Source organism: Lutra lutra, chromosome 10 (genome assembly GCF_902655055.1).
Source record: "Lutra lutra chromosome 10, mLutLut1.2, whole genome shotgun sequence".
NCBI lineage: Eukaryota > Metazoa > Chordata > Mammalia > Carnivora > Mustelidae > Lutra > Lutra lutra.
In genome coordinates, this window is record NC_062287.1 from 10,870,197 (window position 1) to 10,942,285 (window position 72,089).

Consider the following 72,089-nt stretch of genomic DNA (forward strand, 5'->3'; position numbering starts at 1 on the left):
CTGCGATATGACAAGAGTCAACTAATCAACCAGTGTTTTGAACACCTCCTAGGTCAGTGTGATAGGCAAGGGGCTGAGCCATAGGTCTTGATCTAAAGGTGGTTTTCAGGCATCCTTCCCGTGAATGCTTAGTTTGGGAAGTAAGATTGACACAGACAAAACCAGGAACAAATACACGAATGACAGAGGCAAGGGTTCGGCTGAATGAGCTAATTCTAAGGGCAATGTGAGTCCAGAAAAGGGAAGGTAAGGAGTTCTTGAAGTTCTCCAAATTTCCCCTTGAAAGGACCATCAGGACTTGAATGGATTGAAATGAGTGGGGAGGCTTGGGGAGGAGGTGGTTGCCAGATGTGGAGAACTGGCAGCTGCTGGGGAGCTGCGGGTGCACAGGGAGGGGAGTGAGGGGTGTGTAGAGCTTGAAGAGAAGATTACAGGAATGTGGCCTTCCCAGAATTGGAGGAAACCTTATCCAGGTTTCTAAAAATTGCTCTTTTACCCTCTCTCATCTGCAATTCCTTCTTTAGCCAATGTTCCTTAGCTCTAAAGACATTTCCTAATCCTCTTTCTCCTCTTCCTTGATGACCATTAAATTTAAACCATTCCTTGTGACTCTCTTTTGGGAGAATCATTACGAGAATGATGTTGCTCTGGGGAGAAGACCCACCTCTCCAAACTTCGTGGTTCTTCTGTGAGCTAAATGATTTCCCAGATGAGCCCAGATGATTCTTCCCGCACTTGAACTTCACCCCTTGGCTGAGAACTGCATGTAGCTCACAGCCCTCCCCTTCCAACACACACATCTCGTAGGCGCCCTTGCCCAAAAGTTTCATCACCTCCTAGAACAGCCAAAACATTCTTGGTGCATTTCTGTTAGTGTTTAACCAAACATTGGTCTCTAAGGGGTGGGCTGAACTCTAACAGAAGAAAGATTGAAGCCTGGGACTTAAAAAGACAACTTTTGCACGTTGACTGCATGGGTTCTGGAGGAGAGGGTGGGAGGGTGGTGGACACAAGAGCGAGCCACAATGGAAACTAGCTTCACCTCCAAGGACACTTACCTGAGACACTTTAACCCTCGGGATTACCTGGAAAAATATTACAACTTTGGGTCCAAACACTCTGCAGAAAATGAGATTCTCAGGCATCTCCTGAAAAATCTCTTCAAGATATTCTGCCTGGGTAAGTTTGTGTGTTATCTGTGTATCTCTCCGCCAAACTCTGAGACATACAGATGAAATGTCAGGGCAGGGCTGGGTTTGTGTCTAATCATTGCTATGTGACAGCCCTTTCGATGTTACTTATGAATTTAAGGAGAATGAACACCAATGATTTTTTGGTATGGATATTTTACAATTTACAAAGAGCTTTTATATACACGATCTCATGTGGTTGTGCAAAGGGAAACCAGAAGGTGGGAATTCTGTCCTTGATTTCATATCAGTTTGTTAGGTGGCCAGTGCCAGCCATTTAACCATGATGGGCCGCTTAAAAAGTGAAGATTATAGTACTCACTCTAACTCAAAGGAATGTTGCGAGTGTGCATGAGATAAAAAAGACCTCCCAACGTAGGAAGAATTGGATGCTTTCTGGAGAGAGACGTAATGACCCAATTTTAAAAACAATTTTAACTTTCCCCAGAAGTATTCCTTAATAGTTTTTGCATTTTCTGTTTAGCAGTCTTTCTGGATCAGAGGTCTGTAACCAGATGTAGATCTTGTCTTCCTTCTCCTGCACCTAAAAATATCCCGGCAGCATGCCTCCAGCCTGGATTGGGGAATGGAAAATGCAAAGATATTTAAAAAAGGATTTGAGGGATGAGTGAGTAGAGAGCTGGTCTGTCTTTAGGGCTCTCTCGCACAGTGCGAGTGAAGACTGTGTGTATCAGCTCTGGGTGCCGTCATAGGATGTCCGAACCCCCTTCCTTGTTGCCTCCTCTAAACCAGATGGAGTGAAAGGGGACCTCCTCATCGACATTGGCTCCGGCCCCACCATCTACCAGCTCCTTTCTGCTTGTGAATCCTTCAAGGAGATCATTGCCACTGATTATACAGACCAGAACCTGCGGGAGCTGCAGAAGTGGCTGAAGAAGGAACCAGGGGCCTTTGACTGGTCCCCAGTGGTGACCTACGTGTGCGAGCTGGAAGGGAACAGGTAAGAAACCAAAGCCTGCTTCCCAGCTTTCTCATGGTACCTGAGGGATGGTTCATTTTTCTGACCCACAAATTATCCATAGAGTCCAAGTTAAAAAGTAAAAGAAACAGAGACCAGAGAGAAATCCAGATGGAGAATAAGAAGGAGAGAGGGAGAACGAGCCAGAGGGGAGTGGGAGTGAGTGTGTGCACACGTGTGTACCCCAGAACAGCAGAAGACACAGAGGAGAATGGAGGAGACGGCCACTGAGCCAAGAGGAGACAAAACCTTCCCAGGACAGTGCAGGGTGCAGCGTGTGGGTTAGGGTCCATGGGATAGCGACGTGGAGGACAAGTTCAGGGAAGAGGCGAAACCAGCTCCTTAGCAGCAGCTTTTGGGTGTCCAGGCTTGCCCGTCAGGGCCATCCTCCATCCCAGGGTAGGGGACGCTACCGTGAGGGCAGCTAACGCTAACACCACCAGACACAACAGAAAGCTGACCAGGTTCTCAAACTGAGATTAGCAGCATAAAGGAGTTATCTGAAAAGGATTTATCACTCGCCATCGACAAAAATCAGAGCTTGACATACTCATGGCTAATGACGGACCGCTTAGCCCACTCTGTCTACAAGTCGATTTATGCAAATAAGTCTTGTTTAAAGGATTAATTTCTTTCCACATGAGAACCAGTCAATAGCCTATAGACAGAGGTGGCCCGTTCTGCATTTCACTTTGTCTCTCTCTTGTCCTGATGTGCCTCCATCCTCTGGCGATTGTCCTGCGACGGCTCAGCTCAGTCCCGCTGTCCTGTGCAGGGGACTGTCCCTCCAGCAGCAGAACGTCTCTGCTGCTCTGGTAGCTGCCGAGGCCCCGCAGGCTCCTTTGCAAACCGTATCAAAAGACCAATTCGATATTCCTCTTCCGATCATGTGGGCCCCATCTGCTGCTTCTTACATGCTCCGTTATTTCTACATTTTCTTTTCCTGCTCTTATAGGTTTTTTGTTTGGTTTGGTTTTTTTTCTCTCTCTTTCTCCACCCTCTTGCCCATTTTTTTAAAGTAACGGTCCTTCTCCAATCCACTTCTCCCTGTATTTGCACCCCTACCTTTGCGCATATACTAATCTGTGTGGCACAGCATTGTCTCTTTCCTTACCTTTTTGCTCACAATGGGAAAGTATCCCTGTTTTTTTAAAAAGATTTATTTATTTCAGAGACCAGCGCGCGTGCACATGAGCGGAGGGGGAGAGAGGAAATAAAGTAGACTCACGTTGAGCAGGGAGCCCGATGCGGGGCTCAATCCCAGGACCCTGAGATCATGGCCTGAGCCAAAGGCAGACGCTTAACTGACTGAGCCACTCAAGTGCGCCCAAAGCATAGCTATTTTTAATGAACATATCCCATGCTTTGGTCAGGAAAGGGCTCTTTCTTCCCAGGAAGACAACCCCCTTCAAGAAACAAGTGCTTTTCGGGGCGCCTGGGTGGCTCAGTGGGTTAAAGCCTCTGCTTTCAGCTCAGGTCATGATTCCAGGGTCCTGGGATCGAGCCCCGCATCGGGCTCTCTGCTCGGCGGGGAGCCCGCTTCCTCCTCTCTCTCTCTGCCTGCCTCGCTGCCTACCTGTGATCTCTATCTGTCAAATAAAAAAAAAAAAATCTTTAAAGAAACAAGTGCTTTTGGCTCCTGGTTAAAGGAACTAGCATTTATTCATTTATTCAATGAACCCAGATTGAGCCCATATGATGTGCCACATAGTCCTTCCTATCTACTGGGATAGACTGGTGGATAAGACGAGGAAGCCTCAAGTCTCCTAGACCTTATGTCGGGGAAGGCAGGCACATCTCAGATCACTTAGGGCTTTGAGGCCAGGCTAACAATCCTGTACTTCAAGTGTGCTGAGAAGGCATGAGAGGTTAGCCAGGAAAGTGATGGGACCCCCCCACCTCCTTTACATTTACAAAGCTCCCTTTGGCTATTGTGTGGAGAATGGATTGGGAGGGTTTAGAGGAGAAAGGAGACACTTTAATCCAGGTAAGTGATGATGGTGGCTTAGACTACTGGATTGGTTGGTGATAGAGAGAGGAAGATGATTTTAAGATGAATTGTTGAGATAGGCTGGATAAAAGTTTGGTAATGATTGGTCATGGAGAATGATGATAGGAAAAGTCTCAGGAATCATGTCCGTGTTTCTCAACTTGAACAACAGGAGGAGTGAAGTAATATTCCTGAATCCCAGGGATAAATGTAAAATCATGTGATCTTAACATGTCTCTAAGGAATATGTTTACCTCTACCCTCTTCTTCTAGAGTGATGGTCAATTCATTTTTCTATATGTGCACTTAAATTTGATTCTCATGGCTTCTCTAAATGTGCTTATTCCTGAGTCAGATTCTCTTCTGAAACTAACTCTAAATTCTGCTTCTATTTCTTTAACCTCTTCATTCTTTTTCCATGGTCTGCTGAATTCTAGCTTAGTTGGAGTATTCTGAACTTCATATTTATTTTCTTACATGTTGCTGCTACACTTATCGATAGTCAGCATGGGTTGTCTGATGTAAGTTATCAAGGTGACTTGTTTATATAATTCTTTATAATATGGTATGAACAAATAGGAATTTTATATTTTGTTTCCCAATTAATGTTTTTGCTGTATGCAGAGTCACTAAACTTCCACGGGGTTTATGCTGGTCTTTTAACCCTTTTACCAGGAAAAGTAAGTCTTGAAATCAGATAGGGTAAATCCTCCAACTTTGTTCTTTTTCAAGATTATTATGGCAATTTTAATGTCATTATATATGTAAGTGTGTGTATATACACACACACACATATATTACATATATATAATATACACACATATACATATATAATACACACACATATATTATATTTAATATACATATATAACATGCATATATTACACACATATATTTAATATACAAATATATATGTTATATTTAATATATTTAATGGGAGTATAATTAATATATAGCCTTAGTTTCAGGTGTACAATATAACAACTCAACAATTCTGGACATTACTGAGTGCTCATCATAGGTGTGCTCTCAGTCCCCTTCACCTGTTTCCCCTATCTCCCCTCTGGCACCACCAGTTTGTTCTCTGTATTTAAGAGTCTGTTTCTTTTATCTATCTCCTTTTTTTTCTTCCTTTCTTCCTTCTTTCCTTTCTTAAATTCCACATACAAGTGAAATCATATGGTGTTTGTTTTCTCTGTCTGACTTATTTCACTAAGCATTATACCTTCTAGGTCTACCCATGTTGTTGCAAATGGGGGGGGGGAAATCACCTTTTTCATGGCTGAGTAATAGTCCCTTCTGTATATATGTATACACCAGCTCTTCATTATCTGTTCATCCATGAATGGACACTTGGGTTCCTTCTCAATCTTGGCTTGTAACTAATGTTGCAGTAAACATAGGGGTGCCTATATCCTTTCAAATTAGTGTTTTGTTTTCTTCGGGTAAGTACCCAGTAATGAAATTACTGGATCCTATGGTATTTCAATTGTAATTTTTTGGGGTACCTCCATACCGTTTTCCAAAGTGGCTGCATCAATGGTGCATGAGGGCTCCTTTTTCTCCACATTCTTGCCAACACTTGTTATTTCTTGTCTTTTTTATTATAGCCATTCTGACAGGTATGAAGTGATATCTTATTGTGGTTTTGATTTGCATTTCCCTGGTGATCAGTGATACTGAGTGTGTGTTCATATGTTTCTTGGCCATTTGTATATCTTTGGAAAAACACTCAGGTCCTCTTCCCATTTTAATCAGATTGTTTGTTTCTTCGGTGTTGGATTGTATAAGCTCTTTATACATTTTGGTTATTAATACCTTACCAGATATGTCATTTTCAAATAACTTCTCCTCTTCAGTAGGCTGCCTTGTTTTCTTGTTGATGGTTTCCTTCACTGTGTAAAAGCTTCTTTATTGCCATTATATTTTGAAATAAATTTTAGAATAAACTAGGGTCCCTGGGTGGCTCAGTTACTTAGGCAGTTAAGTGTCTGCCTTGGGTTCAGGTCATGATCCTAGAGTAATGGGGCTGAAACCTCGGCTCAGTGAGCAGTCTGCTTCTCCCTCTCCATCTGCCCCTCCCCTGGCCATGCATTCTCTCTCTTTCTAGTAAAGTAAGTAAAATCTTTAAATTCTGTTTTGTTTTTTTTTTTAAACATTTTATTTATTAGAGAGAGAGAGAGCACAAGCAGGGGGAGTGGCAGGCAGAAGGAGAGGGAGAAGCAGGCTCCCTGCTGAGCAAGGACACCAACTTGGGCCTCGATCCCAGGACCCTGGGATAATGACGTGAGCTGAAGGTGGATGCTTAACCAACTGAGCCACCCAGGTGTCCCCAATATTTAAATATTTAAATTTGGGGCACCTGGGTGATTCATAAATTTTAGAATAAATTTTTTTATTTCTTCCAAAAAGGGCTGCTGAGACTTTGATAGTGATCTTTGAATTTACAATTCAGTTGAAGAGAATGGGCATATGGAATCTGCAGTCCATAAACATGATCTCTCTATATATTTATCTAGGACTTCTAGTAATTCCTCCCAGTAATGTTTTGTAGTTCTCAATTTTTGTATATATTTTGTTAAGTTTGTCCTGTGTTTTATTTTCTTAATGTTATTGTTAGTTGTACTTTTTAAATTTCAATTTTCAAAAATTTGCTAGTATAGAGAAATACAATTGATTTTTATATATTGACCTTGTGTCCTATAACCTTGTGGACTTCACTAATAAAATTTAATAGTGCTTTTTGTAGATTCCAGAGGTTTTTCTATGTACAGTCTTATATCATCTGCAAATAAAAATAGTTTTACTTCTTCTATTCTAACTATATGTCTTTTATTTATTTTTCTGGCCTTATTACACTGTCTAGGACTTCCCTATCAATGTTGGATAGAAGAGATGAGAGTAATCATATGTGCCTTTCTCTACATCATAGAAAAAAATGTCCAATGATTCATCATTAAATATATTAGGTGTAGATTTTTCACAGATACTCTTTATCAGATGAAATTTCTTTATATTTTTAATTTCTTGGGAATTCTAAGTTAAATGTTAATTTTTGTCAATTTTGGAGGAATTAATTGAGAGGGTCATATGATTTTTCTTCTTGATTCTGAAAATGTGAATGATTTTGGAAGATTTTTGAATGTTTAAATCTAATATACACCCATTGGTTAAAGCAGTATCTTTCTATGTATGACTGGATGTGATTTGCTAATATTTTGTTAGAGATTTTTACATCTACATATATGAGGGATACTGAGCTATAATTTCCTTTTCTTATAATATGCTTAGCAGATTTTGATATTAGCATAATGTCAGATTCATATAACAAGTTGAAAATGTTTCTTCCTCCTCTGTTTTTTGAAAGTGTTTTTGTATTATTAGTATTATTTCTTCCTTAAATGATTCCTTCCTTAAGTGAGGCTTATACGAAGGATTTTTTTTCATGTGTGTGAAGTTTTAAAAATTCAAAATAATATTTTTATTGGCTATTTCAATTTTCCATTTCTTCTTCATTTTGATAAGCAATATTTTCCAAGGAATTTGTCCTATGCATCTTGGTTGTCAATTTTATCATCATAGTTTTTTTTTTAAACAATATATCTTTATTACTCTTTTAGTGATCTTCCTTCTTTCATTCTTGATATTGGCACTTTGTCTTCTAAAATATATCTTGATCAAGCTTGCTAGAGATTGACCAATTTTATTAACCTTTTTGAAGAACCAACTTCTGGTTTTGTTGATTTTTTTCTATTGTCTTTCCATTTTCAATTGTTTTGAATTCTGGCTTTATTTTTCTAACTTTCTCTATTCCATTTACTTTAGTTTTAATATGCTCTTCTTTTTCTTGCTTCTGAAGATAGAAGCTTAGATAATTGATTTCACACATTTGTTTCTTCTAACTTGGCCACTTAAAGCCACAAATTTCCTTCAGAACTGTTTTAGTTGCATCTCATGATTTTTGATACTTCATATTTTTATTATTATCCACCTCAGCATATTTTCTTAATTTTTAACAAGATTTATTTATTTGTTATTTGGGAGAGAAAGAGCATGAGCACAGGGGACAGGAAGAGGCAGAGGGAGAGGAGAGAGAGAATCTCAAACAGATTTCCTTCTGAACATAGAGTCCAACATGGGGTTTGATCCCACAGCCCTGAGATCTTGACCTGCGCTGAAATCAAGAGTCAAACACTTAACTGACTGAAACACCCAGGTGCCCCCTTCAACATAGTTTCTAATTTCCTTTGTGATATCTTCTTTGACCTGAATTATTTAGAATTGTGTTGCTTGATCTCCAAAAATTTCAGGATTTTCTAGATACTGTTATTGGTTTCTATTTAAATTTTATTGTAGTCAGAGATTGATCTTATGGTCAACATATGGCCTATTTTGGTTAACAATCTATGTGCTTTCTACACTGAAAAGAATGTATATCATCCTGTTGTAGGTGTAGTTTCTATAAATATCAATTAAGTCAGGTGGATTGGTAGTATTTTTCAAATTTTCTATGTGATTTTTTTGCTTATCAGTTACTAATAGAAAGGTATTAAAATCTCAGATTATGATTGTGGATTTATCTCTTGTTCCCCATCATTCTGTCAACTTTTCCTTCATACATTTTGAAGCTTTGTTGCTACCTGCATATATTTTTAGGATTGTTTTGTTTTCTTGATTTATTGACCATTTTATCTTTAAGAAATACCTCCCTTTACTGTTAGTAATACACTTTGTCTTAAAGTCTACTTTGGGGCCACCTAGATGTCATTAGGCATCTGCCTTCAGCTCAGGTCATGATCCCAGGGTCCTGGGATCGAGTCCCACATTAGGCTCCCTGCTCAGCGGGGAACCTGCTTCTCCCTCTCCTACTCCCCCTGCTTGTGTTCCCTCTCTCCCTGTGTCTCTCTCTGTCAAATAAATAAATAAAATCTTTTAAAAAATGAAAATAATTTAAAAAGTCTGCTTTGATATTAATATGGCCACATCAACCTTCTTATGCTTGGTATTTGGATGGAGTGGTAGATAGCCTCAAAGATGGCTCCCAATAATCTTAGCTCAAATATTCATCTCTTGTTTAATTGCCTTCCCTTGGGTGTCCATTGGATTTAACAAGTACTATGTAGCAGAATACTAGGACACTAGTCCTGAGATTAGCTTACAAAAATACTATGGCTTCCCTTTTGGATAGCCCCCTCTCACCTGCTTGTCTGGAGTGAGCTTGGAAGCAACCCCCCCCCACCCAATTTTACCTTCAAATCAGACTGAAGACATGACCAACACTGCATCATGAAAGACCTTGCATCAGAGGTACTTAGCTAATCTGTGCCCAGGTATCTGATCCACAGAAACTGGAAGATAAGTGTTTATTATTTTAAATTGCTAAGTTTTAAGGTAATCTATAATGCAGCAATAGATAACTAATAGACGTGGTATATCTTTTCCACCCTTTTGTTTTCAACCTATGTTTTTTTTAATACCTAAAATGTTTTTCTTGCAAGTGGTATGTAGTACATCTTGTTTTTCAATCCAGTGTGGTGATTTCTGCCTTTTAACTGGATTCTTTAGTTCACTTATATTTAATGTAATTACTGATAATCATCTTGGTATATATTTTCTACTTGTCCCATCCGTTTTGTTGTTCATTTATGCCTTTTTTCCTGCTTCTCCTTGGTGTAATAATTTGATATTCCACTAGTACAGATATAAAGATTTTTAGTACTCCTTTTTATCTTTTCTGTTGACTCTAATCTTTTCTATTGACCTCTTTTGTGTTTTGTGGGGTGTATACATGTATGTGCATGTGGAATTTTTCTAGAAATTTCAGTATGTATTTTTGACATATCTATTACCTCAAGAAGAACATAAGATATTATAACAGTGTAATTCCTTTAACCCACTCTTGCCTTATGCACCTCTCATATATTTTACTTTATATATATGATAACATTATACATTGTTATTATTTCTTTAAAGATTTTTATTTATTTATTTGACAGAGATCACAAGTAGGCAGAGAGGCAGGCAGAGAGAGAGAGAGGGAAGCAGGCTCCCCGCTGAGCAGAGAGCCCAACGTGGGGCTCAATCCCAGGACCCTGGGATCACAACCTGAGCCAAAAGCAGAGGCTTTAACCCACTGAGCCACCCAGGCGCCCTTATTATTTTTGCTTTAAAAAGTCAGTAGTGCTTTTATTTATTTTTTATTGCTTTATTCTTTTATTGTGGTTAAAAAACACACTATAAAATGTAGGATCTGAACTATTTTTAAGTATACAGTTTGGTAGTTTTAAGTATATTCATATTAGCCAGTGGTATTTTAAACAAACATATATAAAGTCTTTTATATATGACAGTTTTATATATACATACACACACACAAACACACACACACACACACACACACATACATACATACAGTCTTCTATATATGTATAGACAGATATCTGCATATCTGTCCCGTCTGGTATTCATCATTCCTTTCTGCAGATCTAGACTTCCATATGGCATCACTTCCCTTCACCTGAAGAGCTTCTCTTAGCGTTTCTTAAAATGCAGGTCTGTTAGAAACAAATTCTCTCAGCATATCAGTGTCAGGTAGAATCAGTAATTTTTTTCTTCCTCATAAAATGAGGACCTTAACAATTTTTGATAACCAGAGTCCTTCTGTCACCTCTTTCCACAGTGTTTATTGTTAAAATTGGAGATTTTAGGGTCACCTGGGTGGCTCAGTCAGTTAAGTGTCTGCCTTTATCTCAGGTCATGATCTCAGGGTCCTGGGATGGGCTCCCTACATTGGGCTCCCTGCTCAGTGGAGAGTCTGCTTCTCTCCCTTCCTCCTCCCCTCCCCCTTGCTTGTTCTCTCTCTCTTTCTCTGTATTAAATAAATAAATAAAATCTTCTTTTAAAATTGGAGATTTTAAATCCAAATATTATAACTTAAAGCATCATTCTCATGTTCTTTTGAGTTCAGTTTGGGCATTTGCTTTCAGTTTGTAATCGTATTTGCAATGATGTGAACATTTTTTTTTTTAAAGATTTTATTTATTTATTTGACAGACAGAGATCACAAGTAGGCAGAGAGGCAGGCAGAGAGAGAGAGAGGTGGAGGCAGGCTCCCCGCGGAGCAGAGAGCCCGATGTGGGGCTCTATCCCAGGACACTGGGATCATGACCTGAGCTGAAGGCAGAGGCCCAACCCACTGAGCCACCCAGGCGCCCCTGATGTGAACATTTTAATCTTATGTTCATTTTATATGATTTTTCTAGTTGTTTAGTTTTTAATTCTGATTCATCTTTTGGTCCACTGCGTAGACCTTCAAATAAGGTTTTCAAGAACACGTAAATGACATTTTCTAAGCCTGTGTATATTGGGAACATGTTTTTGTTGCCTTTATATGTGAACAACACCATAAAATTGTTTAACGTTGCCTAAATATTTCTCCATTTCTCCCCCTCTGGCATTTAGCAAGAAGTTGAGAGGCTACTTTAATATGCCATTTTAACCTATAAGCTCCTTACTTAGAATTTTATGCTAGCTGTGGTCTTCAAACTGAAGATAATGTTCTTCAAAATAAATATAATTTCAAGCCTCTTTTTTTTCTATCAACTAGGCGATTCCACAGAATGAAACTGGTATTAACTAGGGATAAAAAACAAAACAAAACCCTGGAGCTATGAGGATTTGGGCAATATTCAAGATGATTGAATAAATAAGGAATTTCCCAGGGTTTATAGAATTTCAGGGAAAGTTGATAAGAGAGTTTTCAGTCAGCCAGACAATATACCTTTCTGAGGTCCAAATCATATGTCAAGAAGGCTTTTGAAACTCTCTTCTCAATTTCCCTGGCTATCACAAGCCTTTCCATCTCATGCAGAAATGAACCCCTTACACTCTAGCAGGATAGTAAAAAGCTTTGCTGCTTTCCTCATGGCAGAATCATCAGCTTGTTAACAACCAGCTCCTGATCGCAGTTCAAGTAAGGAACTGTATTTTTTGGCAGTAAAATTCTGCGTTCTCACTCTTATCCTTGTACTAGATCCTGTGGCTTCAACTCTTTTGAGAATGATAGCGATCTCATTCGACTTACGTCTCTCTTGCATCTTCAAGGACCTCTATCAGCCCACAACCTATTTCCTTCGAGATTATTCCTTCTTTATCTGAAGCTGTTTCTTGTGCGGACTGCTGCCAAAGACAACGGGAGCTGTCTCCTGTTGCTCGGCCTTGGCAATGGGATTCATACACTTAGGGACCAGTCACTTTTAAAACTATCCAAGAGGTTGTAAGGCAGTGGTACCCACCTCTGGCTTCATGTTATTTATTTCTCAAGTCAGAGAGTCACCTGCTAAGATACAAATATTCTGGCACGAATCAAGGAAAATGAGATTTGACCTGAAGAAATCCTAGAAACGGCGCTGACGGACCTCCGGATTTCTGGAAATTGCGGGCAACGACCTCCCTTGTGGTTCTCAGACTGAGCAGTTCCGTATCACCCGGGAGCCTGTAAAACAATGCAGACTCTCAGGCCCTGCTCCTTACCGCCAGAACCAGAGGATCCGCATTTTAATGAGATCTGTTGTTGGGGGAGATGGTAAACATTTTGCAATTTGAGAAAAGCTGGTGTCTAGAACAGAGCTTCCCAGCATGCTGGTGATTGGGAATGAGTCACAGGTACACTCTACAAGTTCTCCTCTGTCCATCCTCAGGGCAGCCAGGAGGGGCCTGGGGAAGCCGGAGCCCCCCATCCCATGGGGGGGGCCTTTACAGAGAGCAGCTCCTCCGCCTACCTCCGCAGGTGTGACAGAAGGAAGCTTGAGCACCTGTAGAGATGAAGTAAACGTTCTCTCTACAAAGATTCTCATGTCTGTTTAAAAAAAGGTTTCTTGCCCAAAATAGACACACTTGGGGTGCATTTGTCCCACAAAGCTCTTGAAGTTCCTCTATGCTGAAGCATCTCTGTATTTTCATGTCTTGTGAAAGAGTGGTATTCCTTCTCCGCTTCAAGATCTTGACGGTCATAGTGAGTGTTTCAGTGGTACCTAGGAAAAGACTCCCTTTGAAGCGAGCCTTTCTCTTAGACGTTCTCCCTGCATTCTGTCTCTGGGGAGAGGCACAGGGCAGGCTGAGGAAACCTCACCTGGCCGTTCCCTTCAAATTGTAAGCATTTCTATTTGTGTGTCTGGAAGGGCCCCAAATCGAGCTCTGATCTTCCCAAGTTGGCTCCATCTCGTGTACTCTCATTTCCCTGAGCGTTGCCATTATCTAATTACTTGAACAACCCAGAAGCCTAGAAGCCAAACTTGCCTTCTCCCTCCAGGCCCTGCTCTCTGAGCTGCACCAAGTTCTATCCATTTTACCTCGGAGTTTCTCCCAAACCAGTACGTCTTCCAATATTTTCTATCCAGGCTATTTTCCTGGCCCAAGCCACCAACCCCCTCTCTTAACTGGCCTTCCACCTCTACTCTTGTCCTAAAGTGATTGCCTCAAAATGTAGATCTGATTATACCACTCTCTTCCTAAGCACCCCTTCATAACTTCCCATGGCTTTTAGTATAAAAAGCAAAATTCTTAACATGGTCCCCAAAGCCCTGTCTGGTCTAGGCACATGCTGACCCCATTGCCTCACTCCCTGCCACACTCTACTATGTTTTCTGAGATCCAGCTTCATTGGTCTTCCTTCTGTCTTTTCACCCACCACATGACCTTTGCACATGCCATTCCTCCTTATTGGAATAGCCTCCTCCCCTCCCTATTCTCTGTGGCCTAGTGAACTCTCCTTTATTTTGTCTCCGCTTGCCTGACTCTGTTTTGGAGGAGCTTTCCTTGATACTCTAGACCAACTCAAGCTTCCAACATTCTTTTGTTGGCTTCGTGGCCCTCTCCTTCCTCGCGTTTATGACAGTATTAATTTGTCACTTTTGCGCATGATCATTGGATTCTTTCTCCCTTCCGCTCCAGACTGTTCCAGACTGTAATCCCCATGGCAATAGGATCTGTTTTTCATTTGTTCTGTCTTGGGTCCCCATTGCCCGGCACCGTTCCTACCACATCACAGAGGTTCAAAAAAAATGGTAAAATCAATAACTGCATGCCTTTTGCTTTCTAACTTCTCCCTCCTGAAATGTCTGTCTCTCACCTGATTCAGCTGTGGCCTGCACCAAAGGCTTACTAACGATTATTCCTGGCTCATACAGTCCTTACACTGATATCCAAGCTTATGCAGCTTTTTATATCCTTTACACATTTTGTTGGTTCTCCCTCAGGAGGGCCTGCTGGAATGTCTGGGAACGGGGCTTTGGGGGGTGAATGTCATCCAAAGATCTCATCCAGGGGCTTCTGGTCCGCCAGCTGCCTTGCAGAGATGGGGCAGGAGGACCCTCCTCTAAAACTCAGGGTAATTTCTTGGGATGTGGGGATACACTCTCACCAAACACTCTTCCCAGGAGCCCTACTCTGTATCCCCTCTCTCCCCGTCCCTCCCCAGCTCCCTCAGGCTTCAGGGAGTGCATGTTTATAAAGGAAAGAACCACCCTTTTTTACACGTGTTGAAAAGAGCAGATCATCAGCCCTAGAGGAACAGTACACTGCCGTTAGCTTCCTGTGGAACTGCCTGACTCCCTTCTGGGGTGTATTGATTCCCTAACCCTTGAGCTGAACGTGTAGCTGAGCAGTAATTACCTGTGTCTCCAGGCCAGTCCATTTCCCTGCCAGTGAGCACAACGCAGACGCTGAGAAGCCCTGAGGTGGCATCTTGGCACAGCTAGCAGGGCTACCGAGTCCCCCAGCGTTTGCTGCGGTCCCAGGGACAAGCGGGTCTCCACGGCAGTGAGTGTTTCCAGCTAACTTCCCTCTTAAATTGGCATATTCTTTGTGAGCTTTCCAGACTTCGCAGTGTGTCTCCCTGTTTGGGAACAATTTCCATCATCAACTGACTGGAAAGGACTAGCTCTGTGGTAATGGGTGTCTTTCAAATAGCTTAACACACAAGAAATAGGGCACAGAGGTCCAACCTGCTTCTGACGTCATCACTTAAATACACAAGCCTGAGGTGTTCCCAGTGGAGAGGATCATCTTGAAACACGTTCAAAAAACACACTGTGGGGGTGCCTGAGTGGCTCAGTGGGTTAAAGCCTCTGCCTTCGGCTCAGGTCATGATCCCAGCCTGGGATCGAGCCCCGCATCGGGCTCTCTGCTCAGCGGGGAGCCTGCTTCCTCCTCTCTCTCTCAGCCTGCCTCTCTACTTGTGATCTCTGTCTGTCAAATAAATAAATAAAATCTAAAAAAAACAAAACACACTGTGTTGTCACTCCCTCGGCTTTTTATCTGCACTTCGGTTATCCGGATGTGCAGATAGATTATTCGAATTTTTCTATTCTAGATTAATTCACCTAAACAAATCTGTATTTCACAGACTTCCATCATGTTGAATTGTTATTTTTTATTCTTAAAATGTTTGGTCAAATCGTCCACATTCTAGGAGGCTGAATGGCAGCTTTGTAACTGACTTCCTTGCTTTTAGAATGACTAACCTTTCCTGATTGCCCAAGACGGAGAGGGGTTCCCAGGACATGGGATTTTCAGGGGGAAAACCAGGAAAGCCTGGACCAATCAGGACAAACAGGTCACCCTACTACCATTTTACCCTTGATAGGAGAGTAGCTAGACCCAACCAAAGGTAATTATCATTCCTTGTCTCCCCTGCTTTATTGGGTGGTAGGAATTCCCTGAAGCCATTACCTTGCTAAGCTACTTCTCTTTCTCTCTTTAGTATAACAGCTTTCCCGAGACAAAATTACAATCACATGTGATTCACCCATTTAAAGTGTGCAATTGGATAGTTCTCAGTATATTCATGTAGTTGTGCACTCTTCACCCCAGTTCTGGAACATTTTCATAACTCCTCAAATCCACCCTGTACCCACTGGCAGTCATTCCCATCATTTCCCAGATCCTCTCCATTGGCAACCCCTGGTCTGCTTGTGGTCTCTGTAGCTTTGTCTTTTCTGGACATTTCATGTAAATGGAATCATACAATATGTGACCTTTTGCTTCTGTTTTCTTTCCCTTAGCAACCTGTTTCCAAGGTTCTTCCATGTTACAACATGAATCAGTATTTCATTCCTTTATACGACTATGATTCCATTGCATGGGTATACCACACCTCATCTATTTCCTCATAGGTTGGTGGGCATTTGGGTGGTCACCATCTTTTGACTATGATGGATAATGTTGCTATAATTACTCATGTACAAGTTTTTGTGTGGGCATATGTGTTCATTTCTCTTGGAATTTCTGGGTCATGCAGTAACTCTGTGATTACCGTTCTGAGGAACTTCCCCCAGACTTGTTTTCCAAAGTAGCCGGACCATTTTATATTCTCGTCAGTAGCGTGAGATGTTCCCGTCTCTCCATGCCCTTGCCAACACTTGTGACTGTCTTGTTTATTACACCTGTCCCAGTGGATGTGAAGTGGCATCTCACAGTTTGATTTGCATTACTCTGATGACCAAAAATGTTGAGAATTTTTTTCATATACTTATTGCTAAACCTCTTAAGTGGAAAATTATAAAGGATATTTATAAATAGCTGATTTTATGCACTGGGCTTATGATATTTTTAAAGAAATTTATTTATTTATTTGACAGAGAGAGCCAAGCAGGGGGAGTGGCAGGCAGAGGGAGAAGGAGGCTCCCCATTGAGCAGGAAGCTGGGCATATGGCTTGATCCCAGGATCCTGGGATCACACCTGAGCCCAAGGCAGATGCTTAACCAGCTGAGGTTAAGTCGGCACCGCTGGGTTTAAGATTTTTACTAAATATTGAAATAGGATGTTCATAACCAATTGCTGTTACCTCAAATCATTCTACGTAGACGTACATTTCAAAGTGTTACTTAAACCATTGACTTTTCCTGGCGACCAGAAGTGATCCCAGGGTAAGTCCATCTCTCATCTGTTTTGATGTTGGGCCATTCTCTCCATCAAGCCTTGCTGCCCAAGGGGCTGTCTTCTTCTGGAGCCAACGGACTGTGTGTTGACTGAATGTAGGCCTGGATGTGCACCCCTGGTGTTCTCTCTCTTGATTAACTTCCTCAAAGTGCTGGATATCCAGTCATCCCTCCTATAATTCGGGCTCTGTGGCCTTCTGGGCACTTTAAGCACCTGTTTTTGCTTTTCCCTTAGCTCTCTGATTTGCGGCTACTTCTTTTTCCATACCTCCTGTTCACTCTGTATGCTCCTCTGTCGGCTTGTCCCCTCAGACCTCCCCTAACAAATTCCAAAAGGATCCAAGGCCTCTATTCCATCTCCTGTCCTCGCCTTCCCTGCCTCTTTTACAAACTGGTTTTCTCTCAGGAAACGGCCTGTTTCGGCAAAAAAGGGTGGCATTCTGAGCAAGACCACTGAGAAAAGGGTCCCCTTGAGAAAACATGCTCTCTATCTGGAATATGTTTTGGGGTTTGAGAATAGCAACTAGTGGTTTTCTTCTTTCTAGAGGGGGCCCTGGCCGTGGTTGTGTTGCAGTTACCCACCATTTCTGTAAATGTCTGCGGAGGACCCCACTCACTGCCCCAGCCTGATCAGCAGATACACAGAAATACTGTTTCCACATTTTATTTTATTAAAGAGTTCATTTATTTATTTGACACAGAGAGACCGTGAGAGAGGGAACATAAGCAGGGGGAGTGGGAGATGGAGAAGGAGGCTTCCTGCTGAGCAGGGAGCCCAATGGGGGGCTCCATCCCAGGACCCTGGGATCATGACCTGAGCCGAAGGCAGATGCTAAATGACTGAGCCCCCCAGGCTCCCCTGTTTCTACATTTTTTTTTTTAAAGATTTTGTTTATTTATTTGACAGAGAGAGAGAGAGAGAGATCACAAGTAGGCAGAGAGAATGGAAGGGAAGCAGGCTCCCTGCCTAGCAGAGAGCCCGACGTGGGGCTCGATCCCAGGACCCCAGGATCATGACCTGAGCCGAAGGCAGAGGCTTTAACCCACTGAGCCACCCAGGTGCCCCCTGTTTCCACATTTTAAAGCCATTATTGCCTGATATGAATGGGCGTAGTGGCCACTATGTTGCAGTTTGGCAGAGGAGACAAGTGTAATAAATAAACAGTGTAGTAGTAGTAGTAGTAGTAAATGAGCCAGGCAGTGTTCTTAGCAGTGAAGGAAGAGTAATTCCAGTCCACGGGAGAAGTGGGCATTTACCCACTTCAGAAGAAGACGGAGGCCAGCGCAGGGTAACGGCGTCACCTTCACATGCAGAATGGCCCTTCATGCCTCCCTTTCTCCATTGTTCCCACAGGGATGTCCCCAAGGATACACCCCTTGGGACACCCCTGCCATTTTCAGCCCTGACCGAGGAGATGCGGGGTTCTCCCGCGCACAGGGTGGCAAGCGGCGCTGGCCGGCTTATGTCTTTCAGAGCCAAGGGGCCGGAGAAGGAGGAGAAGCTGAGACGCGCGGTCAAGCAGGTCCTGAAGTGCGACGTGACCCAGAGCCGGCCGCTGGGCGCCGTGTCCCTGCCCGCCGCCGACTGCGTGCTCAGCACCCTGTGCCTGGACGCCGCCTGCCCCGACCTCCCGGCCTACCGCGCCGCGCTCCGGAACCTCGGCAGCCTGCTGAAGCCGGGGGGCTTCCTGGTGGTGGTGGACGCCCTGAAGAGCAGCTACTACATGATCGGCGAGCAGCGGTTCTCCAGCCTCTGCCTGGGCCGGGAGGCCATAGAGGCTGCGGTGAGGGAGGCCGGCTTCTCCATCGAGTGGTTCGAGGTGATCTGCCAGAGCTACTCCTCCACCATGTGCGACAACGAAGGGCTCTTCTCCCTGGTGGGGCGGAAGCTGAGCAAAGCTGTGTGACCCGCTGTGGTTGCGATTAAAGCAATTCCTCTGCCTGGAGCAGTTAACTCCCGTCCCTGGTTCTAACTGCCACGGTCACGGTGCCGAGGGGAGCGGAGCGGCTCCTGGGGGACAGAGTGGGCACGGTGGGTGGGTGGAGGAGCTTCTGGGTGACCGCGGGCTCCCCGCTTCCCAGGTGTGCTATGGGGACCCAGAGATGAGCAACCCGCACGTCCGGTCTTCACCACCCATGACTAGAAAAGGAGACCTCCTTCTCCTGAAGCACCCCAGTCATGGCCACTCAGGGCCTACACACCTGCAGAGCAGTGTCTGCGGGGATGAGCTCTCCTCCCTAGGGGGCCTGCTGCCGCCTCCTCTCTCAGGAGCATGCTTCTCCTGATTCTCATCAAGCTCCTTCTCTGGGGACCCCATCCTCTGTTGGGGTCCACGGGTGCCACCACCACATCTGGGGGCAGAGCAGAGCCAGGACCTTTGTTCCCGGTCCTAAGTATGCGGCGGGCCCTTCTCCCCCTTCCTTTAACACACTAGGCCAAGGCTGTGACTTCCACCTGAAGGTTGGGAGTTTGCAAGAGATGTAACAGGGGCTGTCTCACAGTGGCTATTAGAAACAGGTATCTTCAGAGTTCACATCCTTTGGGGGTTCTGGGAAGTGGCCCTTTATTTTTTTTAAGATTTTATTTATTAGAGAGCATGGGCTGGAGAGAAGGGGCACAGGCCCAGGGAGAAGCAGACATCCTGCTGAGCAGGGAGCCCGACTCAGGGCTCGATCAGAACCCTGGGATCATGACCCAAGCTGAAGGCGGATGCTTAATTGACTAAGCCCCCAGGTAGCCTTCCAGCACAGCTCTCAGACAAGCATCTACTTGGAGTTAGGCTTACCTGCCCATGGCAGGTCTACCTTCCCTGGTTCCCAGGCCCCATGGCCATGATGCTCTAAACCAGAAGGAGACAAACTATGGCCCGTGAGCTGAATCCGGCTTGCCCATCTTGTGAGGGTCTATTGGAAAGCACCCATGGCCGTTCATTTACAAAGGGTCTATGGCTGTTTGCCTGCTCTAACGGCAAAGCTGAGTAATTGTGACAGCAACCCCAGGTATGGCCAGCAAAGCCCCAAATATCTGCTATCTGGATATTTACAGAAGAAACTTGCCTACCCCTTCCCAAAAGAGAGGAGCATCCTCGTCTGCCAGGTCTGAGGCCCATCTCTCCAGTCTGTTTCTCATCCTAAGATTTCCCTCTCCCAGCATTCCTGATAGAGGACATGGCTGCTTGCCCCTCCCCCAGAGTCTGTTGTCACACGTGCTTGTTCATTCGGTTGTATAGGCCCGTCACGGCCCAGTATCTGTCCATTTTCAGGAAGTTTTCAATTGTTCTATCTCCTAGGACATTCATGTTACAATTTCTAGAGATTCCATCCTGAAGGACACTAACAGACCAGGCCAGGCTGGATGGAGGAAGCCAAGTCCAGCTCTGTTCCTGTAAGCAGGCAGGGATGACCAGGCATGTGCCTCCTTTCTGCAAACAACTGCTCAGGCGAAAAGAGCTCACTTGACTCCCCAGGAGCCACCAAGGCCACAAAGATGGAACCAAGTTTGTGGAGAGAGGGCTCTCTTAAACCCAAGTTTACCCATTTACTCAAAGGCCACAACTTCTGAAACTTCAGGCATTTGGGTGACCTCCCAAAAGGATGGCCCTTACTGTGTCTCACATAACTGGATTGCCTGGTTTAAAGGCAGACTTTGCCATTTCCTTTAAAAGCAAGCTTTAAAATAACAGGGTTTCTGCTTTCATTTATGAAAATTGGGGATGGGGGGAGGGGGTGGGGAGGGCAAATGTCTGAGACCAGCCTGGCAATAAGTTTGATAAGGCACAGTCCCCTAACAGACAGTCTTCTGTGATTTTTGCCTCTAAGGTGACATTTATTATATTGTATTATAATTGTCTTGTTTTTCTGTTTCCCCATGGAACCACGAGCCTCTTGGGTTTGCATTGAGATTCCCCAGTACTTTGGCCAGACATGGTCTTGAACCCTGGGGACAGAGCAGTGAGAGTGATGGATGGAAGAGCCCTGTTCTCGGGAGTTTATATTCTAGAAACAGAAGTGGGGGATAAGGAAACAACTCAATAAACAAGAAACTTTCTGATGGTGACAGAGCTATGCAGGGAAGAGAACAGAATGGAATGGAGACTAAGTGACAGGATATCTGGCTGAAAATGGTCTGAGGGATTGACTAATCTCACTCCCAGAAAATCTGGTGGCTCTTCCAGGAGGGAATGGGGCCTCCCCGACATCATTCAGCCAGGAGGGGGGCTTTCACAAAAGGAGGTTTTCAGAAGCCCACAGCAGGCATCTTACATCTTTTTTTTTTTTTTTTTAAGATTTTATTTATTTATTTGACAGACAGAGATCACAAGTAGGCAGAGAGGCAGACAGAGAGAGGGGGGGAAGCAGGCTCCCTGCAGAGCACAGAGCCCAATGTGGGGCTCGATCCCAGGACACTGGGACCATGACCCGAGCCGAAGGCAGAGGCTTTAACCCACTGAGCCACCCAGGTGCCCCTGCATCTTACATCTTATTGACCCAAACAGAGTCCCATGCCCACCTCTAGAACAATTACAGATGAAAACAAAAAGAACAAAGGGCACATTCCTTAAGATTCACTAAATGAAGGAATTCTTAGATGGCAGCAAAGAGGAAAAAAGAAAACCCACTGGATTCAACAAAGGAACCAACATCTTAGCAATCCATTCTCTTTCAACTGCAAAGATCATCCCGTTTTCAAATTCTGGCTCTTCCACCTAGCAGCTGGTTCTCCTTGGGCAGGTTAAAGAACCTCTCTGTGCTTTAGTTTCCTCAGCTGTAAAAATGAGATTCAAGTAGAGTTTCTTGTCAAGAGAAAAAAGATGAATTGCTCCATATAAGAGATGTAGAATAATGCTTAGCAGTCGGTAAGCAAATAATATTTTGTTGTTAGCTATAATCCTAATCTTCATCTTTGGTGCTCGGTGCCAAACCTGTGGCAAGGAGGCATCTTGATCTTTAAGCAGGAGAGAGAATTTCAGTTCTGGGGTCTCTTCTGGCACTGCCTTCCAGAGGAGGTCCGATATTTCTCTGCTTCTATGCCACATGCCAATCCCTTTCTCATTGAAGCCATACCTTTATTATTTATTTAGAACCAGGCAGTGGGGATGCAAATGAACACCCCAGTGCCAGCTGCCTCAAGGGTCCCCATCTTTGCAATCACCCCCAGTGCTTCCAGATACTTCCAATGGCAATATTTCAACCTGCAGCAGCAGTCCCCACCCAGAGTTTGCCCCGGTCAGCCTCCCCAGCTCAGGCTCTGCTGCTGCTGGCTCGCATCCCAGGCCCGTGAATGCTGGTGAAAGGAGGAGAGGGTCTGTCTTTCCTCCCAGAGACTTGGAAACACTTCCTGTCTTTACCGCAGGTGGGCAAGCGTATCCCACAAAGGACCAAAGAGTACATATATTTGCCTTTGCAGATCATGGTCCTTTGATCCCAACTACCCAGATCTGAAATTATAGCAAAAGCTGGAAAGAAAAAAAAAGGGAGGGGGGCAGCCTGAGTAATATGCAAATTAGCGGGCGTGGCTACATTCCAATTAAAAAAAAGTGATTTGCAAAAACAGATGGATGGGTAGATTTGGCCCAAAGACTGTAGTTTATTCCTTCCTTATCTAGACAGTGAAACAGTATTGTTTGTACCCAAAGTTTGATAGGGTTTCTCAAGAACATTCTAGTTAGTTTCTAACACTCAGTCCTCCTAATAGGAGCTCAGACCCAGGCCAAGAGGCTGAAAAGGAAGATTTTCTCCATTCTCCATCCCTGCCCATTCCTCTCCTCCCCTCTGCATCCCCCAGTCAGAGCTCCTTCCTCCTCCCAGTTTGAAGGCGTCCAGTAGCTGCAGACAGAAAATGGGAGTAGGGGCCAGATGAAGTCAATCACACCAATATTTTTCAAACGGCGGGTTGTCATTCATCAGTGTAACATAAAATTAATCAGAACACATTTGAAGAAATAATAGAGAATAAACCATAAAACAAAATCCCAGATAGCACTTCCTATAGCGTTATTTTATGAGGTTTTTTTTTTTCAGTTTTGTAAAACAGTTTTACAGATACATATCTGTATGTAGATACAGATAACCATCCATATCTGTTCCTGGATTATGATATAAAAGAAAATGTATTTATTACTGTAGGTTGTGAACACAAATGTCTGGAAGCCATTGACTGCGGTCTAGGTGTCTGGGACTCATCTCTGGAGGCCAACATTTGTCTTTCCTACAGAGATGAAGGTGTTGTCTCTGTTCTTAAAGAACTCCACATCTCTGGAGGAAACTGACACGAAAACAGTTACAGTTCATTGCCATAAGAACTCTGAGATGAGAGCGGGGGACGTCAAGAAAGGTGGCATTTGCTCCTGGTCCTACAGGCTGGACAGGGGTGTGTTTGGCCGATGGGAAAGGCAAGCTGAGGAACATCATGTACAAAAGCAGGAAGTGATTCCCGCTATCACGTTGCTCACACATTTGTCCTCCAAGTGAAGTCAGGACCTAAGCAAACATTTGGCTGCTGAGTTTTGTTTGCTTTCCCTGAAATCAAACAGACCAACCAAGTCACTGGCAAACGCTGAGTAGGGGTCACTCCAGTACTAACTTATAAATCTCTTTGACCACTGACCCAGCACAAGGTTTTCTGGTCCACTTTCTGGGAAGTGTTCAACCGTCTCCCCCTGAGCCAACTTTTATGATGCAGAAAGACGCAAGTCTGTGTGTAATGTCCTGGTCAATGACCAGGGGAGAGAAAGCTATTAAAAAGATTGTCCATCCATTCGGTGGCGTGCAGCCCGACCAGCCCGGCCTTCGTAATTCCCATCATCTGGCTGTCAAGAGTAATAGGAGGAGATGTCCCTGATACGACTTACTAGGCCGATCTTTAAAAGCTGTGACTGTCCCCTCTAATTTTAGCTTCAGCCACACTGAGAATACGAGCAGACCGTTAAATCTTATGGAGCCTTGGAGGAGGTGGGAATGGCTTAGAGCTGGGAGACAGAAAACCTGTGTGAATCTTAGCTTATCACTTGATTGCCATGAAAGCATCATTGTACCTTTCTCGGGCTCAGGGCTCTTCTGTAAAATAGGGGTGATAATCATTTCTCAGGGCTATTGAGATCAAATGAGATACCTGTGAAGAAGCTTTGTAACCTGTTAAGGGATATACAGCTCCTAGATTATCTTTGATACCCCTTCCAGGAAAGCTGCTAAGCCACAGGTTGCTAAGTTCATTAAGATTCCTTTCATGAACTGAGTAAGTATGGCCTTCGAAAGCTCTTTAAAGAGCTCTTCAAAAGCTCTTCATCCTGTCATTGAGAGGCTCTAGCTATGGCTAGGGAATCCTGTCTTGCATATGCCTTGTACCTAAGTGGGAACCATTGACATCTTGAATCCAGAGTCTTCTTTGTAGCTGTTCATTCATTCAGTAGACATTTATCGTGTCCCTGTTAAGTGCCAGGCATTGGACTTGGTGGCTGTGGATGCCCTGCTGGAGATAACCTAGACTCTGACCTGACGGGACTTCCATCTCTGTGAAGGAGATCAGAAAGGAATGCGCTCTTACACAGCCTGAGGATAACTACTAGATATTCTGGGTCTTTATGGAAGATTGTCACCAAAAAAAAAAAAACCCAAAAGACCAAAAACAAAAAAAAACAAAAAAAAACCACCACCGTGAGCAACATGGCTGAAGCTTTACTTGCCACATTTTCCAACAGAAGCAGGGACTTGGGCTTCCAGACACTCTCCCACCATTGTCTCTTCCCTCTTGTTGGCAAGTTTTGCACTGAATGGAGATGCTTTCCTTGGCCCTGGGATCGCCAGCAGAGGGCGCACGAGGCTCTTTTCCAAGACCTTCATTTCTGAATTTGCTCATTGATACAAGAGGGAATTTAAATTGAGTTAAACCTTCCAAAACAGGAAGCCTCTCCAGAGTATTTCCTTTTGTATGAGCCACGTTTGAGGCCGCTGGGGAAAGGGGAAGGGAGAAGTCAGCCTATTTTTCTTTAACAAAAAATATGTATAATTATTTTTATAGATACATACATTTAAAACTTTCCTTTTCAGACCTATACACAAAATGCAAATTTTAATAAAACCGTACAGAGGCTTTTGACAAGATTAGCATAAGAAACGCTAAATATTCGATTATACAGTTAACTCACCATCATCTATTTCCTGTTTATTCAAAAGAGGAAAAAAGTTTTTGTGCTTTTTCAAAACCCAGTTTTTTAATATTTAAAATGAAGGAATCTTTCCACAATTGCTGGCCAAACTACAATACTTAAAATTTTAATTTTTCCATTGGTCGTGTCTGATGCATTCGGGGGACCAGCTGGAGCCAAATTCTGAACCCTCCACAAATAAGTGGGAGTTAATATTGCCTTTGTTCTGACCTCAGTGTTGAAGATCAGGAAATAATTTCTTCCCCCGCTGGTTATTAGAGAGGTCTTTCCCTCTTTAGAGAAGAGCTTTGTTTTTTTCTTTTTTCCTGTAAAGAGCTACACTGTTTGCACTTTGTTCATAGCTTGCGCGAGGGCTAAAAAGCTTCTTAGGGGTTGCAGGGAGAAGGTCAGGCAGAAGCCCCGACAGCAGGGGGTGCAGAGGGACCCCTCAAAGCCGCGGGGGCTGCAGGAGGGTGAGCCCCTGAAAGCGAGGCTGCGCAGCCCAGCCCGCCGAGCTCAGGCAGGTGCGCCCCATCTTCCTGATGAGCTTCACCTGCTGCTCTAGGACGCAGTTCTCCCGCAGGTCCGAGTCTGCGCGCGCACCACCCGGGGCTGCCAGATCCAGAAGGGCCGGCTTCAGGTTCTTTTCCGGGGCGGGCAGCTTCCACGGAATTCAGGGTTTGCCCGTCTGTCCTGGGAGTCTTCTGCTTGTCTTGAAGGAGGGCACGGCCGCGGTCTCGGTTTTGCACCCAAGGACTCCCAGTGCCTTGGTGCTGGTTCCCGGCCCACCCACGTAACAAGTGCCCTCCAGGTTCAGAGCCACAGCGTCGCGGTGGAAATAGAAGGCCAGGACAGGGAGGGTTGGAGGCCTGCAGGTGCAGGCTGACCAGGCGGCTGGCTATGGCCTCCACATTGGTGGAATAATTCTGGCAAATCTGGGAGCTCCTAGCTCGTGGGCAGTAGGGGCTAAACTCAAAAGCTGGTGTTGGCTGGTCCCCGAGGCAAGGGGGTGGTTGTGAAGATGGCTCCGGAGGTTGCTGCTACAGAGGACGCTGGAAAATGGTTTGAGGCTGGAAGAAGGGGCTCCCTGGGTCTGTTCCGTCCAAACAATGTTGCAGCAAGAGACAGATCCAGGGGACGGAAGGGTACTCTGACCAGCGAAGAGCTTTCCAAAATTCAAACAGGAGAGTAGTTAGGAACTGTAAACAGTAGGTTTATCTTCAGAAATATCAGCACCCCCAGGCCTTCCTTGGAAGCCTGAACTGGAAGGACTGGAATTCGTCAGAGCAGGGACAGGAGCACCCCACGCACAACAGGAGGAAGAAGATGTTCCAGGAGGAGGGTAAGCTGTTAAGTTTACTGCCCCTTTGCTTCTCAAGGATCAATTGCTATCCCCTTCTCGTGGCCCTATAATATTAGTCAAATGCCGTGGAAATTCCACTTACTTCATGTGACCCTAACGACCTCCTGGAATTTATCATCTTGTGGGTTAAGATTTACAAAGGTAAAAAATCAAAACCTCCAATTTTATGGGTGACGGAATGAAGACGGTGATGGGGGTCAAAACACCTCACCTCCCCACACTTTCGTCTCGGCTGCAAAACGAGAGATGGAATAAAGGAGCTGTGAGGTCCAGCACGATATGATTTCTGAATCAGAGAATCATACTTGTTAAAATGGAGTTCTAACACCTAAATTTATCTCATTCTTTAAGATTCAAGCGAAATTGGCCCAAACCCCTGTGCACCCAATCCATGATTCCTCTAAGGGGATTGGGGGGAGGAGACTTGTGTATCTTCAGGTGACGCCCGAGTCCCCGCTAATGCTGGCATGGAGTTCCAGTCTGCGTCTATGAATAGCAGCCTTTCTTGAAACTTTAAGATGCGGAAGGGTCACGTGGTAGGACGCCAGCCGCTTAAAATGCTTGGTACCCTTGCTCTTCACCTTGTGAGGAATCTTAGTGACCCAGCTTCTCCAGTTGCCGCTCACCAGGTGCTTCTGCTGTCCCCTCTCCCTTCTCTGGTCTCCAGGCCCCTCCTCACTAGCTTCTTGTCTCCCCTTCCAAGTACCTGTACCCTCTCTTCACTTCTTCAGGTCTAGACCACACCCTTAGGGCTTCACTTCCCTCAAACCACCAGGGTGTTTTCCTTAAGAGGAACTTTAGGGGGGCACCTGGGTGGCTCAGTGGATTAAGCCGCTGCCTTCGGCTCAGGTCATGATCTCAGGGTCCTGGGATCGAGTCCCGCATCGGGCTCTCTGCTCAGCAGGCACCTGCTTCCCTCTCTCTCTCTCTGCCTGCCTCTCTGCCTACTTGTGATCTCTCTCTGTCAAATAAATAAAATTAAAAAAAAAAAAAGAGGAACTTTAGGGCCCATATTAAGAATTACAAAACTCATCCCCATTGTTTACTCAGGAGCTTGGGCTCTGAGCTTCCTAGCAGCCAAAGCAAAGAGGGAAAATACCAGCGACAAGGCTCAGGGTGCTTATCAGTTCAAGACAAACCAGCTGTTGTTCAGCATAAGCCCCAAACTTGTCCTGGTCTGAAAGCTCACGCGCTGTTCACAGTGATGGGAGAACGGGGCAGGTGTCGCTCTCACCCACCTGCCTCTATGGTGTTGGATGCGACGTAGCTTAAAGCAGAGGAGAATCTAGAATCTAGACTAGTCTTGAAGGGTTGGCAAGGGCTTCCTGGAGGAGGTGATGTGTAAGATGAGGCTTAAAGGGGAAATAAGATTTATCTGAGCAGAAGGGAGGGAGGGAAAGGAATTCCTGGTAGAGAGGAGAGTAGTACAAAATGCCTGGAGGAGAGAGGGACAGTGCAAGGGATGAGGGACTGTAGCTGATGCTGCAACGCCGCCTCCCCCCCCCCCCCCATCCCGCAACCCCTGCCGCCCTGCCCACCCCTCTAGGCACCTCCAGGTCAGCACACCCAGCCCCCAGCTGTTAGGAGTGTTGGCCGCTGGGAGCTCACAGCTGCCCCCTTCTGGGGAGAATTGCTCTTAACTCATAGAAGCCACTGCATCTAGGACTCTACAAGCCCCTGCCTCTCCCCACCCCCCGGGCATCCCCTGGCCGGGGACTGACCAGGACAGGCTTCAGAAGACTAGTTCTCTTGATGCAGGATTTAGGGGTGGGGTGGACGCTTGTCAGTGTGGTTTATCCTCCAGCGCCTGCCCCGTTGTGGACCAGGCCAAGACTCGATTTTCCCAAAACCACGTCCTCGCTCACTTTCCCCAACCGTTCATAACCAGTTTTCCCTGAAGAACACCCCCTCCATAAATTACATTTTCCCAAATCCCTGACTTGGGCTCTGCTTCTAGGGAAACTGAGCTAAGACAGTGACAAAGGAAAATTGCTGAGGCTGAAATCTTCGTATGCACTTGGCTCAAATTTGAGCGCCATCCGTTTGCAGGTTAAGGCTTTCCTGACCTAAGTTATTACTGCTTTCAATAAAAATTCACTTGTGATCTATCCATTTCGATTTCTGATTATTAGGATCACAGTTCACAAAACATAGCCCAGCACCTAAATTTGTCAAAAGGACACTAAGACCCAGAAAATCATGACGTTTAGGTAAAACCTCTCTGAGACCTAGTCTTGTTGAAAAGTGGGAATAATCATGTTCTCGGCTTTATCAGGGTCCAGCCAGAATAAAACACACTTCCAAAAATATCTACTGTCCTTTGACCTGGGGTATGAGAACAGGAATGCCCTTGGACCACAGCCACCAATGTTCCAAGTTCTGGCAAAGTATCCTCCTTTCACCAAGTGGAAACAGTCTGCTTTCTGGTTATGCCTCAGTCTCTTATAAGTCTGATTACTGTGAATCAGTGACCAGAGCAGCCATGGAAGCAGTGACAAATTGAGTTTCAGTACCTAGAAGACCAGACACTGAAGTGAGATACTGACACTCTCTGAGACTGACCGGAAATTGCCCCATGTTTTCCTCTTTTCCTTTCTCCCCTAGAGATCAGGATGAATGGCCTACCATAGCGGAGGGTGTTGGGAGCTGGACCTTGAAGGGTGAGTAGAAAGAACTCCAGCAGAACCCACGAGGCAGAGCAGCAGCACACTTCCCCATCAGTGCAATGTGCTTTTTCCTTTCTTGCTTCCAGGCAATAAGTATAATCCATGAATTAAAGATAATTAATGTCCTTCTAGAAAATGCAACTGTAATTACAGACATTTAAGTGCACTTAATGCATTGGAGAAGAATCAACTGTTTCATAGTTCACAGAAGGCCCTCCTGGCTGGGGGGCAAACATTGTACCCCCAGTGACTTAATAATTATCAGAATGTGTTTAATGGGTAGCTATATGTAGAAGAATGAAACTCAACCATTCTCTTACACCGTACACAAAGATAAACTCAAAATGGATAAAAGACCTCAACGTGAGACAGGAATCCATCAGAATCCTAGAGGAGAACATAGGCAGTAATCTCTCCGATATCAGCCACAGCAACTTCTTTCAAGATATGTCTCCAAAGGCAAAGAAAACAAAAGCCAAAATAAACTTTTGGGACTTCATCAAAATCAAACCTTCTGCACAGCAAAGGAAACAGTCAAGAAAACAAAGAGGCAACCCACGGAATGGGAGAAGATATTTGCAAATGACAGTACAGACAAAAGATTGATATCCAGGATCTATAAAGAACTCCTCAAACTCAACACACACAAAACAGATAATCATATCAAAAAATGGGCAGAAGATATGAACAGACACTTCTCCAATGAAGACATACAAATGGCTATCAGACACATGAAAAAATGTTCATCATCACTAGCCATCAGGGAGATTCAAATTAAAACCACATTGAGATATCACCTTACACCAGTTAGAATGGCCAAAATTAGCAAGACAGGAAACAACATGTGTTGGAGGGGATGTGGAGAAAGGGGAACCCTCTTGCACTGTTGGTGGGAATGCAAGTTGATGCAGCCTCTTTGGAGAACAGTATGGAGATTCCTCAAGAAATTAAAAATAGAACTTCCCTATGACCCTGCCATTGCACTACTGGGTATTAACCCCAAAGGTACAGATGTAGTGAAAAGAAGGGCCATCTGTACCCCAATGTTTATAGCAGCAATGGCCATGGTCGCCAAACTGTGGAAAGAACCAAGATGCCCTTCAACGGACGAATGGATAAGGAAGAAGTGGTCCATATACACTATGGAGTATTATGCCTCCATCAGAAAGGATGAATACCCAACTTTTGTAGCAACATGGACGGGACTGGAAGAGATGATGCTGAGTGAAATAAGTCAAGCAGAGAGAGTCAATTATATGGTTTCACTTATTTGTGGAGCATAACAAATAGCATGGAGGACATGGGGAGTTAGGAGAAGGGAGTTGGGGGAATTGGAAGGGGAGGTGAACCATGAGAGACTATGGACTCTGAAAAACAATCTGAAGGGTTTGAAGAGGTGGGGGGGTGGGAGGTTGGGGGAACCAGGTGGTGGGTATTAGAGAGGGCACGGACTGCATGGAGCACTGGGTGTGGTACAAAAACAATGAATACTGTTATGCTGAAAATAAAAAATGATTAAAAAAAAAAAGAATGTGGGGTTTAAGAAAGCCTGGATCCCCAGGGACCATGCGGTTCCCATAGTACATGGAACATTTTGCCTTCAACGTGATGGAAAACCCCACCCATTCATAGTCTAGGTGAGCTGGAGGCCCAAGTCCCCTGGATGAACCTGTCCTTTCCCCTCCTTTGGGCTCACAGGCCACACATCTTCGAGGTACCAGGTACCAGGATACAGACAGTAAATCTGACCCCGTGGTCCTGCCCTCTCAGGGCTTATGGTCTATTGGCAAGGACAGACCATAAATCAAACAAAACCAGTCAATGTGAAAATGTCTGCATAGGAGTGGCATGGGTATGGTTTCCTGGAGGCAGTGACTTTTCCTGGAGGCAGTGACTTTTCATGACCTGGAGGATGGGTGAGGGTAAGCAAAAGCGTGTGTTACAGGTAGTGGGCTGGGAGGAGGGGCCACCATATTCCAGACTACACACAGCCAGGATGGAAGGCAGGAGAAAGCATGGCTCATTGAGGAACTGAGGAACTGAGTTCCTTGGGGCTGGTGTGCAGGATTTAAGTGTGCAGGCGGTGGGATGCTCTGAGATACAGGCAGAGTTGGAAAGGCTGGAGGCATCTGTGTTTCATTCTCAGCACAGGCGGCCCTTGAAGGCATTAATAAGGAAATAACAAAACTTGGTCTGGAGAAACCTAGAGACTTCTATTGTAGGGAAGGAGGTGCCATAGCTTCTTGGGTTACTTACTCAACTGTGTAAGCATGTGACAACATTTGGTTTGACCTTTTTAACTGTCTTGCTCTCTGGCTGTGCTGGGTGGCTCCATACTCCTGCCCAGGAGCCTTGGATGAGCCTCCAATTGTTCATGGATTAATACCAGACCCATCATCGTGGCTTTCTCAAGGACCTGCCAATCTCTGCCCCCACTCTTAGCTCCTGTTTATGCATGCCCGGCTCAGTATGAGTTCACTAGTTATTTGTTAAATGAAAGAATAATGGTTTGCTTTTGGACTTCTATCTCAGCAGTTCACAGATTTGCCTCCAGGCCCTTGTGCCCACAGTGTGCTGACCCACCTCTGCCCTCGCCCTAGCCCTCTGATCCACCAGGAAGCTCTCCGTTTTCTTTGCCAAGTCAGCTCAGAGGTCCCTCCTCGGAGAAGCTTCCTCCCTTAGCAGAGCTGACAGATCCTCCTCTGGGTTCTCTGGGCTCCTTCTACCTACAGTTGATTCTTGTTATTCTTGGTAGTTACAGTCTCTAGAGTCATTGCGAAATCTGAGTCCGCAAATACCGAACTATTGCTCCCAGGGGAATTAGAGGGTTACTGTCCTGAAAGCCACAGGTTCCAATGTCTATACTGACCAATCAATAGGTAACCTTATTTTACGGGTGTTTCTGTTTAAAGACACTGTATTTAACACACACTGTTGATTTGCACGTTGAACTCCTGCCCAACAGCACTGTGCCTGGTGCCCAAATGAAGCTTCTGTCATGTGTATTTTCCCCATAAGTCACCTCACAGCTGCCTGTGCTCAAGGACAATGGACGGAACTTCAGCACTATGCTTTGGGACCATTTTAAACAGTGAAATCACCCACAGAAAGCACAAAAATTCGAAGAACGTAGCACCAAAGAGACCACGAAGAGGACACTTCTTTACAGTAGGATTGCCAAAACACGGAGGCAGAGCCTTGTTCAGCTGGAGCTAGGGGTGTTCCTGCCAGGCAACTCGGATGTCTCACTACCCTGTGTGTGTCTAGGAAGGATCCCCCAAACACCGCAAGTATCGATTTTGGGGTCCTAAATACATTTTAGTGAATAGGCAAATCCACAAATACAGAATCCGTGAATGATAAGCGTCGCTGTGTTACTATAGCACTTAGGACCCTGAGCTGAAGTTTGTCAGGGATGTGTCTGTTGCTTTGCAGGAGCCCCTCACCGAGCCCAGAGCTCCTGGGGTAGTTAGTGTACGGTGAACCGTACCGAAAGCCACCAGCGTGGAGATCTTCCAGTGAGGTGTTCCACAGGCATCTTCCCAGAGGAATTCTCTGAACTATGGACTGTTATCATCCCACTTTACAGATGGGGAAACTGAGGCTCGAATGGGATTGTAATCCTTGCCCATGGTAACATAGCAAGTAGTAGAGGCAGGATTCACACCCAGCCTCTCTGACTCAAGAGCTCATGTGCTTAATAGGTGAGCTATCCTACCTGTGAGTTTGAGCCCTTATGCAGAAATGTCTGGGAAGGAAAGACCTGCAGCATAATCAGCTGGTTGACCTCTAAGAGTGGTAGGAGACTCCTCGGGACAGAAGGAAGGAGGAGCCGCTCCAGAAGGAAGCAGAGCTGATGGCTGGGCCTCTATGGGTGGGTCCAGGACAACTGAATTCACTCACTGTTTTAAGAGGCAAACCAAGTCTTGACCAAGACTACTATTCTCCAAAAGGAGGGGTCTTCTGCTTATGAGGGAGACAAGAAAAGAAAGGTCCATCCTCAGCTGTGGAGGGAAATTGTCTGAACTCTTGGCCCGAAGGCCATGGCCTAGGCTGGTGCCAGGACAGCAAAGTTTGGGGCCCAGCTGCTGACCCTGGAGGACCTGCCTCTTGTGCTCAGGGACTGAACGGATAGGAAAAGAAGCATCACCTCGGGGACAGGGACAGCATAACTCCACCAGCCCGAGGGGAGCTGCTTCCCTCTCTGAGGGAACTGAGACTCCGAGCCCTGTTCGTGGCCTAGATGTTCTGCTTCTGAACATAACTTCACTCCGTTCCAGGAAACGCTGTTACATTCCCATCCTGAGCTCTCAGCGTCCTCCCTGAGCCCTTCCGGTGGCCACAGGAGACCAGCGGAGCCGGCCTGGAGCGTCTGTGGCTGGAAGGAGACTCTGGAATGTCTCCAGTGAGAGCAATTTCCATACTTCAGAGCAGGTTGTCAGATCTTCTCAGGAACAGAAAGGCCAGGATCTCGAGAGAAGGGATGACTGCTGTCTATGCACATTTTCCTCCTGCCCGAGGGAGTGCTTGGCATTTGTCTCACTCCCCAGGCATAAGATGAATAGAAGCTCGGCTCTGCACAGCGTTTCCCTCATGGCCCACCTGCCTGGTGCCGCTCTGATGAGTTCATCCTGGGGAAGAACCGAGCTCCTCCCCAGCCTCCTCCCCCCACCCCTAGTGTTTCTAAAATAACTGACCCTGTCTAAGGGCCGTCGCCTCTCTCCCCACGGCATTCTGTGGGGATATCTGAGCACAGCTTTCACATAGCCCTGGCACTGTGGGTAGTGTTTCCACCTTTAACAAATTCTCCCTTGACTCTAATTTATCCAATCTGACTTCTCCGAGGCCTTGGCCTATCGACTTGGGATCATTTGTACAGTGAGAATGGATCTGGTCAAAATGACAAAGTAGATGAAATTTGTCTCCATTAACCCCACACCATCTGGCTGTCTTTCTTCTCCAGAAACTTCCTGCTCATGGAAGGCTGCTGACTGCCCCGTCTCTCTCTCACGCAGCAACAGGTTCCTTTGATCATGATGATACCGTACCCTTGGGGACTTACACTGTTAGGAAAGAGTGTATGAATACGTAACCCAGATAAGACTTGTGGCCAAGCTCTACCAATGTCATCTTAAGATGAAAACAAACAGGGGCGCCTGGGTGGCTCAGTGGGTTAAAGCCTCTGCCTTCGGCTCAGGTCATGATCCCAGGGTCCTGGGATGGAGCCCCGCATCGGGCTCTCTGCTCTGTGGAGAACCTGCTTCCTCCTCTCTCTCTGTCTGCCTCTCTGCCTACTTGTGATCTCTGTCTGTCAAGTAAATAAGTAAAATCTTAAAAAAAAAAAAAAAGATGAAAACAAACAAAACAAAACAAAAAACCTGACTCCAAAAGCACTGAAAAGTAACACAGGTCTTTTGTAAGGCATCCTAGACATTGGCTTTTTGAATCTCTTTCTGCAATCCTACAGCAATTTTCTCCTTTTGCCTCCTTTCTCTCCCCTGAACTTTTCTGCCTTGAGCACCTGGATGTCACTTATACCTCAAGGCCCCGCCACTTCACTGATACCCCCTTTTCCTGCCTCCTGAATATTTTCCCCACTGCAGCCCCGTACTCTGCCCCCTCTTCTGGGCTTCTTCCATTTGCCTTTTCTCCTAATTTCCCACTTGTCACAACAAAAGGCAGAAAGCAAAGTTCTGAGCTGGTGAAGAAGGCACTAGGTCACAAGGAAGGAGGATGGGTCACAGTAGTGGTGTTAGCTGGCTCAGGCACTGTTCTTCTCATGTGTGTGTGTGTGTGTGTGTGTGTGTGTGTGTGTGTGTGTTGGAGGTAGGGTATGCAAGATGCCTTGTCCAGTCAAAATCCATGACTGTGCTGAACGGTGCTCATTTCAGGTAGTTAAGTGGAGCAGGGAAATTTTAGGAAAAACTTTCACCCTTCTTTTTTTTTTTTTTTAAGATTTTATTTATTTATTTGACAGACAGAGATCACAAGTAGGCAGAGAGGCAGGCAGAGAGAGGAGGAAGCAGGCCCCCTGCTGAGCAGAGAGCCCAATGCAGGCGATCGAGCTATCCCAGGACCTTGGGATCATGACCTGAGCCAAAGGCAGAGGCTTTAACCCACTGAGCCACCCAGGCACCCCACCTTTCACCATTCTTAAAATCATCCTACATGTGTGTTCCTTCTCGGTTTCCAGCTATTTTGCAAATGGGTCATCTCAGAATGTGGCTCCTGATGACTGTTCTAGGATTACCTCTAGCTCTTGCTCACATGATTCCTTTACTCGAAACTCACTGATTGCTTGCATCTTTCTAAATGTTTCATGTCATCTTATGTCCAGATGCCCACAATACCCCTCCTTCCCTATCATATGCCTGGTATAGTAACTGCCAGCTACTTCTCTGACTTCCCACTAGAGTATAAAATCCCAATTCCTTATAAGGAATCTGACAGCTAATGGGTTCTTGATATTTCTTATATGGACGAATAAAGGACTGAATGAATGAAGAGTTATAAAAAGAACACCGTGTATTTCTAAGCTTTGGCCAAAAAGTGTAAAAATCATTATTGCAAAAATTACAACTGCTAATAGATCAGTATACTGAATGACTTCTTTTTTTTTTTAAGATTTTATTTATTTATTTATTTGACAGAGAGAGATCACAAGTAGGCAGAGAGGCAGGCAGAGAGAGAGAGGGGGAAGCAGGTCCCTGCTGAGCAGAGAGCCCGATGCGGGACTCGATCCCAGGACCCTGAGATCATGACCTGAGCCGAAGGCAGTGGCTTAACCCACTGAGCCACCCAGGCGCCCCTGAATGACTTCTTTTATTCTAAGAATTTATCTCTGTATTTCTGGCCATTTCTCAGCTGATTATCTCTTGTAATATTTTTCTCTCCCCCACGTGAACAATTTGTGTTACCTGGAACACACATATTTCATATTATACGTAAGTTGGAGCTTCTTGGTCTATCCTCTAAAACTTTATTTTCCTTTTTCTTTTTTTTTCTTTTTTTTTTTAATTTATTTATTTGTCAGAGAGAGAGAGGGAGAGAGAGCAAGCACAGGCAGACAGAATGGCAGGCAGAGGCAGAGGGAGAAGCAGGCTCCCTGATGAGCAAGGAGCCCGATGTGGGACTCGATCCCAGGACGCTGGGATCATGACCTGAGCCGAAGGCAGCTGCTTAACCAACTGAGCCACCCAGGCGTCCCTATTTTCCTTTTTCTATGTATTTATCTGGCTTTATTGCATTCAGCGTGATTTGCTATGTATTCAGGATGGGCTATCTTGCGTTGCACAACAATTAAGATCAGAAAGCAGATCAAAGGTTTGTTTCTGGCCTGTCTGACAGTTCGAGGCAGGTTGGGGGCTCTTTTGACAAGTGTCCTCCCATGTATGACCTATATCTTATAATGCCATTGTCATCAATATGTTCTTCATGATTGCTGAGGAAGGAGAAAATCACCGAGGAGGGTTTGCGTCCAGGCCTAAAAGTGATAAACTTTGATTTCACTTATTTTCCAATCACATGGCCCTGATCTCATGGCAAGGGCATCTAGGAAATATGGTTTTCTTAGGTGCCAAGGAAGAGGAAATGAGATGGAGGAATATCTAGCCATTCTGTCTTTGCCAGTATATGGATTCCATTTGACCTTACCTAGTCTACTATTTATCACATCTACTCAGTTTTTTACTCTGTTTTTAAATTTTCGATGATTTTTTGGTTCATATTCACAGATGCATTTTCTAAATTAATAACCTGTTTTCATTTCAAGTATGCTATATCTTCCTTTATCTCTTTGAGGATTCTAAACAAACTTGTTTTAAACACCTTGGTGAGTTACACTGTTATTTCTATCCTTAGTTGTGATTTGTCCTAGTTGTTGGGTCTGCCAACCAACTCTCATTATTATGTGTGTCTTTATGTGCTTTGTAATTTTTGTATGAGAACTGATGTGCGTGGGAATTTTTTCGAGTGATGTCATTGATGCCTCAGCCTGTTCTCTGAGATGCACTGTTCTGAGCCAGATCTTTGCGTAAGGATTGGGGCATTTGGCCCATTGTATATAGTATATCTACTTGATCCAATATTTGATCCATTCCAAATAGTGCCATTTCTGGATACCAGATATAGGCCCAATTCCTGTTTTTATGCAAGAATCACTGCTTCCTGCCATTCCAATGAGGACACTTCTAAAAATTTATTTGGAACTACCTTAGTCCCAGTACACTGGTGGATGCCTGGCTCCAGGCTTCAGTCAGACAGCTGGATTCTCGTTCCCATCCACTTCTAGAATGCTCGTGGGTACTTTTCTCAACGCATGATTGAAGACCTGGCCTCCACACCTTCCATTTGCCTCTGCTTTGCTTATGTTGCATGGTTTCAGTTCCTACCTACCTTTCTGTAAAGCCTTCTCCCATCTTTTCGAACAGAATGAAATCTGCCCTCTTCGGTGTTCCCCAGCACTCACTCTATCATACTTATTTGTGCGTAGCTAGACGGTAAGCACTTTGAAGGTAGAGATCGTGTCCTGTTTCTCTTGCTGCCCTAGTACCTAGCACAATGGTTGCAAAGTAGAGGTATTCAATATTTGTGAATCTGAATCTGAGATGTTTTAGGGCCTCTCAAGAAACCTAATTTCTTATAACCCAGGAAGGAGTCTTCAGTGAGACAACATGATGTTTGTGGAAGAGACATAACCCAAAGGCATGTATTTGGACGCTAAATGATGTCTCATCTGCCTGTTTGTGTGCTAACTTGTGCAAGGCCTTTTATTTGCTCCCATTTTGTTTCTTTGAAGATATAATTGCTTCTTGGTTCCATATTTCTATTGCTCATTACACTGTTCCATACCATTTCATTCTGAAAATAAAACAAAATAGGATATTTAAAATTAATGATGTGGGGCACAGCTTTTTTTTTTCCTTCCCTCTACCTCTAGGCAGAATTAGCAAATGGCTTGAACACCAGCCATTCCTTTTATCGGAAGCATCTGGGTTTCATTAGAGTAAGAAAAATCGCTGATTGCAAAGGGAGAGGACCCAGACCTCCTCTAGAAAGGAACACTGGCATGCTTCTAGACCCTTGCCACATCTTTTCCAAACCCGGCAGGCTGGTGATGGCTACTTCTCTTTGAAAGCAAGTTGAAGAGTCGTCCTCGTTGGTTTTGGAATTTGGGGAGTCTGAGCATAAGGCTTTCCTCACTGGCTTCATTTTCAAAGATTGAGAAAATGAGCAGTTTCTGGGATGACACCAGACACGATGTGGCAGAGTGCTGTACCTTTAACCACTATTGTTGTTTTTAAAGAAACTAGTACTATTGGGATCGAGTGGCCAGGTTTTCGAACACGTGATGATAGCTTAAAGTTTGTCCTTTCCCTACCAGCACCGTAACTCAGTTAAAATGGAATTAGCACAAGGCACCTGGATGGCTCAGTGGGTTAAGCCTCTGCCTTTGGCTCAGGTCATCATCTCAGGGTCCTGGGATTGGGCCCCCCATCAGGGTCTCTGCTCAGTGGGGAGCTTGCTTCCTCCTCTCTCTCTGCCTGCCTCTCTGCCTACTTGTGATCTCTGTCTCTGTCAAATAAATAAATAAAATCTTGAAAAAAAATGGAATTAGCAGACACACAATGGAACCACAATTGTAGGGGATAGAACATTCAGTTGGGGGTGTTAAAAAGGTGGTAATAATAATAATAGTATTTGGTTTTTGATTGTGGTCTTACATACCAGACTCATTTCATTTGAATATATGTGTCTTGGAGGAATGTTATTAAGGATCTATTTTCTTAAGCTTGGTTCCCTCTCCCTTCCCATTTGATTGATACAGGAAAATTTGAGTTCCTCCTCGGGCAGTCAGCTTATCCTTGGAAAACTCCAGCAGGAATTAGGGAAACAGTGGAACAGCCTCCCTAAACTCATATGCTTATACACTGCAGTACATGTTAATTATAATTCTGCAGTTACTGAAAATGCAACTCAAATTGGGTTAAACACTAAGGGGAATTTATTGGCTCACAGGTCTGGCAAGACTGGAAATACCAGGCGTTTGTCAAGGCTTTATCCACCAACTTGGCTCCGACATGAAGACCCAGTTGGTTTTCGTTCTCCTCTTTGCCTTCCACCACATATTTTTCCCTTAGTGGCCACAAGATGGCTGCAAGTAGCTTTGAGGGGCTAAGAGCTGCCTTGTTCACGTCCAAAAGAAAGAGAACATCCCTCAGGTAGTTTCTAAGGAAAAGTGAAGTTGCTCCCCCTAGAATCCTCCAGGAAATGGGTCTGTATCTTTGGTTGACCCGAATTAGGTCAAAGGGCCATCCCTGCACCTGTCATGGTGATCAGGAGAGGTGGGACCCCCTGATGGTCTTCTGTTGGTCACAGCCCATCCTTGGGATTGCGTGTGCTTCCGGGGATGGGGGGGGATGGGCACCTAAATGGAAATTGGGGTACCGAGTCAGAGGGACCAGATGGCATGTGTTCCAAAAGAGCGTATTTCTTCAGGAGAGAAGCATCTTTACTTTCCCTTCTCTGGTCTTGGGAGGGGAATTCACATCTTTTTCCCTGGCTCGGTCAGGACAAGGGGGAGGCCCCGCTGTTACTAGGGAGGAAAGGCAGCACGGAGTGGGCCATCCTCTCGTCCAATCCTGGGGCTGAACAGGTGCCCTCCCAGCTCTCCTGGTCAGAAGACCAGGTGGAGAGCAAGGCAGTGTGCCTCGGCCAGGATTCCTTGTCGGTGTGTGTTTGGGGAATTCCGCAGACAGGCAGCACTAGGAAGGCGACTCTAGTGGTGTTACTGGAGTCCGAGATCCCAGGTGCTGGAAGCTTCTGGTCCGTGGCATCAGCAGACCCCCCTCAATACCTACCAGCTTTGTGGCAGTGACTAAACCACTTACCTTTGCTGTTCCCTCATTTCATCTTCTGTAAAATGGGGATAATAGGATCGTGATAACTACTTTGCCTCTTTTGTGAAGAAAGAGGGCATGTTTCTGTTCTCTGTTTCATGGTTTAGTCTTGGCCCATAAAAGTGGGACTTCCAACCCTACTTCCACCCCCACCGGACTCATTTTCTTCCCAGCTCCCCTCCCAGGAAGGAGGAATCACAGGATTCATTGGTCACTACGTAGCATTTCTCAGGTTCCATGGTAGGACAGGGTTATGTGTGAAAGCACCAAAGGTCAGTGCTCACACCAGCACACCCCTGCCTCTTCCTCCTCCATCGCCCTGAACCAGGCAGGATCTGTTTTGCACAGCCAAGCATCCTTCCCCATCCTGTCTTATAGGGAAATTGGTAAAGAGGACCTTGTAGAATCTGGTCGACTCTAGCCACAGGTACCCCCGAGAGTGCAGCTCTGAAATTTGGAGAGGAGTTCGGAGAGAGGAGCTCCCACTTTGACTCAGGTTTAGCCCTCCCAGTTCAGCTTTCAGACCTTTCCACGAGAATACTGGGCTCTTGTCCTGCCAACTTTCATGGCCAGTGTTCTTTGCAGGTGACCAGTAACCTTTGTGTCTTTTGCCCTACCATGGCAGGAACCATGGTAAGGACTTGGGGAGGATGGGGGATGGAGGAGGGAGAGAAGGTGGAAATGGACACCAATTGCTGAGTTGTAGAGATGAAATTATATGCATGGGAGTATCTGGGATGTTAAAGCTGAGCACAAATGTAAGGTAGTCCTTGCCTCCAGACTGATGGTGTGAGGAGTAGTACGCGCTCTCTATCTCTCCCCCACAGGCTGGTCCTGCACAGATGTCAGGTCTCTAAGGAATGGTCCCACTCCAGACACCAGAACTGAGACCATTAGCTGGGAGATCTTCTCCTCCAAGATGGGGCTTGAATTAGAGTGTGTAAGGCCGTAACATGAGTCAACTGCAGTTAGCGGAAAATCCTCTTTTTCCTCCTCTATAAGAAACTTACCTTCGTGAAGTGCGTTGCCTTGCAATGTGCTTTGAATTTCAGAGTCTCCTGGGACTTTGGTCTTTTTACAAAAGGCTCCTGTACCTTGAAAGATACCTTAACTCTGCCTTTCCCTTGAGCTACTGCTCATTCTTCCTACTTCCTGTCTGACCACAGAATTCATGCCTACGGCTGTACTGAGTTGTTCTCTTTAAGGTCACCAGTGATGTCATAATCATTACATTCAAATTTGAAGGTCTATTCTTGGTTCTCACCTTCCTTGATGACTTTGCTCATCAAAGTCTCACCATTTCTTTAAAAATTATGTAATTATTTCCATAGCTAATTTTTAAAGCCATATCTCCAATTTCTCCCTTAGTTTCATATCTATCTTTCTTATCTCTTGTAGACACTAGCTGTATTTATAATTTTTAAAATAAATGGAACAACGTGCAAAGAATTCTTTGTTTTTTTTTTTCATTTAATATTATAGACAATGCATTTAAGAGTAGAGGCACAAAAGGCCTAGAAGTAGGGTATATTCCCTGCCTTTTACAGATGAGAAAACTAAGGTTTGTTGTATATGCCTAAAGAAGAACCATGGCCAGACCCATCCAGGCCTGAATCCCAGTCAGCCCTCCACCTTTGCAGTGGGACCTACAGAAGGATTTGTCCACACACGGAGAAAACACCTGGGGTGTTTGTTAAAAATGTAATTTCCAGGACCCCACCACATGACTGAATCACACTCTCTGGGGATGAGACATACACATTTGCACTGTTGATAAGTACCTAGGTGATTCTTAAGTGTGTTATAATTCGAGGAGCACTGTTTGGGGAGCTTACATAGCAGAAAACAAGAAGACGGAAAGAGGAAAGAGTTTAAGAGAAGTTTCAACATAGTTGTTAATACCACCTGAGAAAGAAGTTCCAGTTGCATTAAAAATCACTCTTCTGGGGCGCCTGGGTGGCTCAGTCGGTTAAGCCTCTGCCTTCAGTTCAGGTCATGATCCTGGGGTCCTGGGGTTGAGCCACAGGTCAGGCTCCTTGTTTGGCAGAGAATCTGCTTCTCCCTCTTCCTCTGCCCCTTCCCTGCTCACACTTACTCTCTCTCTCAGTCAAAGAAATAAATAAATACGATCTAAAAAAAAAAAATCACTATTCCTCCTGACATACTGGGCCTTTAGGTCCAGTAAGGGTATAAAATTTGCACGCCTACAACTGTTCCTGTATCTACAGCTGCACTTGGGCCTTGACCTTGAGTAGAGCTTTCTTTGGGTGTAGTGTGTGTGTGTGTGTGTGTGTGTATGTTTGTGGGAGGCTGAGGATATTGGAGAGAGAGTGGGGAAAAGGGATGGCTGTAAACTTCGAACACTCCTGTAAATTAGACTAGTGTTTTATGAACAGCCGGTTGTGATGTATTAGTGGGTTTGAAATTGATTTAGTGACTGGCATCTTAAAATGGATTGGAAAGGAATGAAGTGGACAGCAGGATAGAATAGACCACCATGTGTTACCAATAGTGACTGTGTGTTGGGGGGGGTGGGCTGGATAGGAATACAAGCTTTTAAAATTTTGATAGTGGTCAAAACGTTTGAAAACTGCTGGATTAGAGGAAAAACTGCGTTGGCAGAAAACTAACTTGAGAAGGTTGTAAACCCTAGCTGAAGATCACTTAATTTCAGGTTCCTTGACTCCAAACCCAGTACTTTTCCCCCCGGTTTCCATGTAGCGCACTTCCTTCAGTGAGCTCCGTCTTCAAGTGCTTCCATTTCTAAGGAGTGAATATCAGGTTTGTCTAATATTATTTGTTTTCACTATTTCCCTACTATTGAGCGTTTTGACAATTTCATTCTTCAACGATAATTGAAATAATTCTGCTATAAATATTTCATAATTGTAAGTTTGTGCTTCTTATGAATTACTTATATGGGATGCATTTTTTGATGTGATCATTTTTATGGGTCTTATTTAAAAAAAGAAAGAAAAAAGAAAGAAAAGAAATGAAACACAATTTACATTTGTACGAGCAACCAATTCCCACCAGTCACACTGGGGCTGCATTTTATCATTTATCCTTATACATGTTTATCTGATATGTGTTAAATGGCCCCTTATAATTGTTTTCATTTGGATTTCTTTAATTACTTTTGAGGTTTAGTGCTCCAAGTGTGGGTTTTTGTTGGTTTTCCTGGAGTATGAACTGCCCGCGTGTGTCCCAGGCTATGTCTCCACTGGGAATCGGGTTTGAATGACTCAATATACTTTGGACATTAAACTTTAAATATGGAGCTGTATTTATAGCAAACATTTTTCTTATTCTGTTACATCTTTTTTTGTCTTGGTTTTGTGGAATTTCATTATTACATAGTTTTACATTTTTATGTAATTCTACACATCATTATTTTTTACTTTGAATTTCTCCCACGTTTTAAATCATAAAGAGAAATAATCTCATCGTTGGAAAAAGCTTTCTATTTCTTTTTTCTTTTCTTTTTTTTTGTAATATGATTTTTAATTTTGTTATGCACACACAATGTGAAAAGTCCCTTACTTTTGCAGAATGTGAGGATGTAAGTTGGGAATAGGGTTGTTATATGCCTTTTTGCTATTCTTCCAAATCATTTGTTCTCAGCAAGTGGTCCCAGACCAGCAGCATCACATCGCCTAGGAATCTGTTACAAATGTAAATTCTCAGGGCGCCTGGGTGTCTCAGTGTATTGGTTAAGTGTCTGCCTTTGCCACAGGTCATGATCCCAGAGTTCTGGGATCGAGCCCCACGTCAGGATCCCTGCTCAGCGGGGAGCCTGCTTCTCCCTCTCCCTTACCTCTCTCTCTCAAATAAAATAAAATATATAAAATCTTCAGAAAAATGTAAATTCTCAGACCCTGTCCCACACCTACTGAATCAGAAAGCCGGCGGGTGGGGCTTCTGAGAGGTGTATGTTCAATAAGGCCTCCAGGTTATTCTGCCACAGTCTCAAGTTTGAGAACCACTGTTCCAAGTCACTCCCAAGGCACTTTAACTTGGGCACAAACTCATACACAATTACACTCCCTTCCTACTTTTAATTAGTTGGTAGTAGAAACCACCTGCCTTTACTGGATAATTCCCTTGGAGCCCACAGAGCATCATTCATTTAGTTTACCAGAATGTCTAACTACTGCCCCCTCCATCCCCTGCCCCCTATCAGCATAGCCAGTCACATGCCCCTACTTTCAGTTTGAGGTTTTGCTTGTAACCACCTCCACTCAACACCTCAATGCGACTTTACACTCTTCAAGGTTGGCACGAAGCTGTTCTTCCAGTTACCCTCCTGGTTATTAGCTTTGAGACATTACGTGTAGTTTTATCTTTGCTTATGGAGGATTTCTCAGCTATGCTTTCTGATCATGTCCTGTTCTCCCGGGTCTATGCCTGGTGGCTTCATTGCCGATCTTTTCTTTCTCCTAAGGTCAGTTTCGAAGCACCTTTCAAAAACAAGTATAAGACAGGCAAAACACAACATTCTTAAAGTCCTGCATTTTAAAGTATCAGAAGAAAATCTCAGAAGTTTTTAAGGAAAGAAAAAAAAAAAAGGAAATATCGCTGTTGCTGACTAGGAATGCCATTCGGTGTACAAAAGGATTTTCTGAAGTCGGAATGTTGCTTGTGTCACGGGAAACGATCCAGGTTATGGTCGAAGCTCTAGATAGCAACAAAGTGACCTTGATCAGTTTGTCTGGAGTTGGTCAGTCTCCCAAGAAGCTGACTGGTTACAGTCAAACCACCAACACTGCTTAGGACAGTCTTCTAGGACCCTCCTTCCTCTGACCTATTGGATCTCTCATTCTCCCCATCCACGAAGGCACGACTTAACTAGTGAACCATTCCTGCTCTGCCTGGCCTAAGCAGATGCCACTCTCCATGACTCAGCCAGCTTCTGCAGTCTGAGACGGATGTACTGGGAAAGGAGCCATATTCCTCCCAGGGCCACCACCAGCGCCATTGTCTGAAGCATTGCAGAGAGCTTTTTCCAAAGAGTGGTCCTGGGAACCCGAAACTACCTTAAGAATGTTCCACAGTGCATCACAGGCATTGACTGGGACAGCCCAGTGACGTCGCAAAACTACCTTGCTGGGCAGAGCATGTTGGAGAATGTTTGACCCGACTTGGATCTGTTAGTGGGAAAAGCACACTCCTACTCCATGCCTCCAGCAACCAGTAAAGTTCAGTTGTAAACATGTCAATGCATTTTATAGCAACATCCCAGGCCTCTTGTCGCCTTTTTCCAACTTGCTGCTCTTCCTGTCCCCTCAACGGTGATGGCTCTGACTCCTCCCCAGACATTCCCATTCTAAAGCTCTTCAGGTAGAACTTCACTCTCCAGTGGTCCCTTGCAATGCGACCCACACAACCAGAAGCCTCAGGTGTCTTCCCAGAAGAGTCCCGGGGATGGCAGATAGTAACTCCCCAGATCAGTTCTAGAGTCACACCTACATAGAGGCATGAAAGATTTAGTCCCCGAACCTGCAAAGCGGGGTGCAGGAGAGAAAGCCCGGTCTGTGGGCAGGTGACCACCTTCAGCAGGTAAGGAAGCAGAAACGAGGATGGAGCCACTGCACCCATACGTTCTGCTACTGATGTCATCTGTGGAAGTTTCGGGACCATCTTGACTCCCCATGTACTTTAAGATAATTTAAAACAATTTCTTCTCTTCCAAACAGCTACAGATCATGACTATTTATAGCCAGGAAAGTGAAGAAATGGGTCATAATACGTTTGAGACGTACCCCTGTGGGTGGGTTACTTAGGACTCCTGGCCTAAGGGAGGGCCCCACAAAGGAGAGCTGAGTTCATGTGTCAGCCGGTGCTCACTCAGGGATGGGTTCAGGTAACCAGAGCCACCAGATCACCTGCAGAGAGCACCCTGACAGAGATGCAGGGGGGTTCTGAGATTTGGGGGGATAGAAAACCCTGAGCATGACAGCCCCCTTCTTAACGGGCACCACAGGATTTCTCTGGCCCTCTCCCCAGAAACGGAGTTAGGCATCACAGAATGAAGTTAGATACCACTCTGTGGGGGTGACTACCCCAGGTTTGATGTCATCTATACGTGGATCACACTTGTGGAAAAGAAATACACGTTTTGGTGATGGCCGCTAATATCTGACATTACCATAGCATTTTCTAGTTAAACATTTTGCTTTGGCAACAAACAGCAATTAAAAAACAAGCCATTATCAATAACATATAAATAAATGTGACAGAATTCATGACCAGGCTGGTTTTGTTGTTTTGTCTTTGTTTTTTGTTGCTGTTGTTTTTATTATCTTTCTTTCTTTTTTTTTTTTTTTCAGTGACAAGTGGGAAGCACAGTATTTAATTTCAAAGGGATACTCTGAATTTTAAAATGCAATTTGACAGTGTTTGGAGATTCTTCTCCAAAAAATGCTTATTCTTTTTTTTAAAAAGATTTTATTTATTTGACAAAGAGAGAGTAGGCAGAGAGGCAGGCAGAGAGAGCGGGGGATGCAGACTCCCTGCTGAGCAGAGAGCCCGATGTGGGACTGGATCCTAGGATCCTGGGATCATGACCTGAGCTGAAGGCAGAGGCTTTAACCCACTGAGCCACCCAGGTGCCCCTAAAAATGCTTATTCTTGAAATAACCACACATCTTTCTGGATGTATTTTATGAACACGAAAAAAAAAAAATGATCCCATAATTTCATGCAGAACCCAGTAAGTTTTCCTTCAGTACTCGAGTGCTATTCACTTCTGTTAACACGTGTATTCCCTCTGTAATGGTATCATTTCTGCATCCTGCCTGTGGCAGCCACTGTTGGTTCCCTACTCAACCATATTCCCTTTGTTCTTCCTTGCTAACAGAATCATTCCTTTCCTTGGGTGGTTCCTTCTGAGTCTAGGAGATGAATCATGATTAGCCTATGATCTCATCTTCCTTGCCAGTGATTGGTTTAGGGCAGCATGAACATTTGGTGTGATCTGGCCAATGAGATATGAGAAGAAATTTACATGGAGGCTTCTGGGAAGGATTTCTGGACTCTCCAAAGAAAGGGAGAGGGTGACACCAATTTCTTTTCTACCTTTGAATGTGATGCGATGAAAACAGGATGCTTGAAGTTTCCATCTTGCAGCCAGTGGAGGACAGACCTGAGGACAAAAAATAAAAACCATATGGAGGATGGTACAGGATAACCATGCCCTTTGACCATGGCTTGAACCATCTTGGAATCACTCTGATTTTGAGTTGAAGATAGTAAAATCCTTATAATTTCAGCCAGCTGTTCCAGAATGGAAGAAAGAAGATAATAGAACGTTGATTTCAACTTAACACACAGAATTTTAGAGGTATATTTAAAATAGAAATTGAAATCAGTGGATTTACTCAGTTCATCGTTTGTTAGACAGCTGTGTCTCCCAGTGGGACCCTGGAGATGGGATTGGGAGTTCTAGAAACCAGAATGGTGCTTCCCTCCATGTTTTTGTTTGCCTTCGGCATATTGTAGCAGATTACAATTAACACATACCCAGTTAAGTAGATTCAAGCATTATACTATCGTAAAAGAATTTTGTCAAAACTTTGAGAGTGTATTTTTAAAATAGATGTTTGAAATGTTTTCATTGTTATTTTGTTGCTAAAAATTATGTCAGTGTGTCATCACCCATATGAACATAGAATATAAAGTTACACAACGGTTTTTTTTTTTAAAGATTTGTTTATTTATTTTAGAGGGAGAGAGAATGTGGGTATGTGAGTAGAGGGAGCAGCAGGAGAGAATAAGCAGACTCCCTGCTGGGCATGTATTTACAAATTATACAGACTATATTGATATAGCACTATATGTACTTTATATATGAATAAATATATTATGTAAATTGTTGAGTGCATTCTCAAACATCCTCACTAGTAGGCATGTACAGTGCAAAAATCTATAAAGCCACTGGTTTAAGCTACTTTCACTCAGTCCTTTGTTACTTGCAATCAAAATATCCTCCAGTAGTGCTTTACTTAGAAATGGCTTTCCATACGCTTTTTTTTTTAATCAATGGACTATTTTTTAAAAAATATTTTATTTATTTGACAGAGATCACAAGTAGGCAGAGAGGCAGGCAGAGAGAGGAGGAAGCAGGCTCCCCGCTGAGCAGAGAGCCCAATGCGGGGCTCGATCCCATGACCCTGAGATCATGACCTGAGCTGAAGGCAGAGGCTTTAACCCACTGAGCCACCCAGGCGCCCCTCAATGGACTATTTTTGAGAGCAGTTTTAGGTTTACAGAAAATTGAACTGAAAGCAGGGAGTTCCCGTATGCCCCCCACCCCCACCACCGCAGTTTTCCCTGTTAGAACACCTTGCACAGTGTGGTATACTTGTTACACTTAATGAGCCAATATTGATACATTATTATTAAACTAAAGGCCAGAGTTTACATGACGTCCACTCTTTGTGCAGTGCGTTTGTAATGGAAAAACCCACTCTTCTCTTCCTCTTCCCACATGCCTCCTTTACTCCTTTACACAGGACCCTTCATTACTGACGTTTCTGGTCACCAAATGGGTTGGAGTTTTTCCTTGCACTAAGCGATTCTCCATGACACCAGCTGGATATCCTATAATTTCACTCAGTTCTGATGCTTATCTACCTGGAGACTGCATCAGATCCCCCAGGTCAGGGGCTCAGTTCCACAAGATGGCGCCCACCCTGCTTCAGATGCCCCCACCTGCAAGTAGTAGGTCCCCAGGTTATTCAAAACTTCTGTCTGACTTGGCTGCAAATTGGAGGTTCCCACGATCCCTTTCTTATATGCAATGATTTGCTAGAGCAGCCCACAGAACTCAGGGAAACACTTAAGTTTACCAATTTATTCAAAGATATGATAAAAGATACAGATGGACAGTCAGATGAAGAGATACATAGGGCAAGGTCTGGGAGGGTCCTGAGCACAGGAGTTTCTGTCTCTGTGGAGTTGGGGTGCCTCACCCTCCTGGGGTATGGACGGTTCACCCACCTGGAAGCTCCTCGAATCCAGCATTGCGATTTATATGGAAGTTCCTCATAGAGTCAAGATCAATGGCAACTTCATTTGCAGCTCCTGTCCCCACTCAGGAGGGTGGGGGTAGAGGTGGGGCTGGAAGCTCCAAGCTTCTAATCATGGCTTGGTCTTTCTGGAGATATGCCCCCATCCAGGAGCTATCCAGGAGCCCACTCAGAGTTGCCTCAATAGGACAAAAGATGTTTCTAGGGCTCTTGTTGGGAAATTACAAAGGTTTTGGGAGTTCTATGTCAGGAACAGTCAGCAGAGACCAAGATATATTTTTCTATTATCTCATATTAGTCTATGGATTTTGACAAATGTATAGTCACATATAGCCACCATTATAGTATCATACACAATAGTTTCAATGGCCTAAACATCCCCTGTGTCCTACCTATAAATCTCTCTCTTCCTCCTAATTACTGACAACCACTGATCTTTTTACTTTCCTTTTGGCCTTTTCCGAAAGGCCATATAGTTGGAATTAAAAAGTGTGCAACCTTTTCAGACTGGCTTCTTCCACTTAGCAAAGTGCATGTAGGTTTTTCCATGTCTTTTCATGGCTTGATAGCTCATTTTTTAAAAAAGCTAATTTCTTTTCATCACTGAATAATATTCCATTGTCTGGACATACCACAGTTTGCTTATCCACCCACCTAATGGAAGACACTTTAGTTGCTTTCCAGTTTGACAATTATAAATAAAGCTGCTTTAAACATTTAGCTGTAAGTTTTGGAATGGACATCTATTGTCAACTCTGTTGAAGGAGCATGATTGCTGGATCGTATGATAGGAGTATGTTGAGTTTTGTAAGAAGCTGCCAAAATGTCTTCCAGGATGGCGGCGCCATTTTGCCTTCCCTCCAGCAGTGAATGAGTGTTTCTGTTGCTCCACATCCTCACCAGCATTTTCTGTTTTCAGTGTTTTGGATTTTGGCCGTTCTAATAAGTGTGATGTGGTATCTCCTTGTTGTTTTAATTTGCACTTAATGAAACATGATGTTGAGCACCTTTTCATATGCTCATGGCCCTTTCTTGCATCCTCCTTGGTGAGGTGTCTGTTTAGATATTTTGTCCTTTTTTAAATTGTGTTGATTGTTTTGTTATTATTGAGTTTCAGCCGTTCTTCGTGTATTTTAGATTATGGTCCTTCATCAGATTTGCGTTTTGCAAATACTTTCTCCCAGTCTGAAGCTTGTCCTTTCATTTTCTTGGCAGTGTCTTTCACAGAGCAGAAGTTTTAAATTTTAATGAGGTATAACGTATCAACTTATTTTCATGGGGTTTGCTCTTGTTGTCATACATAAAAAGTCATTGCCAAACCCAAGATCACCTAGATTTTCTCCTAAGGTATCTTCTAGGAGCTTTATGGTTTCGCATTTTGTATTGACATCTATGATCCATTCTGAGTTAAGTTTTGTGAAAGATGTGAGGTCTGGGTTAGGATTTTTTTCCTGCACGTGGATGTCCAGTGGTTCCAGCACCATTTGTTGAAAAGACTGTCCTTCCTCCATTTATAACCTTTGCTCCTTTGTCAAAGAGCAATTGACTGTATTGTATGGATCTCTATCCAGTTCCACTGATTTCTCTATTCTCTTGCCAATATTACCCTGTCTTGATCACTTAGTTTTATAGTAAGCCTTGAAAACCAGTAATATCAGTCCTCCAACTGTGTTCTTCTCTTTCAATACTGTGTTGACTATTCTGGGTTTTTGTTGTTGTTGTTGTTGTTGTTGTTTTTGGTTTTTGCCTTTGTGTATAAAATTTGGGATTTATTGATTACACACATACACTTTTTGACATTCACAATAGTTCTGAGGTATAGGTATGGAAAACGCCACTTACCCATTCACTGATGAAACTGAGTAAGCCCTGGGCAGTTAGAGAGTTGCCCAGTGTCATGCAAAGATGCGAATCCAAGGCTTCTGTTGCCAAGCACCCCCCTGTGTTTTTCTCTCTACTGTATGTCTGGATAGCAGGATCCATTCTGTATATTTGCTGGCTTCAAAATGAGTCAATTGTCTACTGCCTACTTGGCCCGTGTGCAAATCAGTACCCAGCATTCATCAGGGACACGGGTCTGCCACACAGCAGCCTGCTCACAAAGCTACCAACACTGGGGCACGGCTGGGAAACTGACAGCTCGTGGTGTCTAGAGGATGGAAGTGAGGAAGCCCGCAGCCTGGTGTGCCAGAAATGAGAGTGGTGAAGCTGTTAGGATGTGGCTGCCCAAACCTGCCTTCAAGAGCCAAACTCGGCTCATGGGAACTACCACCAAAATACTAAGAGACCAGGTAAATTGTTTGTGGTGAGACACGGTTTTCCTTTGATTTAAATCCCTGGCTATTTCGCAAGAACACCTCTAAAACTGAGTGGAAAATCATTCTCTTGTATCCTATATGACATGTGACACACTTTCCAAACCAAGTCTTAAAAAATCTATTTTTCTATATTTGTTCTGATTAGAAAATAACACGGGTGTTAAAGAAGAATTCAAAAGTACAGACAACTAGAGGAAGAAGAACAAAATTGCCTATGTTCTTCTCGCCCCAAGATCATCCTATTGACAGTTTAGTAACTTTCCTCCAGCGATTGTTCTGTGCATTTATTAATTTTTAAAACATTTTATTATAGAGAGCACAAGCAGGGGGGAGGGGCAGAGGGAGAAGCAGACCCCCTCACCCATCCCCCAAGCAGGAAGTGCCATTGTGGGACTCAATCCCAGAACACTGGGATCATGACCTGAGCCAAAGGCAGATGTTCAACTAACAGCCACGCAGGCGTCTGTTCTGTGCATTTATCTAGGGTCTGAAGGTTGTTCTCTTTCAATATTTTTAATTCATTGTTTTACAGTGAGCCCACCATAATCAAGAGTGTGTGTGTCTGCGTGTTTTGGTTGCATCTCACCATGGGTGTTTCCTATGATAATGTACCTTATAGGACCATCTATACCTGTAGGACCTTCAGTGGTTGCCTGGTATCCCATCACATAGCTCTGTACCTATGCAAAATTCTGCTGCAGGTGGGCAATCTCCAGATATAATTATGCTCTCAAAGCATGGCCTTGTATGTATGTATTCCTCCATAACTTTGATTTCAAAATTGTCCTTCCTAAGTAAGGACAAGGATGCTTTTTGTTATAGAAGGCAGCCCTCAGCAAAGATTTTGTGTCAGTTTTGTCAAAATACGTGTGTTTTTTTTTAACACATTACTGCCATATTCTTCCCCCTGTGTTCACATCTGAAAACAACGTGAGACACTTATCTTGTCTCTTTTCCATTTGTTTGTTTTTATCCTTCCGGTAGTTTAGGCAGAGGTAAGTATTCGTCCCCAGCTAAAATAGCAGTGTGGGATAGTGACCTTTAAAAGGGTGTCCTCAAATGAAAATGAATCCAAGGAACTGTCAAAAAAAAAAAACAAAAACCCAAAACAAAACAAAAAAACCCCAAACTCCATCCAAACTTGTCATTAGTAAGGACCTGTCAGCCAGAATTTGCCAATAATTTTGATGCTTCTCTGTGTAAGGATTAAAAAAGATGACCCAAACACTTTCTCTTCTAAACTGGATTTCCTCATTTTGAAATTTACAAATCTAAATGCAAGAAAATAGTAATGAAATGGGGGAAAAAAAACCCAAGCCTCCCTCATCTGTATATATATATATTTAAATATGTATGTGGGTGAATCCTTTCTTTTGTCAATTTAGTGACATTTTTACGCCCAGTTTCACAAATCTGTTCAGTCAGTTGCACTGAGTCATTGAAATCACCTAAGACACTGCACCAGCTATATTTTTACGGCAATATTTAAACAAACACACATATAAATCTTGTCTTTGAACAGAGTAGGTGATTGGTCTAGTAGTATAATTTCAGAGTCACCAAAAAGCATGCCAAACTCAATATACTTCCCCACAGGCCCAGTCACTCCCATATTACTGATTCATAAAAACATAGCTCTTATTACAAGACAATTATAGACTAAAATTCTTCATACATAAATGCAAAAGTGTTTTAAAAATTAACACACCAAATCCAGCAATATAAATAATACTATGTAATGACAAAGTGGGGTTCATTCTAGGAATACAGGTCAGTTTACCATTTGAAATCAATCATTGTGCTCCATCATGCTAACAGAATAAAAAGAAACACAAATGATTATCTCAGGAGATGAGGAAAAAGCAGTTAGCAAAAGTCAACATTATTTGTGATGAAAAATTCCCCCAAAACTGGGAATAGAAAGGAGCTTCATCAATCTGATGACTAGTGTCTTTGAAAATCCTACATCTAACATCAAATCAGCTGAACTCTGAACACGTTGTCGCTAAGGTGGGAACAAGGCAAGGACATCTGCTCCTACCCCTTGAATTCAGCATTGTACCAGAGGTCCTAACCAGAGCAAAAAAGATAAGAAGAAAGAAAAGACACAATTGCCAGAAAAGGACAAGTAAAACATTCTCTATTTGTAGGCAATGTAATTGTTTATGGAGAAAACCCTAAGGAATGGAAATAAACAAAAAAACCCTGCTAGAGCTAAAACACAAGTTTAGCAAAGTCTCAATATACAAGGTCAACATGGTAAAAAAAAAAAAATCAATTCTATTTCTATATGCTAGCAGCAAATAATTGGGAAGATTTTCAATCTGTTTACAATCATGTCAAAAATAAATAAAATACTCCTGAATAAATGGAATAAAAGATGTTCAGAATATCCACACTGAGAGTTCTAAAACATGACTTGGAGAAGTTAAAGAAATCCTAAACGATGGAGAGATATATCATGTTCATGGAGCAGAAACTCAATAGCAGTAAGATGTCATTTCTTCCCATACTGATTTATAGAACCAATGCAGACTCAGCGATAATACCAGCAGGTTGTTTTTTTAAAAACAGAAAATGACAGGTCCACTCTAAAATTTATGGGAAAATGCAAGAGATCTGGAGTGCCAAAATGATCTTAGAGAACAAATCTAGACTTGTACTACCCGACTTCAAGACGTATAAAGCCACACTAATCACAACTAAGCATAGACAAAGAGATCAGTGGGACAGGGTCCACAAAGAGACCTGTCCTAACATAGTCAGTTGATTTTAAACAAAGATGCCAAATAAATTTAGCTGAAAAAGGAAAGTTTGTTCAGCAAAAGGTGCTGAAACAATTGGATATCTATATAGAGGAAAGAAAGATAAACTTTGAATTACACCTGATGCTCTACACAAAAATGAAATTGAGTTTGGTTGTAAATCTAAGTGTAAGAACTAAAACAATGATACTTTTAATAAGAAACACAGGATAATATCTTCATGACCAGGAAGTAAGTATGTAGATAGGACACAGACAGCAATAACCATTAAAGAAAAAATATTGGTGACTAAGACTTCATCAAACTGAAACAATTATGTTCATCAAAAGGTTAAGAAAATGAAAAGGCAAGCTACAGACTGGGGAATATGTTTTCAAAGGACTTCTATCTAGTGTACCTACCGTGGAATAAAAAAGTGTCAAACAAGAAAGACAAAGACTGGGTGATGTCCCTAAAACAAAAACAAAAACGAAAGCCAAACATCAAACTCAGAAAAAGGTCAGATTTGTGGCTACTGGAGGCAGAGGGTAGGGAGGAAGGGGAATTGGAAGAAGGTGGTCCAAAGGCACAAACTTCCAGTTATGCAGATAATAGAAGACAAGTAAATCCTGGGGATGGAATTACAGGATTTCTGTAGTTCACTATTGCTGTATGGCATATTTGAAAGTTGCTAAGAGAGTACATCCTAAGAGTTCTCATCACAAGTAAAAACCATTTTTTTCTGTTTTCTTTTTAATCTATGTAAGATGGTGGGTGCTGACTAAACTTATTGTGGTCATCATTTCACAGTTATCTAAGCAAAGTCATGATGGTGTCCACTTTAAACTTAGACCGTGGTGTATGTCCATTGTATCTCAATAAAACTGGGTGGGGAGGAGCAAGCGACCCAATTTTTGAAATGGACCAAAGAGTAAGACAGACACTTGGCAAAGAAAGACATATGGACCAATAAACACATGAAAAATTACCTAACATCATGTGTCATGTGGGATTAAAACCACAATTAGATAAGCCTACATACCTGTTAGAAGGCTACGAAAGAGAATGACAATACCAAATGGGGAGAAATGGCATTGTCACACATGGCTATGGGAACGGACAATGGTACAACTACTTCGGAAAAGTGTTGATATATATAAATATAAATATATATTATTTTTAAAAATATGTATATATATATATGTGTATGCAAACTTAAATATACATCTTCACCCAGCATTCCTTCTCCTATTTATTCAAGAGAAATGAAATATGTGTGTTCAAAATGTGTAGTTCATAGCAACCTAATTTACAGTAGTCAGTCAGTGGAAACAACCCAGATGCCCACCAGCAGTGAATGGATAAGCAAGTTGGGCTATATTCTACAACGGAGTCCCATTTAGCAGTAAAATGGGGTGAGCTGATAAGCACAACTCTGTGGATAAATCTCATGGACACTAAGCTGAGTGAAAGACACCAGTCACAAAAGAGGCCATATTGTAGGACTCCACTTATAGAATATTCTAGAACAGACGAAATAAATTGGGCTAAGGAGGAAAAAAAAAAAACCAACATCGTAGTGGTTCTCTGGTATTAGGAGGACAGTGAGTGACTCAGGAGGGACACAAGTAGAACTTCTGGAGAGACGGAGATCGTGATAGAGATGGGGATTACAGACCTGTATCCTTCTGTCAAAATGGCAAACTTAAGATCTGTCCATTTCAACGTATATAAATTTTACTTAAAAAAAAAAACAACTGTAGAGGCACATGGGTAGCTCAGTGGGTTAAGCGTCTAACTCTTCCTTTCGGCTCAGGTCATGATCTCAAAGTCCTGAGATTAAACCCTGAGTCGGGCTCCAAGCTCAGTGAAGAGTCTGTTTGAGAGTCTCTCCTTCTGCCTCTGCCCTTCCCTGTGCTTGCACACACTCTCTCTCTCTCTCTCTCAAAACAAATAAATAAAATCTTAGGAAGAACTGTAAAATAATCATTATTCAACTGGGAATGGGGAGTATTTGGCAATATATATACAATAAGAGTGGCAAAATGTTAGTAATTACTGAGGCTGGGTGATGGGCACATGAGGGCTTCTTACAGTCCTTTGTTTAGAATGGCTGTGTTTTATACTTCCCATAATTAAAAAAAAAATTAAAAGTTGTAACCCTTGCTTTCCCAGACTATGGTAATGTAATGAGGCTAGCCGAAGAAACTGAGTTATTAGAATAGTTTTTGTCCAGAGCTACCTGTGCCCATGTAGGCAAGTCTGTCTACTTCTGGAATTCAGTTTTAGGAACTCCACTCCCCCCAGATAAAACTCACGTTCTTCTTATGTCAAATTTATTGGCAGTAAAGGTGGTCATTGGCTCTTCATCTCCCTCCCTCTTCTTTTTTTCCAGTTGGTTCAGAAATTCGTTGAGAGGAAAGCATGCAGTCTATTGGACCTGTTTGGTTTTTTCTTTTTAAAAGATTTTATGTATTTATTTGATAGAGATCACAAGCAGGCAGAGAGGCAGACAGAGAGTGGGGGGGGGAAGCCAGTTCCCTGCTGAGCAGACAGCCTGATGTGGGGCTCGATCCCAGGACCCTGGAATCATGACCTGAGCCGAAGGCAGAAGCTTTAACCCACTGAGCCACCTAGGCGCCCCTGGACCTGTTTGGTTCTATAATAATCCTATGTCTTTTGCCTTGTGGTTTGGCCTTGGTGTTTCAGGGGGGGTCTTGCCTTGTCAATATCAGCCTCTGGAGGAGGGGGAGGGGTGTCTTCTTGGGGTATGGCTTTATGTAGGAGGGTTCCCTAGAGAGTAGCTTTGTTTTCCCATTTTCCTGCAGCTCCCTCCCTCAAGAAACTGGAAACCAACCCCCTTTGATCTGATCAAAGGACTTCTGTGAGAAGCTACACAGCTTCACATTCAAAAAGCATCTTTCTCCCTGGCCCATCAACCATCCAGGGTCCCAGGGCCTTAACTTACCTTAATAAACCCTGACCTGCAGCGTGGATTCTCGCTCTCCTGGGCCCTCTTTAGAGGCAGACATTTTGGTGTCTAATCCCGGTGTCCTAAGACCTAATTATCTGTCTCTGGGTTCCCTTGATAACTTCTGCAGAGGGACTACAGTGGGTCCTTATCCAAGGAGGCCTCCAAGCGGCCCATCCTGGAATGTCAGCCTTTCTTAACAGACTATGTAGATAAGGCTTCCCCAGGACAGAATTACAGATCTGGAAGAAAGAGAGCCAACAGACTTTGCAAGACCGGTTGGACTTGTAAGGATCTCCAACAGGGAAGGAGCTAGCCAGAACTAGGATTTGGACATCCTAACCCCCATTCAGAATCAACAGGCTTATCGACAAAGACGTTTGATTAAAAGGCTTATCTGTGTATTGTTTAAAAGACAGGAAAGAAACCCAACGCAAAGTAGTTGAAACCCCAAATGGCATTTCTTGGAAGGCTACTGAGTAGGAATCCAGGAAAGATCTCTGGAATCAAGTTGATTCCTGGAATCAACCACAGGGACTGGTGCTCTGGGCTCAAATACCCTTGACAGGCTATGTCTCTTCTCTCATTTCCCCCCTTTTCTTTCAGGGATCGGTCCCCAGAAATTCAATGCTAGTTATGAAGTCCTTGAGATGGCAGATGTGTTTGAAAACTAGAGGGGGTTTACAGTTATTCTTATAAACTCATCAGAATTCCTTATATTTTAGTGCACAGATGTTTTTCCTTATGAGTATGATCATTGGGAAATTGGCTATTAAAAACCATCATTAAAGGCACTTCTTGATAATCGTCCATCTTTCCTGATGGCAGTGATGGCACTGATCTCGATCTGCCTTGCGTTGGTTTATTTATTAGATGACTGCATGAGACGGTCTCTCTCCCAGCTTTGGACAGACCAGCACCCTTGAGCGTCATTGCCTTTTGTTAATGTCCTCACCAGCTAAGGAGCTTACGTTGATTTTCACTTTCTGTCATTCATAATAGGAACACAACAGGTCGTTTTTCACATATATCCCCCTCCAGCAACCTAGCACTCCGGCATGTGGGGGATGTTGGGAAGGCAGCCACACACAGCTTGCTCGACCCTTGCTGGCCACGGAAGGGTGCTGGGACCTGGAACATTCCCTTACATGGAGATAAAGGAGACTTCCCAGATTCTTCTGGGCTTACTGTCTTGTTTGGGAGACTCTTATCCTCTTCTGGGGCTGGATGTGTACTCCTTTGTTCCATGTAAGTGTGTGCACTGCATGGCAGCATGCCAAGCCCGCGGCTAACATCTATTCCTGGTGGGAAAAAACGAGGTCCTCTGCTTGCAGCACAGGAAGGGTGCGTGAACATCATCTCCCTGCATTGGCTTTCGGATAAGACTCGGGTGGGGGGACCAGTGCTCACGACTGACCCTCATCTTGGTCTGTTGTCTGTGTAGGCAACTGCTGAAAACAATTACATATTTAATGTCGTCAGTGTAAACGCCGGTGTGAGTCACGTCTTCCTTGGTGTCCCCAAAAGCTGCAAACCATGCAGTGGGCTGCCATCAGGACTGCTGTTTCTGGTGGCAGGCATTGTGATGCTCTTTGCTATCCTCTGCGCAGTGGGACACCTCCCCTAACAGGTATCAGTTGTTCAATAGGGTTGCATGTTGGGAGTGTGTGGGATATGACATCCCTCCCTTTAGAGAAGCATTATCTTAAGAATACACTTACTGTTTTCATGCCTTGCCAGCCCTGGCCCGGTACAGACACTCATGCCTGTTTGTCAGACTGAATTGGCCTTTAATAAACACGACCTCTGAGGTCCTGCTGTGTAAGTCTGAAGGGTGGCAGCTGCCCTCCTGGAGGGGTTTCCATGGCACCTTCTGGAGGGACGGAGGAGGTTTATCTCCAACCACAGCCCTGCATCCCCAGGAGCAAGGGCGTCACCTTGTTCCTAGCCCATAATCTGACCACCACTGAGACTCCTGGAGATGGAGCCACTGACCTACAGAGGACAAGAGCTGAGGGTCCCCAACCCCTCATTTCCACTGCATTTTCCATGACAAATGCGACTGGATTTTGTTCCATTCTAGCCAAGCTCCGATCTAGCAGCACATCCAGAAACTGGGCACAACGGAGCCTCTGTAATTCAGATGATAACAAAATTGATCAATGACCAGCTTTTCAGCACAATTCTTACTTGCTTGTCCAGTACATTAAAATGAGAGGGGCTGAAACACCTGGGGACAGACTGGAGCCCACATTCTTTGAGAGTTCCAGACCGTCCCGTACATGGAGTGTCGCACAGAGAGAAGACGTATGACTTCCCCTTCTTAACTCCTTAGGTTTTGTTTCAGAGGCAGCTACGTTTGTGCCCATATATCCCCCATTTCTAGCTCCAAGGTGTCTTCCTTCTCCCCGGCACACACACATGACTTACTTGCTAGAACAGGCCATGGAGTCCATACATAAAGGCACTGCTAGAAGTTTCCACAGGAAGACCCAAAAAGCTGTTTTCCCTGCTCGGTGCCAATGTCGGTCAGCACCCAAGCATCCGGAGGATGTGGTGGGAATTGCATATACACGGAAGTATGCTGTTAGCATATTAGCTGGGGTGACCCATTCCGTGAGGCTGTTCAGAAAAAGAACTATCATTTGCGGTGGTTTCAGTCAAATGCTCTCTCTATCATTTTGTGTCATCAGGGACAGCCATTTTCTTGAGGGTGGCAAAATATACAGAGACTTGGGCCGTCCTCCTCCCCCCTTCTGTGTCCCCCCATAGAGCGGCTCCATTTCCGTAGCCCTCGGAACGTTAATGGTCTTTGGGCAGAGTCAGGCACCGAAGCAGAAGTGGCAATGGGCTGTGAGGGTACCCAAGCGGAGAGACAGACACAGATGACAGGTGCAATCAGCTCCATGGACGGAGGGAAGATGAGTGACAGAGCTGTTTGCTGAACATCCTACCTGTCCATCACCTGGTGCCAGATGCCCCCTTGGATATCCGGCCTCTTCTTTTTTTCAACATGAGAACAGAGGCCCTAATGACCTGAAAGCTTATGTATTTTGACATGTTGGAAGAGAAAGTGATAAAATAAAAATTTCCTGCCCCACGGGGTGAAGGGATTCTTAAATATGTAATTGTTTTCAGCAGTTGCCTTGTTCTAGCACTACCCTTTCATCTCCTGCTCCTGGAAATGACTTCATTTAGCTGACTCTCTCCCCTCCCCGACACCCCCACGCCCCGCCACAGGCATCTTCAAAGCAGGAGCCACATGGCTTCGCTTCATTAGCGTCTTTGTCTGTGTAGACCATCGCTGATGGTATCCGTTATAGCTCTGGGAGTTCGGTTTGTTCGTATATTAACCATCATTAGGAACAAACAGCAAACAGCTTTTCTCAGGAGCGAAGCCCATTTCTGCACTGACAGAGCCTAAGAAATGGAACTCCTTCTAGGCACCCAACCCCTGGCCTGTCTCTTATTCTAGCTCTGCTACATTCTTCTGAGTTGAGATGGTGAATCCCTACACCAGTGGACAAAGGGTTGTTTATAAGATTCACAAGCAGTATCCTTCTCACTCCCAGGACCTAGGGAGTCCCAGAGTTGTCTTTTGTGAATCTGAGCTCTATCAGGTTGCTGTTAGGTCCTGAATGATCTCATCTGTGGCATTCTGAGGCTACGTGAAGTCTTGCCTGTCAACATTTCAATTTATATAGCTGATTTTTTAAAGTATATATTTGGAGAAAACTCTGTAGTAGATCTGCTGTCTAATCCATCAAAGATGGATTTTAACCATAAAGACCAAACTGGGGTGGGGGACGCCTCGGGGGCTCAGTCAGTTCAGAGTCTGCCTTCGGCTCAGGGCATAATCTCAAGGTCCTGGGATGGAGCCCCGCATCCAGCCCTGTGTTGGGCTCTGTGTTCAGTGGGGTGCCTGCTTGTCCTTCCCCGCTGTGCCCACACTCATAAAATAAAATCTCAAAAGAAAATGATCAAACCGTGCTACTGCTAACATTTGAGGGATGTCATTGAGAACAGTTCCAAGTAGTGGTTACTTTCTCCAGTACATTTCCTGTGGTTTGATTTGAAAGAGCAACTTCCAAGGAGCAGGCTGTAGATACGGCATCGCTGAGTGAAGTCTGGCAACTCTTCCATTTCCCAGTCACCTAAGTGTCACATGGCTAAGCCATCCATCGATGACTGAACTGCCAATCCCTTCTTACCAGCTAACTCATATTTGCTTTGTGTTTGATTGGTTTCTCAGGCTAAGACCATCAAGAAACCAAAAATGGCTCTAAAACAGTGGCTTCCATAAAACACCCAGAGACACGGCCAAACAACTACCCCCTGTCCTTCCAGTTTATCTTTGATCACCTGTAACCGGTGGTGGAACACTTGATCTGTGATCTGCAGTGTCCTATTAATAAGTGGCCCAAAGGACTGGCCATGTTTTTCTCGTCTGATGCCTCCCACACCATAATAATGACAGGCACAAGTCTTCCTTTGGCCAACGGACCACATCTGTATTGAACTCTTCCTTGTACGTGGTTCAAGCACGTCACCCCAACCCCATTGTGGCTGAAAACCTTCAGGCCAAATGTGAAAGCATTCCTTGGGGAGCCACGTTTCCAGCCCCAGGAGAGAGCCTGGTGCAGTGCAGAGCTCTTAAATTTACCAGTTGCCGGAGTAGCTCTCCTCCCCGTGGAGAAGCTGGTGCTTGGGGACAAACAATGTTTGTGTTCTCTGCCACAGTATCACAGCTTAACCTCTGGTGGGTGTGATGTCTGCCACAAATTTGCAGATTTGTCCTGGCAGGGCTTGATTTTCCGAGGCTATCTGTTGCACCCTTAGATTTGAGGTCTGCAATTCAGCTAAGTGGCCAACAAGCAGAAGTGGTCCAGGCAGGCACTTAACTAACTAGTTCTGCAAAGAGGGTTAGTAAATATGTTCAGCTTTGTGAGCTATATGTGGTTTCCGTTGCAACTACTGAGTTCTGCCACTGTAGAGAAAAGTGTCTATAGTTAAGGAGCATGGCTGTGTTGCAGTTAATTTTATTTATTAAAATGGGCATTGGGCTGAATTTAGCCTATGGGATATATTGTGTCAACAATTTCCTGCTTTTATAAGAGCTGTCTGTTAGTTTTTTGATTGTTTATACTATCACTTACAACAAAACATTTTTAGGGGAGCCTGAGTGGCTCAGTGGGTTAAGCCTCTGTCTTGGGCTCAGGTCATGATCCCAGCATCCTGGGATCGAGTCCCACATCTGGCTTTCTGCTCAGTGGGGAGTCTGCTTCCCCCTCTCTCTCTGCCTGACTCTCTGCCTACTTGTGATCTCTCTGTCAAATAAATAAATAAAACCTTAAAAAAAAAAAAACCAACAACACTTAAATATATAACCTCAATGGTACACATAGGAATAGAACTTTAAAAAAATGAGGGGTGCGTGGGTGCCTCAGTGGGGTAAAGCCTCTGTCTTGGGCTCAGGTCATGATCCCGGGGTCCTGGGATCAAGCCCCACATCGGGCTCTCTGCTCAGCAGAGATCCTGCTTCCTCCTCTTTCTCTGCCTGCCTCTCTGCCTACTTGTGATCTCTGTCTGTCAAATAAATAAATATATATATATATTTTTAATGAGATATAGGGCACCTGGATGGCTGCATTGGTTGAGCATCTGACTCTTGATCTCAGCTCAAGTTGTGATCTCAGGGTTGTGAATTCAGGCCCTGCACTGGGCTCCATGCTGGGCATGGAGCCTACTTTAAAAGAAAGAGAGAGAGGGGGGCGCTTGGGGAGCTCAGTCATTACTCATCTGCCTTCGGCTCAGGTCACGATCACAGGGTCCTGGAATGGGCCTGCGTCAGGCTCCCTGCTCTGCAGGAAGCCTGCTTCTCCCTCTCCCAATCTCCCTTCTTGTATTCCCTCTCTCTCTCTCTCTCTGCCAAATAAATGAATAAATAAAATTTAAAAAGAGAGAGAGGGGGGCGCCTGGGTGGCTCAGTGGGTTAAGCCGCTGCCTTCGGCTCAGGTCATGATCTCAGAGTCCTGGGATCGAGCCCCACATTGGGCTCTCTGCTCAGCAGGGAGGCTGCTTCCCTTCCTCTCTCTCTCTGCCTGCCTCTCTGCCTGCTTGTGATCTCTCTGTCAAATAAATAAAATCTTAAAAAAAAAAAAAGAGAGAGAGAGAGAGATGCAATAACACTTCAATTGTAATTTTAATAGGAATAACTTCTTACTGTCATTACCTAAGATTTAAGAAATAAAAGATTTAAGATTTAGAAATGCAGTATGTACTGAGGTCTAGGTTCACAGTTAATGACCGTGGAATTAAATCCGTAATTCAAGTGGTCTTCTTGATAATTTCAAAGCTTTTTGGCTAACTCACTAGACCCAAATACATCTTAGTTTTATTTTGTAATATTACTGGCAAAGAATTAAAACTATTTTTTTTACTTTAACAAATTCATATTGTTTGCTCAGTGCTAGGCACTATCCAAAGTATTTAAAAAATATTAATATATTTAATTTTCATAAAACCCCTGTGAGGTGGGTACTATTATTATCATCCCCTTTTTACATGTTTGAAAACAGTACCATCAAGAGGTTAGGTAGCTTGCTCAAAGTTACACAGTTGCTAGGTGAATGGTTCCAGAATCTTTATTCCTATCTACTGAGCTAAGCTGCCTCTCCCACTTTCTGCTCTTCCCTTCTACATTTACTATTGCAATTAAAGTTCAGTGCACACTTTTTTTTCAGGAACATTTTAAGTTACTTGTCTATTTAGGGTGCAGTGGATTTAGGGAAAACTAGGTAATAGAGTCAGCATTATGGGTTACACTGAATTCCCTCAAACTCAGTTTGGTTGAAGTCCTAACCCCCAGTCTGTGTAAATGTAAACATCTGTGGAAATAGGATCATTGAAGATGTAATTAATTAAGATCAGGTCATACTGGAGTACGGTGGGAAATAATGACAGCAATGTTAGCACATCTTTGCTAGGCATTAATACTCAACAGTTTCAGTAATAATTGAAAGAACAGAGTTTTTAAAATTAAAAACACTGGGACGGTTTTTCTTTTCCCATGACTGAAATTTCTTAATCTCTAATGTAATGTGAGAAGCTTCCCTTGAAATTCCTATCCATTTCTATTCAGTTTGATGCTCTGTGTGATAGATAGATTCATTAGTTATGTGGTAACATCAAAATCTGTCCAGTATCCTGCAGAAATAAAATGCTCCCGAAGGTGAGAGGAAGGAGGATGGATATCCATTTTGTTTCCTACTCTCCAGAAGATACTCCCTTTATTCCTGGATCTTGAAGCAGATCTGCTCTGTGAGTGATTATAGGTTATGTCCCAGCTGGTTTGGACCTAACCTAGGACTCAGTTACATTTCGTGATAGGGGATAAGACTCCGTTGGAAACAGAACGTACATCTCCCTGCCTTCACCATCCTGGCAGCCTAAACTCAGCCCTCAATTATTTTGGAATCTCAGAGAACGGACATAAGATCACATTCCATGCCTCTGGGCAAGCACAAGGAACCTAAAGAAGAAAACAGAGAAGAAACTAAATGAGCCCCATGGGAGATCAAGCCAGCGTGGACATTCTGGCCAAGTGGCAGAATAACTTTCTGCTTAAATAAGAAACTACTTAGAAGTCAGTTACGTGTAAATGATTAACCAAAATGGTTGTCAGTGTGGGTGACTTCATAAAGAACAGACTGAAGAAAATGATTAGGAAGTAATTAAAACAGCATATCGCACAGAGAAACGTGATGCACGATAAAGTGATCATTCTTCCCTCTTGGGCTTTTTAATTTTTTTCCAAGCTGGAAAAAAATATCCCTGTTTCTGCCCATAATTTGAAATACCTAGAATATTGAATTTATTGACAGAAAGTGTACTTACCATCTAATGAGAGAAATCTTAAAGGGAAAAGAGCTCAGTACATATCAGAGGTCCCCTAGAGACACTACTGCACATTACGCTGCATGAATGGGGGGAAAGTGCCATATTCCCATTAAAGAGCAACACAGTTGGTTAAAGAATGAACAAAAAGCAGCATTTCTTCATTAGTGTCATTGCAGGAAGCTAATGCTATGAAAGCTGGAGGCCATCAAATGGGATATTGCAGCAATAAAACAGAATGAAAAAATGAAATGCTCCATATTCTTGTCAATCTCACATGCTTGTGTCTTTCTTTTTAATATACCAGACTCTATACCCTGGTAAGCTAATGCGTATTTGTGGTTTCGTTTTGTGCTTGGTAATTGTGCTATGGGCACTTATTCATGTGACAGAATGTGCTTTAAATGAAGGAAACTGGCAGGTTGGAAGAAAAAAACCCAGTGTTGCCAAATCACCAATTAAGGAGACTGCCAGAGGGCAAACTGGTCTTGAGATTCGTATCTGTAAGAATGTTATAATGATGCTTCACTTCAAAAGACATCATGAAAAGATACATAATGAAGGACAGAAGGAAGGTGGATTACAGGTTGGCTAAGATGCATGACTGCCAAATTTAAACCACAAAGAGAGATACAATTGGGTACATTTTTGCAAGATTGTGGACATCTAAACAATAAACATACTCGATCCTGATGTGTTTGACAGGAAGCCTGATTGTTCCTCTGTAAAGGGAGGGTGGGGAGTCAGCCTCATAATCAATTCTGCTCAAAACTCTTTATTCTGAAGGTATATCACCTAGATAGGCAGTAGGGATATGAGAACAAAGAAGCCACCGTCCTGGCCCACCCTCCCGCGACTCGGTCTGGCAAAGGAAGCAGCACACAGGCTGACTGAATGAAGCCCTAAAGGACAAAGCGAAATCTTCCTCTAGTTTTCCATGGAGTCACCCATCGGGTGTGCATCGGTATTGGGGTGACCTTCCTGTCTCTGTCTCCCTCACTCTTCTTCCCTATAGTATCCTGGATTTGGTTCCATTTCTCTGATTTCTCCCCAAGACCCAGATCGTCTGGAGGGGCAGCATTCACTGGAATGTTTGGAATTGCTAAAAGGCTTTCTTTCCTTCACATTCATAAATATATTCTTTTTTTTTTCTACTGTGATCACTTCTCAGGAGTAAATTTCAATGAATTATTATATTAGCCATGTCCTTGTTTCTTTACTCTGTTTTATTGAAGACCCCTTCCCAAGAATGCATGCAGGAGGAGGGAGCCTGGGTGGCTCCGTCAGTTAAGCGTCCGGCTCTTGGTTTTGGGTCAGAGCATGATCTCATGGGTCCTGGGATTGAGTCCTGTGTGGGGCTCCATGCTCAGCAGGGAATCTGCTTGAGATCCTTTCCCTCTGCCCCCACCTGTCTGAAATAAATAAATCTTAAAAAAAAAAAAAAGCGTACTGTAGGAAAAGATGAGGGAATAAAACCCCATCTTGACGTGCATCCAAATAGTGGTATGAACAAAGTCCTGTGAAATTCCTGAGAACTGGGGGTGATCTCTGAGGAATTATTGAGAACCCTAGCTTGGTGTGGCCAGCAGTCCAAACCTCTCATGTCAATAACTCTGCTCTACCTTGCGTTTAAGACCTGCCCTAAATCACCTGGCGCAGGCCCTGAACTACCAAAAACATCCTTCCCTGATCTCTTTCCTTGGAGATACCGCAAAGACCATCAAAACTGTACTCTCCTTAATTTCATAAACTTAGCTTTGCATGATTGAAAGTTTTTTTCTGGTGGTCTTTTGAGGGGTTGAAGAAACAATTCAATAATGTTCCATAGAGACAGATGTCTTGGGTACCTGGTGATTTCTGTGGTCTTATAGTCTTGTAGTCTTATAGTCTATGCAATGTTCTTTTTCCTCTTAATGTATCTGAGGATAGGACCCAGAAATACGGCAATAGCCATGACTGAAAGGTCATGCATCTTTATAACAATACGGCATTAGATTAAAGGAAATCATTCATCTGGGCAGTGCCTGGGGACCTGTGGGGTTGGCACTGATATTATACAGACTGGAGTTGAGATTTGGATATAGCTTGGAGTAAGGTTTTGTGATCTCACTTTCATTCCTGGGCTCTAGAAGCCAAGGTTCTTCCTAGAAAAAGAGCTTAAATCATATCAGTGCCTGGGGATCAGATACACACTGAATTGTCTGGCCAACTGGGAGCAGAAGGACACCCTTAAGGGAGCCAAACTGCAGAGAAGGGCACAAAAGTTCACTGTGAGGTGTGAAGTCATAGGGAATGAGCATCTGTGTCTAGGGCCAACACCTGTGCAGGGGTGCTTAGGCCTTGGTTCTTGGACTTATCCATGCCCAGTCATCCTGGGTGCACAGCACGCTCTGGGAGGTATGCCTGACTGAAGGAGCCATCTCACTGGACTTAGAACACATTGGAGCTCAAGAAACCCTGGTGTCGTTGTTCCCCAAGTGAGAGAAACACATGATAAGATGTTTCTCTTGTCCAGCTCTTGGCAGATCGGGGGGTTGAGACAAAGAAGACTGATCAGCGGGGGGCCAAGTATCTTCACCCTGCAAGGCAGAGGCCCCCAGAGGGGTGACCCTGAAATGTAACGTACGTCAACCCTTCCCTCACCCCCAGAGACTCCCAGAAGGGCTTTGGGGCTGCAATTTTATAAGGAACCTGAATTACTTTTCTGAGTTATCAAAACCAAGAATTAACAGGATTTTGGGATGCAGCTCAAGGAACCCCAAGCTTGAGCCCACAGGCTGATGGTTCTTGGAGAGATCTGAGTCATAGGACACAAAATCATGGATTTCCTGTAGGCGTCTTGGAAGGAGGGAGGGAATTGGCCTGGTGACTGTGCCTGCCAATGGAGGAGATGACCGAACACAGCTGTCTCAATCTGGATCTCTTTTGCCCATTGAACCCTTACTGTCCATGGACTGAGCATACTGGAAAAGCAAGCAGTCGAAAGCATAAGGAAGTCTAGAATAACAAAAGCCAGTGGGACCTGGAATGGGCACAGAGACACGTTAGTGGCAGAGATATGTAACCTGAAAGGTTGGTTAAAAGAGTGTGATCACTGCCTTGGAGTCTATGTGTCTGGGCACATCCACTCTCCACGGGCTAGCACTGCAGCAGCCAGAGGAGGTCTGACCTCTGTCTTTGTGCCTGAGCGTAGGGAAGTGGAGTTGAACACAGTTCTGTACAATCCAGCACTTACCTCTGTGGGCTCCACATACCGATGTTAATTATGCCTCCTCGCTCTTCCAGGGCGGGGCTCGTTTCAGGTGACCTGTCCCACTGTCCTGGTAGGATGGGAGGGATGAAGAACTGAGATGCTTTCCACTAGCCAGCTGTGTGTCCTGGAAGGAGTCCATTTATCCCCCTTATCTTTCCCCTCCTCTGTAGAAAGAGGAACTAATACTGACCCTCTGTAAGTGTGACACACTGCTGGCTTTCACTCTGCCCTTCTTCTGTAGTAATGGACATGGACACAGGGCTGACAGGCTGTCCTACCTTTCACCACCTTCTCTAAAGAAGATGTGACAAAGTTCTTTCCAGTGAAGTATGACAGAAGCAATGTGCCCCAGGTTGGGCATGGAGCTTACTTAAGGAAGGAAGGAAGAAAGGAAGGAGAGAGAGAAAGAAGGAAAGGAAAAGAAAGAAAGAGGGAGGAAGCAAGGAGGGAAAGATGGTAGGAAGAAAAGAGGGAGGGAAAAAGAAAAAGAAAGGAAAAAAAAAAGAAAGGGACAGGAAGAAAGGAGTAGAGAGGACCGAGGTCCATGAATAATTGTGGGGAGAACTGCATGCTGAACCAGCCAGTTTACAGGAGGACAAAATAAAATATTTTGCGTGAACTATTGCATTTTGGAAGTCCCTAAACTTTAACCTTATCCAAATTGGGTGTATTTCACTAAACTGTTAGAAGCCCAAGAAAATAGAGGATGCGAGATCCCCTTACAAGCTAAAGTGTTTTGCAAATAGATTATGACTGCCACATAATTGAATGAGCCATCAGTGGACGCAACAACTCTTAAAAACGAAATGCACCCTCCTGCCAAGCGGGATTACCCAGCCTTCTCTCACTGCAGCGAGGAAATCAAGCAAGGGCGCTAGACACGCATGGCTGTTGGCGAGTGTGTCAACCCTCTCTTCCTGTTAACAGCCCTTCTGCTCTTTGGAGTCTTGGGAGGTAGTGGACACGAAGGCTGAGGGGTCACATCCCCTCTCCCCACTTCTGCAGGTAACCAGCTTAAAATGAGGATGGCTGGAGTTCATGTCCGTCACGCTGCAGAGCGCCAAGGTGGACGGGACTGCGCCTGGGGCCTGCCCTTTGCTGCCAAGAACCTTGGCTGATGCCTCAGGCAATTGTCAGCTCACCACATCTGAGCTTCCTCACAGACAAAACTTAAGCAATTAAACAATATCTGTCTCCAGAATCTCCCTGTTCCCTTCATAATAGCCCTCCACGAGTCCTCTCAACATCCGTGAGAAAGGGGAAAGCAGGTGCATCTTTCTTAACTTGACAGCAAGCAAATGTTTGGGGAAGGAACCAGCCCGCCCACAAGGGCCTCCAGAAACACAGCAGAACCTGGCACAGCCGCCCTGGGCACCTGTGTCTGTCCGGGGCCGTTCTGCCCACCCTCCACCGAAAAGGAATGTCCCTCCTGCCCCTGCTTGGCCAAGGGTCCTTAGCATTCCCATTGTTGGAGATTAGAGACTCATTCCTTTGCATTTCCTAGGAATTCTCTTCTTTCAAGATGGAGAAGGTCTGGGGGGAGAGGCTCACTTGTTTATTACCTAAGTCGCTGAGTCACAATGCGGGCTTGGGGCTGCGAATGACAGAAGCCATTTCTGTCCCACCCTAAAGCCCAGGCTTGTGGTTTCCATGTGCCGCACTTGGTCCCAGAGCTGAGCAAGACCCAAATTAAAAACATGAATTGGGTCCAGTTTCTCCCATCCATGGCCTCTTGTTTACTATAATTTAACCTCCCCCAGACACAGATTTTTGCTCTGAGTGTTCTGCTGGTCTCATTTTCCCCATATTATGGTCTCCTCCTCTGAAGGTCCTGTTTGTCCTTGAGCAGTGCCAGTGACAGAATCTTTCCCAATAGCCCCAGAGATGTGAAGTGGGAAAGGGAAGAGAGGGCACACCCCTCGTGCCGTACACGATAGCAGGTTTCTGATCTGGGCGCTCCGCCCTTGGTGTTCCCTGCAGAAAAGCTGGAGGCGAGCTTCACCCTGGATTTGCTCACACCCCACAAACTGACAAGCTTATACCAGACAAGGCACAGTCTGGATGCTTTCAACCAGTTTCCGAAGCAGGGATCTTTTCCGTTTCCCCCAGCTTGCGACAGGCTTCGGTCGGCTTGTGATCCTTCAACTCTCCCCTTGCCTTCAGCCCTGATTCTCCAAAAAGCCCAGCCTCTCCTCCCAGCTTGGAATCACGCAACCTTTCTTCGAGGGGAATGTCATGTACTTCTCCGGACGGGAAAGGAAGATCTAAGCACTTGCTCGGGACTCCTACTTTCCCTTTATTCTACACCAAGACAGAAACCTGCCTTATCAAAGGACCAGGGCTGAGCAGACACAGGGCTGCTGAAGGAGGGATTCTGGAAAGGCAGGATCTGAACGGAGCCGGCAGGAGATAGCCCTGGATCTGGGGCCCAGGTTAGCCGCTCTCTGCCTGTGACAGTATGGACTGATGGCTTCACGACTCAGTTTCCTGCTCTGTAAATGGAGATCAAAACGGCTTTCTCATGGGCTTGTTGAAGCCACTGTCCTGGCCCTCTGGCCAACTTCGTATGTTTTCAGCAAGCACCCCCCCTCTCCCCGTGACTGATGAACTAAACCTTTCTTTGTATATTTACAGATCATGCAGTGTTTCCTAGAAAGACACAGAACCAAACCCTCTGGGGCAACCTGCCCCCTCCCCCACTCCCCCGCTTCCCCCCCCTCTTCCCCCACCTCCTCCGCCACCACCCCAGGGTGCCAATACACAATCTCCAAGCACTGAGATATAACCAAGAAATATTACAGACCGCAGTACTTCCCTTTTACTGGTTAACTGCCCTGAAGGTCCTTTAAAAAAATCTTTGGGTCAGGCAGAAACCTTGGACGTGGTTTTTGGACAAGAGTCTGCCTTCTCCCCTGGTGGCCGGTCTCCTGCATAAAGCTCATGTTCTTTTCCAATCAAAACTCCATCTCTTGAGGCTTTTCGAGCCACAGGTGGCCGAGCTTGGGTTGTTCGGTAACATCGGGGACGGAATGAAGAGCTATATCGTGTGTGAAGCCTGTGGCATGCGAGTACCCGATGTCACACCATTTAGCTTCCCTCATTTTCCACTGTCCTGCTGATGAAGAATTTGGAGGAGGTAGTAACATTCTGACGACACAACGGCTTCTTGAGCTGTGGTCCAAGGCTGCTTCCACTGCAAAGGATACCAGAGCGATCACACACTTGTCCCCAGTGCTTGGCTGCGTGCGATGAGATGCTGCTGTTGTCCGAGCAGGATCTCAGCAACGAGAACATCAGAGGGACACCCCGCTGGCCATGAAGTTACCCCCACACTTACTGGGCACTCCAACACACCAACCTAGAGAAGAGAATGGAATGTGATAATTCGTTCGTTTATTTAGAAAATAAGATAAAAAATACATTGAAAAAAATTGTTAAAGATTCTATTTATTTGACAGAAATACGACGAGAGAGGGAACACAAGCAGGGGAGTGGGAGAGGGAGAAGCAGGCTTCCCGTCGAGCAGGGAGCCCGATGCAGGGCTCGATCCCAGGGTCCTGGGATGATGACCTGAGCTGAAGACACGCTTAACGACTGAGCCACCCAAGCGCCCCTAAAAAATTTTTTTTGAACTTCTAAATAACTCTATTGGAACTTTCTTAAATCTGAGTGCACTTGAGTTTTCACTGGGTCTCATCTTTAAGATATA

General features: G+C 44.3%; 1 protein-coding gene and 1 long non-coding RNA gene across 2 annotated transcripts; both read left to right on the plus strand.

Annotated features, from left to right (window-relative positions):
• Positions 1 to 922: 922 nt before the first annotated feature.
• Positions 923 to 19,042, plus strand: NNMT (nicotinamide N-methyltransferase). Its single transcript, XM_047693012.1, has 3 exons — positions 923 to 1,179; positions 1,944 to 2,151; positions 18,573 to 19,042. Exons 1-3 carry the CDS (start codon positions 1,026 to 1,028, stop codon positions 19,003 to 19,005), a joined length of 795 nt encoding a protein of 264 aa, XP_047548968.1. The 5' UTR covers positions 923 to 1,025; the 3' UTR covers positions 19,006 to 19,042.
• A 1,797-nt stretch (positions 19,043 to 20,839) lies between these two features.
• LOC125079609 (uncharacterized) lies at positions 20,840 to 31,099 on the plus strand. Its single transcript, XR_007121156.1, has 3 exons — positions 20,840 to 26,584; positions 29,210 to 29,265; positions 30,970 to 31,099. It is a non-coding gene; the product is annotated as an uncharacterized LOC125079609 (long non-coding RNA).
• Positions 31,100 to 72,089: the final 40,990 nt, after the last annotated feature.

Excerpts from the sequence above, each read along its gene's own strand:
- NNMT (XM_047693012.1), top strand. The coding sequence starts at position 1,026 with ATGGAAACTAGCTTCACCTCCAAGGACACTTACCTGAGACACTTTAAC. Across the intron at positions 1,180-1,943 it reads CTTCAAGATATTCTGCCTGG|ATGGAGTGAAAGGGGACCTC; the intron begins GTAAGTTTGTGT and ends CCTCTAAACCAG. Across the intron at positions 2,152-18,572 it reads TGCGAGCTGGAAGGGAACAG|AGCCAAGGGGCCGGAGAAGG; the intron begins GTAAGAAACCAA and ends TATGTCTTTCAG.